The 72,089-nt window shown below is 39.5% G+C and overlaps 2 protein-coding genes across 3 annotated transcripts in view; both read left to right on the top strand.

Annotated features, from left to right (window-relative positions):
• DSG3 (desmoglein 3) overlaps nucleotides 1-5,282 on the top strand; it is a 25,789-nt gene extending 20,507 nt beyond the window's left edge. Inside the window, exons 13-16 of the mRNA XM_045886886.2 lie at nucleotides 1,356-1,495; nucleotides 1,812-1,875; nucleotides 3,251-3,462; nucleotides 4,665-5,282. Of these exons, the coding sequence (XP_045742842.2) occupies nucleotides 1,356-1,495; nucleotides 1,812-1,875; nucleotides 3,251-3,462; nucleotides 4,665-5,282 (1,034 nt within the window). The remainder of the gene's footprint in view (nucleotides 1-1,355; nucleotides 1,496-1,811; nucleotides 1,876-3,250; nucleotides 3,463-4,664) is intronic.
• Nucleotides 5,283-21,659: 16,377 nt separating this feature from the next.
• Nucleotides 21,660-71,519, top strand: DSG2 (desmoglein 2). 2 transcript variants are annotated; one of them, XM_045886885.3, is made up of 15 exons: nucleotides 21,660-21,787; nucleotides 41,988-42,023; nucleotides 43,627-43,761; nucleotides 47,686-47,847; nucleotides 47,982-48,126; nucleotides 49,139-49,305; nucleotides 51,275-51,412; nucleotides 51,749-51,934; nucleotides 56,540-56,805; nucleotides 57,563-57,705; nucleotides 58,010-58,237; nucleotides 63,238-63,465; nucleotides 65,362-65,483; nucleotides 66,627-66,956; nucleotides 68,746-71,519. In XM_045886885.3, exons 1-15 carry the CDS (start codon nucleotides 21,749-21,751, stop codon nucleotides 69,748-69,750), a joined length of 3,330 nt encoding a protein of 1,109 aa, XP_045742841.2. In that variant the 5' UTR covers nucleotides 21,660-21,748; the 3' UTR covers nucleotides 69,751-71,519. The 2 variants fall into 2 exon arrangements, with proteins under 2 accessions (XP_045742841.2, XP_064433854.1); XM_064577784.1 differs by lacking the exons at nucleotides 21,660-21,787; nucleotides 41,988-42,023; nucleotides 47,686-47,847; nucleotides 47,982-48,126 and having other exon boundaries at nucleotides 43,629-43,761.
• The last annotated feature ends 570 nt before the right edge of the window (nucleotides 71,520-72,089 follow it).

The raw sequence follows: 72,089 nt of genomic DNA, 5'->3' as shown, positions 1-72,089 counted from the left end.
TCAACACTTTGAAAAACTTTTTCTGGATACATATATAAAAACCAAATATATATATATATATATATATATTGCAGATAACTATGATAAGCAAGATCTCTAAAAGACAATTTATGCCCACCTAAAAATACTCACCATTCAGGTGTACATTCATCACCTTAAAAACTAATTTGTCAACTAACAATATTCAATTCTTCCCACACACTTAACAAAGTCATAGAATTGAGAATGGCAATGAATAAAAAAAAAAAGCCTGTAGAAGTATCATTTATTTATTATATTAAATTTTAAGAAAATGCATTATGTCCAACCTATTTTATTTATAATATAGGACCAACCTAATTTGCATAACTGATGTAGCCCTTCCAGAAAATACTAGCAAATCCTCAGAGCACTCACTAGGGTCCTTTACTTATACTGCTAACTCAATTAATCCTCACAACTACCTGTGATGTAGATAATATTTATTCTCCCATTCGCTGTATGAGTTACTAGAGGCAAGAAAGATGATAAAACTTACCCAGCTGGTGAGAGGTGGAGCCAAAGTTCAAACCCTACAAGCCCTCACTAAACTACCTCTAGGAGGACAGAATTCAAACATGAGGATTCAATAGACCTTGAGAGGCCAGAGGTGGGGGTGGGGTCACTAACTACTTAGCTTGCCAGAACTTCCTTTCAAGAGAGAGTTTAGTATTTAGCTCTTGGTCCATTAGCATGAGAATGACGTTAATCTAAAGATTGCTGAGATGTGACGGATATGCACAGAAAGAATGAAAATTACCCTGACAGGAAAGGCCCTCCAAGCTAGGGATTCTTAAGTCACAATTAAGAGTGCAATGGTATTAGCTCATCACTCTAGTTGCTGAGGGAGTTTGCTGGTTAATTGCTATTTACTAAGAGATGAGTAGAGTCCAGATTACAGAAACATTATCCTGCCCACCTAAAATCCTGACCATCCAGGTGTGTATTCACCTGACATAACATACATTGCCTCAAAATGGACAAATAAATGCAATAAATATATATATATTTATTTATATATATAATATATATTACAGAAAAGGATTGAGGACCTGAACAACTGCACAACCATCTTTATCATTCATCAAACTGACTATTTCAAGAAAATATACATATCACAAGAATGATCCAATCAGTCTCCTCCAGTTTCATAATTGTATGAAATTTTAGGATGCTTAGTTTACATTTTATTTTGTAGAAACTAATTTTGCTTTCTATTAGATTTTCCTGAGTCCTGAAAATACTGTATTTTCTTCCTAATGTTTCAGACAATTGTCATGTCTCGTTGTTTCCAAATGATTCAAATGTTCCGATATTTTATTTTCCTTTATAACTAGTGGCCCCCCTTTTCCTGCTGACCTGTGACTGCGGGGTGGGTCCTATCGGGGGAGTGACAGGAGGATTTATGCCAGTTCCTGATGGTTCAGAAGGAACAATTCATCAGTGGGGAATCGAAGGAGCCCATCCTGAAGACAAGGTGAGGACCCAGTTTCTAAAACATTTATTTCAATCATATAGAGCAAAATTAGATTTATATTCAGATAGGAAATGGGGTAATGGGGTATAAAAATAAGACACTCCTTGACCTTTAAAGACCTTTGTGAGTCAGTACTGAAATAAATGGAGCCTTTTAGAATCATAGCTCTTCAGATGTCTAATCATAAAAATGGTTACTCCTGCAAGAATTTGGCCTTCTCCTAAAGTCACCTTTTGCAAAGAGCCACATTTCACCCATAGTACCATGAAATCTGGTTCATTTTGAAATATATTTATTTTTTGAACACGGTTTGCAGGAAATCACAAATATTCGCGTGCCACCTACCACTGCCAATGAAGCCGATTTCATGGAAAATTCTGGTAAGTGAACATCAAATGGATTTTTGAAAGCAATACTGGGTTAAATAAGAAATACTGAAAAATAATAAGTGTTCTAAATCATTCTCTTAATAATTGGCATATATGTACACATGCTGGGAGATGTTCCCACTGAAATAGGGTTTCAATGAAATGATTTACTATTAGTATATTAGTCAATTCCGGGGCCAAGCTTGGGTTTCTGTAAGTTCATTGAAATTCATTGCCCACTGATGCCACCATTTTTAATATCCAAAGATTTGTTATACATTTTCCAAACTTTAATAAACTGAAGTATATAGCTCTCAGTCAATTACTAATTTTTTAATTAGAAAAGATATCACACATGTAGAAAAATGTAAAGGAAGATATTCCAAATACTATGTACCTACCACTCAACTTTATTCTTAACTTTGGTAATATTTGCAGTTAAACCTCCTGTGTGCACATCCTCTATCCTACTGCCCTTCTTCCTTCCCCAGAACTAACAATACCCTAATTTGAGTTCAATTACCAATTTTAATTCAGTCATAATGGGACAAGGTTGTTTATGTTCTCATATAGGTGAAATTATTTCTTTGGTTTGCCAAAGGACTGTTTTATTCATATTGTCTCAGTGCCACAATTAAGGCATAAACTAGAGAAACAATAAGACCTAATGCCTAATATTAAAATTTATATTAATTCCATACTTAGCAATAGATTGTTTTTAAATGTCTAGCCTGCAAAATCTGCATGAGATCACCCCAAAATGTCTGCCTTTATCAGCTACCCCATCCTCACCTGCTTTTCCCATTATAATTACATAGCAAAAACTATATTCAGAATTCTCTAGAAAAAAATTAACTTTCCATGAAAGTGTAATGTAAAGGTAATAGGGAGAATAGTCATAACTCTTTAAATTTTCTTCAGGCACCAAGACACTAAATTAGCATCTGCTAATTTGCATGATTACATTATGTATGTTTCCTCTTTGATTTCCATATTGAAAGCAATATGATAGCTTAATTTTAATTTCTTTTTTCCTGAAAACAAATAAGCATTGCACTAGAAGCTTTCCGCGGCTGTGTGCTGAATATTCTGTTTCTACTTTTCTATTTCTGGCTGTTGTCACTGAAAATCTATTTCCTGTGTATATTTTTTAATTTGTATGTTTCCAGAGCTGTTCCATCTGCTAAGACCCTCTGTTACAGCCTCATCTGCTCTGTTACTCTCTCATTAACAGACCAGAGGATGTTCTTATTATCCCCAGTCATATAACTGTAATTTCTCCCACTTATTTGCTTTACTTGGTGTTTACCTATCGATATCAAAAAACAGTAAAAAAAAAAAAAAATTACAGCATAAGATGCTACAGAATTTTCTCCCCTGTTGTTAGAAGTTTGTACAAATACCTATGCTGGAGGGACAGTGGTGGAAGGAGCCTCGGGAATGGAACTGACCACCAAGCTTGCAGCAGCCACTGGACTTGGCATTGGTTCTGCAGGACAGTCTGGCACGATGAGAACAAGGCATTCCACCGGAGGAACCATTAAAGACTATGGTGAAGGAGCAGTAAGCATGAATTTCCTGGACTCCTATTTTTCTCAGGTAATTTGGTGGAAAGCTCTGTGGCTTTGTTATCTTATGTACATCAGAGATCTTTTTACTTGACTTTACTTCAGTTTTGCAATTCATTGTTGTTGCTGTACTTACAGCTTGTTAAAATGTAAGAAAAAAATAGGGTTCTTTGCCGAAATAATGCAGATAACCTAAGATGGCTGCCAAAATTGGGCTACTAGTCAAAAGGAAAAATGGTAGGTAGACACAAAGGGAGATAATACAGCAAGTGGAACCTCTTCCTTCTGACTGAAATAACAATGGAAAGCAAAATCTTTTGCGTGTCAGGATCAGCAGCATCCTCTTTAGAAATACAAAGCAGCTTATTTTGTGTTTCCTACACCATAAAGTATGTCAAATGTGCATGTTTTTCTGAGACAGGCTTATAGTACTCTTCACATTTTCAAAGGAGTCCATGCCCAAAATGCTGAAGAACCATTTAATTAATTACCCAAAAATAAAAGTGGGGAAAAAAGGGATGTGATCAAAGATCAGATGAAGTGTCAGGAAGCAGAGAACTGAAAGGAACAAGGGTTTAAGAACAGAGAAGACTTTAAGAGGCAGGTCTTGCCTCTTGGTTGGTGCATCATTAGAACAGATTTCATACAGAGTTTTGGTGTGAGAGCTGGTAAGTTCCAGGATCGGACCTGTTGCTGAGAAGGTGGAGCCTCACACTGATTGGCAGGGAGAGCCTGTTTGGGATGAGGACTCTTGGGATATTCTGAGGTGTGGTGTGGGCCTTAGTTATGGGTCAGGCTCCCGCATGGGTTGGGGAGTCTAGGCAAAGACCCCAGACTGGCTGAGAGCTGGCTTAGATGGTGCAAGTGGGATGCCTGCCCCCCACCCACAAACACAAAGACAAGCACACACAGGGACCCCCACACTTGGCCCAGTGAGTAACCTTCCAAGCTTTGAACACATTGGTTTTGTAGGTCTAAATCCATGTAAGTGCCCTCAAAACCCATACTTAAAATGTGAGCCTAGGCCGGACTCAGTTTTGAAGGAATGTCAACCACACAACCAAACACCCAATAATTTCTGTAACAAGATTATTGATATACAGAGTATGCCTTTACTTCTATGGATTACCTAAATTATGCATTCATGATCAGTCCTCGAGTTCTATGAACAGTATTGTATTCTTCAACTGAGACTCTTCTAAATTCATTTTTTCCACTTTTCTCCATCTTTAGAAAGCATTTGCCTGTGCAGAGGAAGACAATGCCCAGGAAGCAAATGACTGCTTGCTGATCTATGATAACGAAGGAATGGGTGCTCCCAGTTCTCCCGTGGGCTCCTTGGGTTGTTGCAGTTTTATTGCCGATGAGCTGGATGACAGCTTCTTGGACTCACTCGGCCCCAAATTTAAAAAACTTGCAGAGATAAGCCTCAGGATCGATGATGAAGCCAAACAATCTCAGCTGCCTTCCAAAGACAGCCATTTTGGGATTGAATCCTGTGGCTACTCCCTAGGAGTCCAACAGCCAGAATCTGTTAGGGGCCAGACTTTGTCAGGCAGTCAAGGAACTTCTGCTTTGTCTGCTTCCGGCTCTGTTCTCCAACCAGCCATTTCCATCCCTGACACTTTGCAGCATGGTAGTTATTTGGTAACAGAGACTTACTCGGCCTCTGGTTCTCTCGTGCAACCTCCCGCTACAGTCTCTGAGCCACTTCTCACGCAAAATGTAACAGTGACAGAGAGGGTGATTTGTCCCATTTCCAATGCTCCTGGCAACCTACAAACTCCGATGGAGCTACGGGGGTCACATAATAGGATCTGTACAGAAGATCCTTGTTCCCGTCTAATATGACCAGAATGAACTGGAATAATATATTGGTTGAATATAATTATTTAGACCAAATTGTTAAAAGGAGCATAAAAAAGCTCACAGTGCTTGTCTAATTGGGCACTTATTTAGTACTCTCCTAAACTGAGCTTGATTCTTTTAATTTTCTAGTTGATATCCCCAAACTGGATATGCTGTCACTCTCACTTCTCAAATACCATTCAAGTGGTAGTAAATCTTGATGTTTTTTAAAAAAAAAAAATCTTAAGATCATATCCAGTGGGAAATTTTCAATTAATAATTAACAACTTTAAAACTTCTGTTTTTGCAGTACCAAAGAAAGGTATTTATCACTTTAAATAAAATGCAGCATGTTTTAGTGGATTAAGCACTTGTAGTCAAGAGCCCCAGTTCTTGTCCCTGTCACCTTTTCTTATGTCACTGATAATAATGTAAAAGTCATAGGTCTTTGCTAAAGCATTTTGAGCTGCTTAGAAAAAGGAAGTAGTTGCAGCTGAGTTTTTGCCATCTTCTTGGTGTTGGGAGACCCTAAGTGCATCTTTTGCACAAGTTAAGGGCTATTGGCTTACGCATTAAACTTGCTATATCTATATTCCTCAATTCTCAAAATAAGACAGTTTGGTAAGAAAATATCGTAGAACATTTAGGAAAGTTTAGTATGGTGTAAATAATATTTTGTGTTTTTCTAAATTACTTTGAAAGGATCTATCCAAAGAAAATATCTTACACTGAGCTCCTTCCTACACACTTCTCAGTACAAAACCTGTGTTAAATCGTTCTCAAAAATTACTCTCTATTTTTTAAATGTCAGTGGGTAGATGTAACTTGCATATGACATATAGTGATGTTTATTATGCTAACAATGTCTACAGACTTTGTGAGAATACAAAACCTGGTTTTTCTCATAAGAAAAAGATGCCTCTGACTAGATTAACATATGGTGACATTTTTGAATATGTATTATAAGCCCCATTTCAAGTCAAAAAGGGAGATGGAAAGGGATTATCAGTAACCTCTATTATTTTATTAAGCCTCACTCCTTTGAAATAGCTACAGCAACTTAATTCTCTAGCATAACAATGAAGATTCCAAATTTATTACTTCATGCATGTTGCCCTAATAGCAACGCAGTTCTTCAAATCATCTGTGGTCATTCATTCCAGACCTTCAGCCTTTAGCCCCTAGGGAACACCTTCTTATCAACATTCTTGTCTTAGCTCAGTCTTTACAAGGTCATTGTCCAACTCCATTATCTCTAATTGTATGTAAAATACTCCTCTCTGTTTTGTTTTGTTTTGTTTTGTTTTGTTGCCATATTCAAAACCTATTTGTTTTTCCAGATGGAATGCAAAGTAATAAAGTATGTTTTAACACAGAAGGATAAAAGTCCTAAGGATCCCGGGGTGGGGTGGGGGAAGACACCTCCTAAATGTCCCTACATCTAACATCCTTCCCTCTCCCTGGCGCCATGACTACCAGGAAGGTATGTACTAGGATGGCCAAGAAGTGCAGGCAATCTGTTCTTTCAAGACAAGCCCACTGTTTCAACAACACCTGCAGTGTGCCCAGCTTGAGGTGAGGGGAATTAGACCCCAGGAAACAGCTACCAGGTCCTGAGGAAGTTGTCTTGCTATTACCACTGAGACCTCTCCTTAGTGGAAGCTTGTTCTGGGGTCTGGATCACACATGGTTGATTTGTGTCTCTATGATGCATGAGAATTACATTAATAATCATAATAATCCTTATTTCAAGTTCAAAAGTGTTTTCAGGATCCTCAAAGTATTTTGGTGTTGACTCTTAAAACCCAACTTATCATGAAATGGGAATTTTCTGCCTTGCCAAACTACAGAGGAAACTATGTCATCGCAGTGAAGGCTCTGTAAGGGAAAAATTGAAATTAAATGTGTTTTAAAATGAAAATAGATTCATCTTGTCTAGGAGGACCTCAAATTGATTTGCCATGTAAAAGTAAATTCAAAGCAAAAATGTATCTGTATTTTTTCACCAAAACTAAAAATTGTTTTAAGCAAAAAAAAAAAGTTTAAAACTGTCTTTTTACTGGATGTATTATAAATTTTAAACAGTATACACTAAAACTTTAACAGTGTAACACTGTTGTAATAAAACTGTTTGGCAACAAACTTATGAGTACTTCCTTAACCATTTAGTAAAAGGTGAACTACTCTCTATAATTAATAGTTACTAAGAAATATAAGGTAGGAAACTGACTTACATATGTATTTTTATCAGTATTTTACATTTTTTTCCAGCCGATACCCTTTGTCCATCCTCCCAGAAAGGAAAGAAATACCTGGGGACTCCAGATCTCTTCTTCAGGTGGAATAGTGCTGGATGAGGTGCTAGATGAGGTGAGGGCAGACTTTTATTAACTAGATGCTTTAACTTGTTTATTATTTGTTTGGTAGTTTGGAACGATCTTTCAGGCAAAAGTTCTGACATGCTATGATGACTCAGAGAGCAAAGTTGGAGTAAAGAGAAGGTAAGGTTGCTAGCCTAACACGACGAAAAATGTACCATGGCTCTGGTAACAGTTATGAGCCCTAGCCTGGGTCTGTCTCCCAGTAAATGTCTTTTTTTTTTTTTTTTTTTATGTCTTCCTTTAAAGGGATGCCACAAAAAGTCCCTTTGGAACTTCAGATCTTGCCTTGGTTGACCTTCCTCATTCTTTAATCTGTACAATTCAACTTGGATCTGCTGTATGAGGAGCAGAAACTGGATTAGAGTGGATGTTGAGTGAAGAAAAGTGGGAGGCTTGACTCTGATGTTCCAAATCAATTCCAGGAAATATGAAGCCCCTGTAGGTAAATTCCAAAAATATCACCTGATCCTCCAATTTATAGAAAGTTTGAAGAATAAAAACAGCAAGATCAATGTACCCTAACTTTCAAAAATCAAGGAAGAGTGTGAAAAAAACACACTCAACTGACAAGCTTCAATGCAACTAACAATTAAGAAGCATGTAAACGTTAAGGATTTTCCCTTCTTGTTATTGGCAATTCAGCTTTTTCTGTACTCCTTTACTGGGTCTACAAAAAGTAACTCTGAATCAGAGATTATATGGTTTAATATTTGTTGGACAGCACAGTCTGAGATCATTATTAAGTAAGGGGGATAATTGATAAAGAAAAGAAGATAATGGATTTCCAGGTGCCAGAAGCAACACGTTTTCCACAGTGAATACTGAGATTCCTTCTGCTCTACCTGATCCCTCCGTGACAAAGACATGGGCCCTTCAAGGTTGGTGCCTTTACTTTCTTTTTCTTTTATACATAGACTTTCTTTTTAACAAATGCAAAACAGAAAAATCTAAATACAATGGACATACAATTAAAACTCAAGAAAATGATGGTCTAAAAGAACAAGTGCAAATGGATACAGTTACCAGAGCAGGAAGAAACTAGACACTGGTAAAGCCCTACCAGGGGCCAAGACAGTTCATTACATATTCTAATTTAATTCTTACAGTAACCCTGATTATAGTCAGGAAAACAGAGACCCAAGACGCAAATTACTTCCTCAAGGTCATTCAGTAAAGTGACACAAATGTAAAGGTTTATCTATAGGTATTCAGTAATAATAATACATATTATTACTCTGTCAAAATAATCTGCCTGCTTTCAGCTCCAAGACTTGAGTAGAGCATGAAAAATTGGAAGGAATACAAAGAAAACAATGAGAATAATTTTTAAAAGACTAGAAATCTAGATATAATTCTAAAGATTAAGGAAGCAGTACATTGTAGGCAAATATATCTATTTGGGCATAGAGGACAGGGCAATCTAAATATTTCTATATATATCTAAGATTAGGAGGTAGAGACAGATAAAAAGGTAGAGACAGAGGAATAGATAGAAAGAATGCAAATACATGATTTGCTGCTATTTTGAAGTATATGTGAGGTTATTTCTCAGGGCACAATGGCATCTCTTCCACATTTTTTTTTTTAAAGATTTTATTTATTTATTTGAGAGAGAGAGAATGAGAGAGAGCACATGAGAGGGGGGAGGGTCAGAGGGAGAAGCAGACTCCCTGCTGAGCAAGGAGCCCAATGTGGGACTCGATTCTGGGACTCCAGGATCATGACCTGAGCCGAAGGCAGTCGCTTAACCAACTGAGCCACCCAGGCGCCCTCTTCCACATTTAATAAGAAAAACAAACTACCCGAAAGTCATGGAATCTCTTTTCTGGTAAACTCCTTAAGGATTACTTTATAGCACACTATTTAAAAGAAGTTATGTGTGACATGTAGCTAGATATAAAAATAACTTTATATAGAGAGATTTTGATTCAATATTAATATATATTGTGAAATGATCACCACAGTAAGTCTAGGTAACATCCGTCACCATAGATAGTTACAAAAAAAATTTTTTTCTTGTGATAAGGACTTGTAATATCTACCCTTTCCGCAACTTTCAAATATGCAATTCAGTATTATTAACTATAGTGACCGTGTTGTACGTTATATCCCCATGACTTATTTATAACTGTAAGTTTGTACCTTTTGACCCCTTTCACCCATTTTCCCCAGCTCCCATGCCCCACCTTTGGCAATCACTAGTCTGTTCTCTGTATCTAAGATCCTGATTTTTGTTTTATTCCGTTTCATATTTTTTAAATGATAACTTTAAATGGGTCCTTCCACCTCAGTGTTTCCATGATTTGTGGAAAACAACACATTTGAACAACTACAACTATTTTACTCCTCAACACTATCTCCCTCTCCACTTTTATTCCATAAAGTGCCATCATATTTTTAAATTTATGCCTTGGAACATCTCTGATGTTTTCTGTGTGCTGAATTTGTCCTTATTAAATTAGCAAACAGTAAAAGTTGTGTGAAAACACAGAGCGGCAAATTCTAATATAAGCAAACACTGAGATTGAAAGAATATGTATGTCCTCATTTCTTCAGAAGGCAGAGGAAGTATTTATATTCTTTCATAACCAAGAGAGGATTGCAAAGAACTCTCTTAATTATAAAGCAGCACAGAATCAGGTAATCTTGTATCTATTTAAATGGGATAACGATATGGTTTCTACTCCTGCAAAAAGGCATTGTCACTAAGTCAAAAATGAGTATTTAAACACAAAAAGTGAGATTAACTTCAGTCATGTCTCCCCATGTCCAACTGACTATGTTGATAGTAAGATTTATGTGGTCCTGACCTGGAGGTAAAACGCACACACACACACATGCACGTACACGTGTATGCGCACCTCAGGTAAGCAAGTAGCTTGGTGTAGCTGAAGGAGTGTCTTTCCATCATCAGACCCATGGACCAGACACTGATGCTTGGTCTATGTTGCAGATACAAAGTTTCTGCATGCAGAGTCTGCTCTCTAGATTTATTAACAAAAAGAACAGACTCACCTAGATTTTCCACCCAATTTTCTTCAGTAAGGCATAATGAAAGACCTTGTTTGACCAAACTCTTAATTATTCTCATCCAGGGCTGACATCCACAACTTTAGATCAGTGGAAAACTGTGTCATAGGAAGTGGAAGGATTAGTCAAAGAGCACAACGTTTCATTTAGACAAGATGAGTAAGTCCTAGAGATCTACTGTATAGCACAGAACTGATAGTTAGCAATACTGTATTGTATACCTAAACTTTGCTAAGAGGGTAAATCTTATGTTAAGTGTTCTTGTCACTAATAATCATAATAATAAGAGAGAGGGAGAAAACTTTTGGAGGGGATGAATAGGTTCATGGCATAGACTGTGGTGATGGTTTCATAGGTGTATACTTACCTCTAAACTCATCAAGTTATACACATTCATTATGTACAACTTCTTACATGACAAAAAAATTAGTATGTAATAAACACTCAGCCTAATAAGTTCCGACAATATTTCTTCCCTCTTCCTCTCAGCTGTTATAAATTGCTATGAATTTTTCCTCACAAGTTATGGCTGCTACAGTTGAAACAGAAGTTGATTTTCTAACTTGCCACTCTTCCACCTTACATTTTCTTGGACCCTGCAACAGAAGGGTCTGTTGTACTGGTCTTTGGAAATTCTTTCAAAGAGACAAACCAACAACAAAGACATTTGCTGCCAAGATGATAGAAGCTCTTCTACTCTATACAACCCTATTTCACACCCGAGCCTCCAGAACAAGCCAATGCATGCTATTGCTACTTCTGCCAATTCTGGCTAGGAAAGGATGTCTCCACTGAAAGAACAAGTCAGGAGATGTTGTTGAATATTTTGATAGGAAGCATTGAGTTGCCGGACAAAGAAAACCTGCTAAACTTTGCACAAAATCAAAGCTACTACTTGAGGGCCTATGAGAAAATTATAAAATGTCATTCCAACTATTAGTCAATCAAAATAATTGTATTATGTTTTAATGATTAACAAAAGATAAATTTGAATTTTTTAATGTGGTTTGTTTTTTAATTGTGTGTTTTAAGTTAACAGTTAAGAGTTCAAGGTTTGAAGACAAACTAGTTGAGTTCAAACCCCAGCTTCACCACTTACTAGTTGTGTGTCCTTGGGCAAATTACTTAACCTCTTTGCACCTCTCCGGACTATTATTATGGAAATAACAGTCCCTACCTATATCATGAGGTTTCTTAAAAGAGGTTACAAGCATGCACTTAGGATATAGTAAGTGCTCATGAAGATTGTTATTTTTTACTGTTTTTATCATTATAATTTAAATCTTCAAAATGAACTCAAAGTTAAGAGTACTGACATATAAAGTATTGAAACCATACAAACTCAAAACATCCATATTATCTGATTTTAAGCCTTGCTTTGCAGACGTTCAAACAGGCTGAAAAGCAACTTGTTGATCAAAGGTAGAGTGAGGAATTGACTAGGTTAATTCTCTTCCTGCAACTCCAAACTGCCACTATAATATTTCTTTTTCACTAATCTTCTGCCTCATTCACAAGGCTTGTCCTGTCTAGGCCACTCCACACTGAAACTCCTCTGAACACACAAGCAAAGAGAGATGAATCCATTCATATCAAATTGTTATCTTATGTAGCCAAAATGATGAGGATCACCAGATGATTATAATTTTTCAGTTGAGCTTCCTTGGAAAAAGGCAGAGTGGAGGGCTTTTTTCCCTAAGAGTTCTATTTTTTTTAAGTAGTTGCCACACCCAGCATGGAGCCCAACGGGCTTAACCCTGAGATCAAGATCTGAGCTGAGATCAAGAGTTGGATCTTAAATGACTGAGCCCCCCAGGCACCCCCTAAGAGTTCTAATTACATCATTTCCACCAAGTAGAATAGGGCAGCCAGGTGGCTTTGGGGAAAATAAGTTACTTGAAAATTAGCATGAAAGGAATGATGCTCCTAACCCAACCTCGGGTAGTATCCATTTGCTAGGTAATGTCAATAGAAACATTCAGTTTCTATGATATATGGTGCCAAGTTGCTAGCCACGTGAAAAAGAGATTTATTTGCAAAAACTAGCTGACCCAACATAAAATGGAAGGAAATGAAATTTTTCTTTTCCTTTGCATTTTTTTTACCTTATTTCTAGAACACGATATGCTTCCTGCTTCCTTTAAAATGCTGAACGTAACGAGTTCACAGGTTTTTAAATTGTTTTGATAAGTTAATTCAAGATAAAGTATAAATCACAGAAGCACTTTATTATTCCTCCTTGGAGTATATATCTTCAATACTTACGTTATCTGTTCACTTAGAAAACAAAGTGATAGTCCATTATCATAGGTCACAGGTCAGGAGGTGAGGTGTTTTAAGCATAGACACTTTCCAATGTCCCTCAAATCACATATTTGGTATCTGTCCATGTAGAGCCACAGAACATACCTGGGACTCGGGTTTCACATTCTGATGAACTGACCTAATGCATCCAGTCTCTAAGAAATAAAAGTAAATGACATGCTCCATAGAAGTCCCACCATCTTATTATTCCTCAAAACCTAGAAGCCACAGTCTTCCTCTGATTTTTTTGTTTGTTTCAGACAGCTTATCCATACTCCTGAGGTGAAAAATCTAAGGTATAAAGAACATAAACCATACTCTGTAGACTTAAGATTCCAACTATTGAAAATTCTAACATGTAGACTGATTCTCCCACAGTGCCAAACAATGGCAACTCACAATGGCACTTTCATGAACCATAAAGCAATTCTTTACACGAGCTTTCACATGGGTTTTACTTTGTTCACCTCTAAGTCTTCCCTGTAATACTGCTCTGCTTAATTTGTTGACTTGTCATCAAATGTCCTGATGACTTCAGATGAATGCTCTAATTCTAAAATTAAGAAAGAACTATGATGATACACTCTCTTCCTCTTTCATACCCATAGAAGTATTAGTCACAAGAAGTCTTTGTTCACTGACTTACCTCTATTGTAGCTGATTTTACATGAAATGGGTGTGACTTCCCCCAAAGGTATGACATCATTCAGATATTGTTTCAGTAAAAGTTGAGAGGTCCACCTGAAAAAAAAAAATGTCATAGTAAATTAGCAGACAATTGCCTAGTCAAACAAGAGGTCTGCTATCAAGGTATGTATTAATGTTCATAATGATCATTATGAATTAAAAAAATATCTTTAACCACAAATGTCCTTAGAGAAGCTAGTAAGGGTTACTGTGATATTTAAAGCTAAATTATAATATTTTTATAATGTGAAATAATGAATAATGAATTTACTCAAAATAAAACATAGGTTAATGAGAAAAAAAATAAAGCTAAATTATCAAGAGCAATTTTTTTTCCCATTGCCTTCTTTGTATCAACGTTTTGCTTAACTGGTTTGCTTAGCATTTGAACATATTTCTGTCTAATAAAATTTCTAAGTGGGAACTAGAGAGGGAGATGAAATTCGAATTCGGTCCACTGCCAAAACAAAAACAAAAACAAACAAACAAAAAATGTACAGCTCAAACAAAACAGGTTTAAAAACAAACATCTTCCTAAAATGCTCAGGCACTAGAGACATTTTGAATTTCTTTTCTTATATCTGAAAGACTGCTTCAACTCTCCAATTCCCTGGGTGTGTAATAGATGTAACTGAGTTAACTAAATTATTATTTATCATATTAAGAGATTTTCAATTATTTTTGTTACAAAAGTAAAGTTACTACACGTATATAATCTGCCATTCACAATATCTAATTTGGGACTCAAGAATAACAACATTATAACTTTTAGTCAGCACAGCTCACATAAACGTGTTCCAAAATAGTGGTTTCCCCATATTTTTTTTCTCCATGACACGTGTGACAGACGACATTCACAAGCTCACATCCTGGACAAGATCACCTTGAGGCTGCACTGGCCTTCCCAGCTGGAATCAACTCTCTCCACCGGAGACGGATGTCCAAATGAAAGTAAGTAACATCATTACTGAATAACTTTAAATGTGCTCTAATCATTTTAACAAGTAAACCACTCACAAATTACAGAGCTTGATTATTAACAGATTACTACATCGACAGGTATGGTACTGAAATAAGAAACCACCACCACCAAGATGAATTCTGAAAGGTAACGAAAATGAGTGATTTCATTTCCTCGAATCCTTGCTTTTTCTTTAAAATGAAAATTGTTCACTGTTTTTGAGATTCTGCTTCTCTCTACTAAAGTATTTATAATTATCACTCCAAATTATTTTGAAAGATCTTTAACAACCATTGTTACACTTCCAAGTTTGCTCTCCAAATCTATTGAATCGCTTCTCTTTCAGTTTTTCCTTACATTTAAGAACATCCCTTGTCCACGTGCACATGAATGAAACAAACTGCCAAGAAACCAATACTCCTTTTTTGTCTTCTGAGGGTTCTTTCTGTCTATCTCCGTAGGCTCATTAGTCACATTGAGTCAGCATGATGGTTTCTGCCTGACACCCTCAGTAAACACTCCCATGCCTGCCTGTAAGCCTGGCAGGTCCTGTCATGCTGGGGATGGATTCCAGTCCAGAGCTCTTGTTAACAACCAAATACTCTCCTCCGACCGTCCCCAGCCACTGCTATTTTCCTTATCTTTCCAAGAATTCCCATAAATAAATCCTGGGGTAAAAACCAAGCCCAGAAACTTATTCTGAAAAAAAAAATTTTTTTTTTTCCAGAAACTGCAGTTGGGGGGCACCTGGCTGGCTCAGTCGGTAAAGCATGCAACTCTTGATCTCAGGGTTCTGAGGTCAAGCCCCACACTGGGTGTGGAGCCAACTTAAAAAAACCAGAAAATGTAGTTGGGCAGATAAAATCAACATTCCCAAGTGTCACACTCCTGGTAATGAATGCTTGCTTTGTTCACCTCCAGAAGGAAAGAGACTTTCCATTTGGTTTATGGTTTTACACTTTGTCCCCCCTGCAAGAAAGGGAGTCTTAACACAGCAATGTTCTCCACTGGCCTCTGAACTCCACTTTACGCTGTTCAGCCGGCCTTAGCAAGGCCCATCCTTAATAAAAGGGTGAGGGAAAGTGATTTTTGTCCACCTTAGTTTGGAGACATTTACTGACATCCTTCCAGGAGTATAATTGTCTCTTGTTCGTTCCCCTTTACTCTCACTTTAAAGGCGCACCCTCACACGCGTGCGCACACCCACACCCTAGCCTCCAAAATATCCTCAAAGATGTATTCACTTATTCATTCACGTATTCAACTAATATTTACTGAAGACCTACAAAGGCTCAGGCAAAGTTCTAGGTGCTGGATACCCCAGCCCTCATGAAGTTTACATTCTAGTAAATGACAACAGATAATACATAGAGGCATAATCTTTTAGATTGTGATGTGCCAGAAGAAAAATGAAACAAGGAAGGGACATGGGAAGCTCTGGGGGTGGGAATAATTTGAGTTGTAAATGAGTGTTCAGAGAAGGCCTCACTGATAAGGTAATATTTGAGGGGCACAAAAATGAAGAGTGAGGGAGTAAACATTGTACATGTCTAGAACAGAACCTTCTAGGGAAAAGGAACAGAGAGCGCAAAGGCTCTGAGGTGGAGCATGCCTGGCCAATCTGTGGTATCTGCTATGGCGTAAGTGACTGATAAGAGATTAACACGCCACCCTCCCAGTACGATGCATGTAACAGCTAAGGGGACCTTCAGCTAAAGGATTCCTGACATTAGTCATTGGGAGGGAGGGGCATCTGATGGGACCCCAGAGGTTTGCTGAGGCCAGACCCTGCTGCTTTGGGCACCCTGCGATCCAGCATTATTACAGTCCTATCACGTTTTAAAACTAGTGTGATTCATTTCAGAAAAAAAAAAAAAAAAAAACCTCTTAAGATGTCATCAGTACTCTACTTAGACCCAAGAGTAAACAATTTTGGTTTCTGGGCTGAGCCAAATAGTATTTTGCGACTGTAGCATCCCCCCACTGATTCTCCTCTGCCCTGTGAACAATGGTAAGGCTCTCCTTCAGCCATTTGGTTTGGGGACCTTGCATCCAAACGGCCAGTCCCCGTATATTGACTCACAAGGAGGAGCCTGTGGGGAACAACTGAGCTAGACACTGTGACTCACTGCATGGGGCTCCCTCGCTCTTGGGGTGTGGGTGTCTGCCGCTGTGCTCCCAGGGCTGACTGCTACTGCCCCAGTGTGGTGAGTGTTCATTAAGGACGTGCTGGCTCCTCTGGGCTAGACCACAGGGCTTGCAGTCTGCGAGGCTTGGATTATTACTCTGTAAGTTCTAGTTCAGGAAGGCAGGGAAGCCATCCTCCACCCCAAGTCAGCCAGTTCTCCTCTCTCACTGCCCAAGGTGGAGGTGGCTCTTGATCCATCTAACTGGAAAGTCCATGAGAATCTCAACATCCCGACTCTAGTGCCAAGATGCCTCGGCTTCCGTGGAAAAGGACCAGGGCTCCTTCCCCAGCTCCTATTTCTCCATACCCAATGTAATACACTGTCTTCTCAACTGGCCCCTAAACTCCTCCAGCTTCATCCTGTCCATCCCCTCGTGCCACACTCAGTTCTACGTGTATACTGACACACCTCTTAACTATCAGCCAGGCCATTCTGCAACCCTAACTCACATCACCGTAAGCCATCCTTCTCCTGTTCTTGAGCTGCAGTGTGGTTAGGGGAAACACACATACACAGACCAACACATGTGCATGTATATGTGTGCATGCATGTACACATGTGCATCACACACACACATACACACACACATACACACACACACAAAATCCCAGACCAACATTTTCTGACCAGATCCATCATTAATTCATCCACAGAGCATATTTCAAACACCTTCCCTTATAATACTGCTTTTTACTTATAATCAGTTCCTTCTAGTGTGTGGGCTCAGTTCAACAAATCTTTATTGATCATCAAATATTTGCTGGATACGAGGGGCTGGGCCCACTATAAATATGATATGGTCTCTGCTTTCTAAGTACTAAGAGTCTTGAGAAAGAGAAATGGGTGGAGTAGCAGACAAGGATGAAATCACCATTAGCCACAATGTGATTGCTGCTACAAAGGCTGTATGAATCATTTCAAACAGAACCACAGAGAATGAAGGGAAAGGTAACTAATTGGAGATGGAGAGTATGGAAAAAGTTGAACTGAGAATGACTCTCATGTTCTTGGCTTGGGTGGCCAAGTTGACAAGGCATGTGAGAGGCATATGAGGAAGCTGTAAGCTTGAATTGGGCAGGTGTAGAGGGATTGCAGAACTCTTTTTTGTCAGTATGTTAGTTTGACATCCCTACAAAATTATTATGGTACTTTGAGGTCCCCATGAAATATCCAAATGGTAATATTCCCATGTTTGAAGCTCAGGAGAGAAAGCTTGCACTAAGAGAGTGCCCACAGAATCATCTCAGTACCAAGTAAGAAGAAAAGAAGGAAAGGAAAGAACTCAAAAGCCATAAGCATTTAACAGGAGGGCAGACAATAAGAAATGGATGGAGAAAGAAAGAAAATTAGGTGACTGTTTCTGCCTCCTAAATCTACCTGCAATTGCGTTTTCCTTCTCATTTCAAACTACTTGCTAGACTTTTCTAATTGGATATTGCTCTAATACCTCAATACAATTTTCACTGGGGAAAAAAAAAAAAAAAAAGCTTTTACTTCTGACTCCCCTGTTTGTGTTAATGTGATTAAAATAATGCTTTCTTCACAGAAATCTGAAGCCCCTGACTCTCCACCAACAGTGTCTATGTTTTGAGTTACTCTGTCCTGGTGGGTTCAGTGTCTCCTTCACAATTACTCATCTTTTAAGAATCAGGTCACACCACCCCCATAGTCTCTACTGAAAGCCTTCTCTAATATCATGGTCCTCAGTGTGAATTAGGGACGCTGCAAATCCTAGGTTTTCATTATACCCTGCATATAGTTCTACCACTGCGTTTATAATACTTTATAAGTTCTGTAGTTATATTATCTCATGAGTACCTATTTTTGTTTTTTGGGATGAAGAAATACTTATTTATCTTTGTATTCCCAATAAAATGCAAATGAAATGTTTGGTGAACAGGGACAAATTAAATGTTGAATAAATGAAGGAATAAGTGAGTGGAGCTACACCAGAAGAGATTCCTTCTTTTACTGCCCTTTTCACATTATGTAGAAGTATCTCATATTTTTTTCCTTACCTACATACCCTTTATCTAAGATGTTCTATAAGTAAGCCTCTTGACCATAATGACCATTTTTTATGTTGGGTAATGGCCATACCTTATGATTTAGAAATCAGAAATCACCTGATTTAGCTCTCATCTCTTTGACATTCTCATACAGTCATTGGGATTTTCAATGGATTTAAAGGGTCAGTCATCTATCAAACTATTTTCCAAGAACTGTTGATGCATAAAGTGTTATTTGATGCTGGAATGTGTCGGGAATAAAGAGCCAGTGATAGTAAATAAAGGACACATTAATTTTTGTTTCTACAAAATTTTTATGTTGTAGATAATATTAAGAGATGACTCTAATAAGCCAATCACTTGAAGCTTATTCTTGTCTGTGTGTATGTGTAAAGTAAAGTATTGTGGGAAACATAACTCAGGTAGGTATTTTGAATATATCTAGACATTAAAGCTAATTATTTGCACAAAGTATAATTCAAACTGATACATTGTAAGTACATGTTTTTGTTTTTGTTTTTTATAAGTACATGTTTTAAGAAAAGTACATTTACTAATTTAGGGGGAAAACCCTGTATGTGAAATCTTTCACATCTTGTTAACATTCAGTTCATTTTAAGGCAATCAAGTGCTTCGTTGGTAACGGTGTTTGTTCCTGTGTACAGAGATTTATGAAACAGATTTACTTTCATGCCAGGAGAAAGAAGTCAGGAGCTAGAGAACTAGCTGTGTTTCATCTGACTCTCAACAAGTGCCTTCAACTCACTGAGTCATAAGTTTCAGAATTTTTAAAGGGGAATGATTTCAAGAATGACATACTATAGTACTGGATAATGCAGGTATTGACACCTTCTCTCAAAGCCTTGGAATAAATGTCTTACGAAAGAATACAATACTGAAACTGACTTTGTCAGCCTCTGGGGGAGATGAACAATCCAACAGAAATAAAATTTGCCTTAGCTATTTCTCATTCTGGAAGCTACAATTATGTTCATTACTAAACGGAAACCAAACTCTTGATAATGAGGCATAAATACTTGCCTGTAGGTCTCAGGTGCGAGAGCACTAATTTTAGGTAGGATTTATATACAGTCTCCAGGGTTGATTTGTAAAAGTGTTTTGGTAAAGCCTGCCTTCTTCATTTAGGAATTTTCCCAGAGTGATGGGGAATGAGAATTATCACCAAGGTGCTACCATCCACATTTAGCTCAAGAAAAAGGAATGGAAACTAGAAGACAAACTTCTCTCCTGATTTAATTATGCATCCAACGCTTAAGAGCTTCCCTGGTACTCAGCACTGTTCTAGGCACTGGAAACACAGCAGACAACTAAACACTCTTCCTAGATACTTAGTCCTCTGCTAACTTAATCTCTAACACTTAAATAATACTATGAAGACAAGTCACTCAGCAGTTAAGCCCTAACCAAATAGAGGAGAATGTGGTTCTCTCCACTCAGAGGGAGCGGTCCTTGGCAGCTAGGGAAGAAAGGGACTAAAGAGGAGATGCCAACTGTACGGAATCTGAAAAATTGGCAAGATCAGAGCTGGGGCGAGAAGGGTAGGATAAACTGGGAGAGGAACAAGAGGGCCCTTTTGACCACAGAAGGAACTCTGCTATTGTGTTCAAATTGAATGCTAAACTTCTCTTTCTAGCAGCCTACCAACCCTTTATACTTTATAGGCTCTTCCACTACTCCAACATCAACAGTTAACCTTTCTTAGACGTTTCCTAACCTGGTGCTGATTCCAGTGTCTCCGTTTTTCAAGAAGAGTTCAACTTAACACTTACACTTACAATAATAATTATACTACTAACATCTACATTTATTGAACCTGATGTACTAAACACCACAGAAGGCTTCACATGGATTTTCTGGTTTAATTTTCACAACAGCCTTATGTGTTGGGTGCTATTAATCCCATTAAACAGATCTGAAACTAAGGCACAGAAAGGTTGTCCAGGTCACACCGCTAGTAACTACTGGAGCAAGGATTCTGACCTCTAGTTATTCTTTGTGTAAGAGATTTTGTATATCATATCAGAGAGTCTATCTTCCCCTTAACACCCCTAGAATATTCTCCTAGCTGTGTCTAGTTAACAAGGAGTCAAAGGACTGTCCCTTTAGATCATCTGTGATTTTTCTGTTTCTCCCTTAACCAGATAAAATGCAAACTTGAAAGCAATGAAGAGGCACTGGGGAGAAGCAAGAAGCCTTCGCAGAGCCAGCCACCTAAATCCTGCTCCAGAACCTGAGCTCCCTGAAAGCAGGCCCCAGGCAGCCCTGGCTGCACTGAGGACTCAGGTGCGCGCGCCACAGCCTCCTCGGCGCCACCTGAGCTCCGGGCCCGCGCACATCCACAAAGCGCTGGACCCCGGAGCGGCCTCGGGCGGCCGGGGGCGGCGCTCGCCGGACACCGCGGGTCTCGCTGCGGAGGTTGAGGTTTGCCCTTGGGCCGGGGCTCGGCGGCCCGCGCTACTCAGGCCGAGTCCCCGCCGGGTGACCCAGAAGCTCCCTAGTCCTGGCCACGCTCCTGAGAGGAGGGGACGGGGAAGGAGAGGACGGTGGGGCGGGGCCTGCCACCCAAACTCCCCAGCCCAGGGACGTCCCGGTCCCAGCTGCGTGAGCGACGAGGGGCGGGAGTCCACCGCGCGCCTCCCTGCTGCGAGGAATTCCCACCTCAGCGCCAGCTTCTGGGGCGGGCTCCCGGTTCCATTTTTCTCGCGGCGGCCGCCCCTGGCACCGCGCCCCTGGGCAGGGCGGCGCGGCGGCCGCGGAGAGCGGCCCTCGGGGCGGGCGCTCCGGGGCGGGGCCGGGGCGCGCGCTGGCGGGGACGCGGGGGAGCTGGGGCGCCGAGCAGGGTAGCAGCCCGAGGCGAGGGCGCGGCGGCGGCGGCGGCGGGGGCGCGATGGCGCGGAGCGCGGAGCGTGCCGCGCTGCTTCTCCTGGTAAGTGCGGGCAGCGAGGACGCGAAGCCCCGGGCGGGCGCGGGCGCGGGCGCGGGCGGGAGCCGGGCTCGCGCGGCGACCTGCCCGCACCCGCCTGAACAGAGCCCCGCGCGGGGCGCTCCTTCTTTGAGCCGCGAGGTGGGGGAGGGCTGGGCAGGCTGTGGCGAGCTCGAACCCCGAGGCTCCGCAAAAGCCCGCTGGCGGGCGGGCGGGAACCTGCCTGCAGTGCTGCTCTTCGGCCGCCACACTCCGGCTCTAGCGCCTTTTCTGGCTGGGATCCGTGGGTGTCGCGGGCCCTGCGCGGAGCACCTTTCCTGGAGATCGGGGCTTTGTTTGCTGCCTTCTCCCTCCGACCGGCAACATGGAGGCGGGAGAGGCAGAGGCCGTGCCTTCCTGCAGGTTCGGGGCAGTTCTCCACGATCCCGTCCGCGGCAGTGAACCGGGGAAAGCGGAGAAACGCCTTTATTCCTAGACGGCAACAAAGGGCTAAAAATAGGGTTTAAAAAAAAAAAAAAGTAAAAATTTTACAGAGTCTACTTTTTTGTGTGTTAAAGCCACATTATTGTCAAAATCACCCACATAAAGATAGTTTTAACTTAAAGTTCTCAAAATTGGTGTTCTAAAGCTGTTTCCGGGTGTTAAAGATAATGAAATGTGTAATAGTTTGAAGATTTTTTTCATTTTAAAAGGTGACAGAAAAAGTGCGGAGCCACAGTCAAATTGGCTTTCCAGACGTTATTAACGAAAAGGGCTTGAACCGCTAGAAAATAATGTTGGGTCTCTAAAGCTACATTTCTTATTCTTGGTTTCAGTGCTCGGATTGGATTTTAAGTATCTTTGCTTTCTGTTTGGTAAAGGAATTGCACACGACTAAGAAATGTATCTGGCTTATGGGGTTTTGCTAAATGGGTTTTGATAAAATGACAGTTATTACCCTGATGTAAGTGCGGGTTCACCTTCCTGAGACTTAAACATATGTTCAGAGAGATTAGATACAAAATCATACTCAGTTTTCTTATATAATGGTAAAAAAATTTTTTAAGCCACACCAGTTCGTTCCCTATATTAAAAGTTGTAACTTCCCGGACGCCTGCGTGACTCGCTGGGTTAAGCGTCTGCCTTGGGCCCCGGTGTGGATCCCAAGACCCTGGGATCGACGCCCTAGTCGGGCTTCCTGCTGAGCGGGGAGTCTGCTTCTCCCTCTTCCTGCCGCTCCCCCTGCTCATACTCTCGCACTCTCTCTCTCTCTCAAATAAATAAATAAAATCTTTTAAAAATAAATAAGTAAATAATAAAAGTTCTAACTTCCGGAAGAGTACCTTCCCTCTCCCAGAGTTGCAATGGAGGAGGGGAAAAAATACACATCTATTTTTATATTAATATATTTACATAGTATTAATAGTAGTTAATTATGTTAATATATATTTTTTCCTGTTTTGTGTATGTGTGTATATCACAGGAAAAAAAAAATGACTAATCCAATCTAGGGATTTTAGTGAACTCTCACTTGGAATAGCATAATTAAGACCTCCAGACCTTTGGCACACCAGTTCATTTTCATGCTCTGTTTATCGATTTCATTTTGCTGAAGTCATTGAGGTATTTTCAGTCAAGTTCATTTTGTTAATAAAACTTTTCTCTGACAATTTAGGATTTTCTTTTTGGCCTCCAAAATAATAGAGCAACTGTTCCCTCATTGTGATACCTCCTGGCTAAGTTGACTACCAAGCTAATAGCACCTGGCTTACTTTGAGGGTTAAATATTAAATTCTTTTCACATAGGAAAAGAATCTTCTTAATTCTCAAATGGTATAACAAGCAGGCCAAGTCACTTATATTTATGGAGAAATAGCTAATAATTTATGCATATTTTCTATTTTAACAATCCAGTATTTTTACTCTATCAGGCAATAACTGACTTATGAGGTGATTATAACTAAGCAAACTGGAACAGATTCTAGGCTATTCTTTGTATTTTCTATTATGCTTTTTGTGATATAAATTTGAGTATGTTTATTTTTGGTCAAAGAACAGTGGACAGTTTACCATTTTGCCCCCCCACCCCCCGGGTGTTTGAAGTTGAAAGTATACTCTTTGGTAAAGAATGGAAAGCAACTCATCTGTCAGAAGGAGTTCTTGAGGAAATGGGTCTTTTATAGAAGGGAATATAAACTGTATTCTGCACGGGTCAGAGTTCAGTTGCAGATAACAGAATTCATTCTAGCTAGTTAAAGCAAGAAGGGATATATTTCAGGGCATTAAGTTGATTGCATAACTATAGGAAGGATTGAGGAAACAGACTTTAGGGGAGTTGTCAGTAATGACTTCCAAGCCACACAGCCAAACCCAAGCACTTAAGGCGATCAGAAACCCACACTGCCAATCCCACAATGTAGAAATTGCCATGATCTGGATGCTACTTTTGCTGCCAGGTCCAGAACCATGCCACATTTACTAGGATGCCTGCCACCTAAATGTACCAGGACCCTGCCTCTTGGCACCCAGTAATCTAGTGGTGGACACTAAAACAGTAATAAGATTGCTGCAAAAACCCAACTGTGTCCTACATACTAGGCTCGCCAGCATACATATAGCTTCTACTTCACTTCCTTCTTTCAGAACTTATGTAAATGCTGATTGATTGAACTTAAATCACAGTTAAAACTTTAGCTGCAAGGGAGTCTATGACCTGTGGTCTTTAGCTTTCCTCCGCAGTTCGGGGAGACACACAAGAAAGGAGATACTGAGTGGCACCAACACAAAATGGAAAATAGAAACAATTTCATGACAGTCTTTCCTCTTCAAAAGTTTTTTGCCTGGGATCCACCAACTACCAAATGCTCCACAGATAGAATTCAGAGGGTCCTTAGACATGGCTGGGAATAAATTACATATCTATGTTTACTAATCTCTATCTGAAATTTAGCATTTCTTTAAATTCTGAGTGTAAGAAAGACACTGCCTTAGCATTAGCAGTAACTGTGACTTTGTCACAAATGTTGTCACATCATACTACAGTTATCTGAAAATACCATTTGTTCTCATCACTAACAGACTTCTAAATCTTATTATTAATGTGTTGATAATGAAGTACATGATATCACTACATCACAAATTGGTGTTTCTTAAATTCTGACTATTTCATTGTATTGGAATTCATTCATAATCCAATGGTTTTTTTTCCTTTTATAAATTTCAAAATATTATTTTGAGAAAGGGTCCATAGGCTTCACCAGACTGCTAAAGAGGGCACTTGGGGGGGGGGGTAGATTTTCTGATGGTTGCCTCCGTTTTGCCTTTGACTAAGTAAGCTTGTTTTTAAAAACCAAACTACATTTTAAGGATTCAGTGATAACAAATTGTATTACGAACAGTTACATCTACTGGTGTATTAGTTTGCTAGGGCTGCTGTAACAAAGTACCAAAAATTGGGTGGCTTGAAACAGTAGAAATTTATTGTCTCACAGTTCTAGATGTTAGAAGTCTGAAATCAAGGTGTCGTCAGGGCTATATATTCCCTCTGAAATCTGTAGGTTTCCTTCCTTGCCTCTTCCTAGTGTTTGGTGGTTTGTCAACTATTTCTGGCATTCCTTGCTTTTTAGATGCCTCACTACTATCCTCCAACTTCACATCACATTCTTCCTAAATCTCTTCTTATCATTTTACCTCTGCACATGTCTGAGTCTATGTCCAAATTTCCCCTTTTTGTAAAGACACTGGTCATAATGGATTAGGGCTCACACTAATGGCCTCAACTTGGTTAAATCCACAAAGACCCTATTTCCAAATAAGGTTACATTCTGAGATATTGCGGGTTAGGACTTCATCATATCTTCTTTTGGGAGACACAGTTCAACCCCTAACAAATAGGTTCAGCTATCTACAAATTATCAATAACATTGGAGTTATGCTTGATGTTTTAATATACAACTGGATAATAGAATTTAGAGTAAATTCAAGCATAAATTAGATGATAAATATTGAAGCTTATTAATTAACTAACTGAAGTAATCAGTTATATGCAGGGATTTTAGAAACATGTGCTTTCACATTTGCTTTTGTTTCTAAAAATTAATAGGTTATGGGAAAATGTCAACTCTTAACAAGTTTCTTTAATAAGAAACTTAGAGGGAAGTACTGTACAAAAAGGTATGCACATTCATTTGGGCTAAATTCTCCCCAATCCTAGACATACTTAATGAGCTAAATTAAAATCCCCATGGTTGGGGCGCCTGGGTGGCTCAGTCGTTAAGCGTCTGCTTCGGCTCAGGTCATGATCCCAGGGTCCTAGGATCGAGCCCCGCATCGGGCTCCCCGCTCTGCAGGAAGCCTGCTTCTCCCTCTCCCACTCCCCCTGCTTGTGTTCCCTCTCTCTCTGTGTCTCTCTCTGTCAAATAAATAAATAAAATCTTTAAAAGATAAATAAATAAATAAATAATAAAATAAAATAAAATAAAATCCCCATGGTTGAGGTCCAGAAATATGGACTGATAGAAACTTTGCAGTTAATCTAATTATCAGACAGCTATAAGAGTGAGAATTACTGGTTTAAATTTTACAAAACTGTATTCATGAATGAAGCATACAAATATTTATATGGAAAAAAATTACACATTGAATAGGGTTTGGTATTTTTTAAACCGCCAAATTATAGAAAAATCAGAAACCTTAATTGAAATCATAAATGAGCTTTAGATCAAATTGAGCATTTCTTAATCACAACTTTTTCAAAGTGCCACAGGTTTTAAAAGCTGAATAACACTTTTCAAACATATAGTCCATATATGAGAGATTGTTTTCTTACAATAAGTTTATCTTAAACTATCAAATGTATACCACATATGACATTGTACTATTTTTATTTCAAATTATTAAAAATTATTGAGATTTTTATTATATGCAAAGCTTAGTGACTAAAGTAAAAGAAGCTAGAACAGCAGGATTTATACCATAATCTAATGGTAATATGGTGATGCTCACAAGAAAAACTATGTAGAAACTAACCATATAGGACCACTGTTTATTAATGCCTTGCTCAATTTTAAACAACATACTAGACATTGGGAGACCATGAAAAAGCCTGACATGTTCTGCCCTCATGGTGTTTATGGTCTAGTAAACAAGTAAATGTCTAAATTCCAATTGGGTTATAGTAAAAAGAGTAATGATAAAAGAACAAATAATACTATGGAGCCTACAGAAGGAGCTCCAACACCGAACATCCCAGCCAAGATCTGAGAATAATTATAAATTAGTGAGAAGATGATATGAAGAGAAGGAGGGAGAAGAATGTTCTACGTAGAGAAAAGAGTATATGCAAAGGCCTGAAGACAAGGGTGTGGGTTCTTTGGAAGAAGTGAAGGACTTCATTGTAGCTGGAACATAGAATGTGAGACAAAATCCATGGAGAAAGATGAGTGCAGCCTTCTTGATACCAATGGAAGCCACAAAAGGCTAATTAATAAGTAAGCATTTTTAGGGAGGTGTTCAAATCATTAAGAAAATAAAAAGATGAATTTTGGTTGAGTTGGTCAGGAAAGGGTCAAGAAAGAAGTGATAGTAGTTGACCGATTAGGAGCAGTTTTTTCCTTTTTTTTTTTTTTTTTTTTTTTAAAGGAGATGTTCCAGAATTTGGGATGTTGTGATCAAGGACGGGCAGAAAAGTACAGAGAGTACAGGGGAGGGAGGGTGCAGCCCGGCAGGAGGGTTGGTTTGGGAGCAATGGTTCTCAAGAAAATGTTGGGGGGCCGGGGTTTGAAAGGTGTGCTTTGGTTGTCACAAGGCCTGGGATTATACTGGTATTTAATACCTCAAATCCAGGGATGGTAAGCCTCCAGCATTCTTCAGAACCGTCAAGAAGAATTGGCCACGCATTAATATTTTTTTCTTATTGGAAATGCCAGTAGCACCCCTATTGAGAAATGGTGATAGACGAATAGTGAGAGGTTCTGATTAGGGATTCATCTTACTTATCTCTATTCTTTTGAAATTGCAAATATCTCTCTGGTTGATTAAGCCTTTATGCGTTCATTCATTCAACTAATATTATTGAGCTCCTGCTCTGTGCTGAACACTTCTAGGTCTCACATCAAAATTATACCTTCATGGGAATTATTTTCATCATTCAAGTTGGTGCTACCTGGCTGATTGGAGAATGAGAGGGTAGATTTGGGTAGAGATGAGATGAGAAGAGAGTAAGAGAGTTCAAATTCCCCCTATTCTACACTACCCATTATTCTTTCAAGTTCCCTACTATGCAAACTAAAAAATAAAATAAAACTAGGAGGAGGGTTCAGATGGCAGTGTAGGAAGATCCTGATCTCACCTCTTTCCACAGACACAACAAATCTACAACTGTATATAGAATAATTCCCTGTGAAGGGGACCTAGAAATTAGGTCAACAGAGCCTCCACAAAAAGGAACAGCAACAAGATAGGTAGAAGAGGATAACACTAGTAAAATCAACCATATCTATAATAATTCGTTAAGGAAGTCACAAAATAAGATATATAAATATCACATCAAAAACATAAAACGTGAGGGGCAGGGGCAAAAATGTTGTGCTTTTAGAAAGCATTCAAACTTAAGTGACCACCAACTTAAAACAGATGGCTATATATATAGGTTGTTATATATGAACCTCCTAGTAACCACAAACCAAAACCCATAATAGATACACAAAAAATAAAGGATTCCAAACAACACTAAAGAAAGTCACAAATCACAAGAGACGAGAACAAGAAAAGAAGAAAGGAACAAAGAACTACAAAAACAATGAGAAAACAATTGACAAAATGGCAATAAATACATACCTAGCAATAATTACCTTCAATGTAAATGGACTAAATGCTCCAATCCAAAGACACGGAGTGGCTAAATGGATAAAAAACACCAAGACCTGCCTGTATGGTGCCTACAAGAGACTCATTTCAGATATAAAGACACACACAGACTGAAAGTGAAGAGATAGAAAAACATATTCCTTATAAATGGAAGCAGAAAGAAAGCTGAGGTAGCTAATATCAGACAAAATAGACTTTAAAACAAAAGGTGTAACGAGAGAAAGAAGGGCATCACATAATGATAAAGGGGTCAATTCAACAAGAAGATATACCACTTGTAAATATTTATGCACCCAGCACAGGAGCACCTACATATATAAAGCAAATATTAACAGACACAGAGGGAGAAATTGACAGTAATAGAATAATAGTAGGGGACTTTAACACCCCACTTACATCAATGGATAGATCATCTAGACCCAAAATTAATAAGGAAACATTGACCTTGAATGACACATTAGACCAGATGGACTTAATAGATTATTACAGAACATTCCATCCAAAAACAGCCGAACACATGTTCTTCTCAAGTGCACATGGTACATTTCCAGGGTGGATCACATGTTACGCCACAAAACAAGTCTCAATAAATTTAATGTTGAAATCCTATCAAGCATGTTTTTCTGACCACAGTGGTGTGAAACTAGAAATCAACCACAAGAAGGAAACTGGAAAAAACACAAACACAACAACCATTGGGCCAATGAAGAAATCAAAGAGGAAATCAAAAAGTACCTTGAGACAAATGAAAATGAAAACACAATGTTCCAAAATCTATAGGATGCAGCAAAAGCAGTTCTAAGAGGGAATTTTATAACAATCGAGGCCCACCTGAGGAAACCAGAGAAATTTCAAATAGGTAATTTAACCTTACACCTAAAGGAACTAGAAAAAGAGGGGCGCCTGAGTGGCTCAGTCCGTTAAATGTCTGACTTTTGATTTCAGCTCAGGTCATGATCTTAGGTCCTGATCAGGCCCCACATCAGGCTCTGAGCTGGCCATGGAGTCAGCTTGAGATTTTCTGTCTCCCTCTACCCCCCTCCTCAAATAAATAAATAAATCTAAAAAAAAAAAGGGGGGGGAAGTAGAAAAAGAAGAGCCCAAAGCTAGTAGAAGGAAGGAAATAAAGATCAGAGCAGAAACAAATAAAATAGAGATTAAAAAAAAAAATAGAAAAGAAACCAAGAGCTGGTTCTTTGAAAAGATAAACAAAATTCATAAACTTTCAGCCAGACTCATCAAGAGAAAAAGAAAAAGGGCCCACATAGAATCAGAAATGAAAGAGAAGTTAAAACTAATACCACAGAAATACAAATGATCATAAGAGACTACTATGAACAATTCATATGCCAACAAATTGACAACCTAGAAGAAATGGATAAATTCCTAGAAACATACAGTCTTCCAAGACTGAGAATGTAAATTGGTACAGCCACTATGGAAAACAGTATGGAGGTTCCTCAAATATTAAAAATAGAAATACCATAAGATCCAGCGATTCCTCTTCTAGGTATTTATCCAAAAATAACATATGCACTCCTATGTTCATTGCAAGCCAAGAATGGAGGCAACCTAAATGTCCATCGATAAATGGATGTGGTGTGTGTGTGTGTGATGAAATATTAGTCAGCTATAAAAAAATGAAATATTGCCATTTGCAACAACATGGATGGACCTTAGAGGATATTATGCTAATGGAAGTAAGACAGGTTAAGACAAAATACCATACGGTCTCATTTACATGTGGAATCTAAAAAACAAAACAGAAGCACTCATAGATACGGTTGCCAGAGGGAGCTAGGAGGTTAGGCGAAATAGGTGAGAGGAGGATTAAGAGGTATAATCCTCCAGTTAGAAAATATACAAGACTATATTCTCTATGTTATACATAGAGAATATAATCAAATATATTGTAACAACTCGTATGATGAGAGCTCCTAACTGCCTAGACTTGTGATGATCATTTCATAATGTATATAAATATCAAATGACTATGTTGTACATTTGAAACCAAATACAATAGTATATATCCATTATTCTTCAGTGAAAAAGTTAAAAACTTAAAAATAAAAATATTACATTAAATTAAATTGCCCTTACCCCCTCTCTCATCTTAGAGATCTACTCTCCTTAGACCCCAAAAGTTCTAGCTGAGAAATTGGGCAAGACACCTAGGTCAATCACCATGTTTTAATACTGTTAATCATCTCTTCTTCAAATATCTCCTTCCTTTGCTTCCATAATATTCTACTGAGAGTCCTTTCACCTCTAGCAAGCTGCAGTGGTTCTCATCTCCTTTTCCAGCCCAGCACAGTAGAAGAGTATGCTGTACACACACGACTGGGAGACATATCAGATATGAGTGGACGTCAGGGGAGGTGCAGAGTGCGTGGTGACATCCGGGGCTGGGAGAGTACTGCCTTTAGGACAGTGAGTGCAATCCCTGCCTCCCTTTGAGCCACAGTGCCATACTCTTTATTGTGTAATATCTTTCCCCAGGACCTAAGCCTAGCATGTCTACAAGCTGTGCTCTGAGAATTGCATCCTTCTAGCCACTCAGACTTACAATTTCAGTATCTCTGACCCCTTCCCCTATCCTCCGCACACAGGGCATTGCCAAGGATTAGTTGGGTCCTCTGAAAGGTTCGGCTTCACCCATCCATCCTCGTGCCATTACCCTATGCTGGTCCTCATTCCATCTCCTCTGGCTTATTACTTATGCTCAAACCGTCACCTGCCTTTCACCTTACACAGTACTGCTAGAAAACTTTCTGGAGCTCTAGTGTTACAGCATCCCTAATCAGAAGCTGTCAGTGAATTATCTTAGCATAATTTTTGTCCCGTTTTTTCTACTTGCCACCGTAACATAGTCTAGGTGCCAAACTGCCAAACTTCTTGTTCATTGCCCTCGATCTCCATGTTCTGGTACATGCTGCCTTTGATATGGATCATTTCCTTCCACCTCCAATCTGCACAGACATGGATTCTGCTCCCTCTCAAGGCCAAGCCCCGTGCCACTTCTTACCCTACACCTCTCCTGATTTCCCTAGCAGAAAGGGATTTCTCCCTTTCTGAGCTCCCCAGTTCCCCAGAGCTGTTTTTGCAGCTGTCATTCCTACAGTTAAGTTTTTCTACCTTATGTTATAGTAATTTATATACTTTTTATCTCTCCTACTGAACTGTAAGTTTCAGAGCAGAATCTACATGTCACTTGTCTATGTCACTAGCTAACTGTCTGGGACACAGAAGTATTCTTTAAAAACCCAAGAGTCGGGCGCCTGGGTGGCTCAGTTGGTTAAGCGACTGCCTTCGGCTCAGGTCATGATCCTGGAGTCCCTGGATCGAGTCCCCCATCGGGCTCCCTGCTCGGCAGGGAGTCTGCTTCTCCCTCTGACCCTCCCCCCTCTCATGTGCTCTCTCTCATTCTCTCTGTCTCAAATAAATAAATAAAATCTTTAAAAAAAAATTTTTTTTTTTAAAAACCCAAGAGTCAAAGTATCTTCCTATGTTTGGGAAAGCTGGAAGAATAACCTGAAATTCATTTGTTTAAAAGAAATATTTACTGCCCAGTTAGTCATCAGTCTGGCCTGAACTTCTAGATCATTGGTTTAGTTTCATTACAAGTTAGAATTATTCAAAAAAGGAAGGAAAAGAGAGAGGAAATATAAGTTAAGATTTGCCTAATTTTACAGATAGTAGTCCCCCCAAGAAGATTCATACAACTTTCTAAAGCCCTTGATTTTCACTTTTTTACATTTTGCCTCCATTTATTTGAGACCAGTTGAAAATGCCTATTTTCCACTTTGAACCTTGGAGTCTACTGTTGCCCCACTGACAGACCAGTGCCATCAAATGGTGAAAAGTGGCAATCTGAAGCTCTTGGTTTTCTTAAACTTCTGGGGAGTGTGGGTGGGAATCTGGTTTTCTTCATTTTTTTTTAAGTGTAATTTTCAGGACTGTATTGCAGGAAAAAGGTGGAAACAACCCATCATTTTTGTCTATCAAAATGTGAGATGTATTATATATATTTACTAATATTTTGCCTGATTCCAAAAGCATTCATAGCAGTTACAGAAAACAAATACCAATAAAATGGTAAAATATTTCACAAATAATAAATGCTCAAGATCAGTAAAACTTAAACTAGAAAAGGTTTAAAGCGGTGGAAAACCCTATTTCAAGTAATCCTATTATATTATTACTTCTGAAGTGAAAAATCTTCTTGGGATAGAAATCACTCAGTTACTGAATTTCCTAATTTAGAATCTGTTGTTTCACACATCTTTGTAGTTGAGGATTTATTATCCAGTGTATGAATTATCCAGGCTCTCTTCCTTTTCCTTTGCTACTCTGCTTTTATACAGTCGTTTTCAAGTGTGATCCCAGACCAGCAGCATCAGCATCACCAGGAAACTTGTTAGAACACAAATTCTTACGCCCCCTGACTCCCAGACCGATAATCGATAATTGGAAACTGGTGGAGCTCAGTAGTCCGTATTTTAACAAGGTGATTCTGATGCCACTCAAGCTTGAGAAGCACTGCTAACATCCCTATTAGAAAATAGTCGGGAAGAGAAAAGATTAAATATTTTAAAAGCTTACATTTAATCACTTGTTAGCAACTCTTGATTTTTTTAAAGCGCCTGGGTGGCTCAGTCAGTTAAGCATCCAACTCTGATCTCAGCTCAGGTCTTGATCTTAAAAAATAAAATAAAAAAAGTTTTAAAGGCCAAAAAATGTACACTAAATAAAATAACATTGACTTTCCTGGACCTTCAGTTTCTTTGTCTATTATCAAGGAAGAAATAGGAGCTGTCTATGATTACACAAAACTCAACTTGAAATAAGAATTCACCATGTGATCTAACAACTCAAGGATAGCACACATTGCCAAATCCATATTTTAAAATTTTTTGAGGCAATAAATGTTGCCAAGGAAAATATCTTCCTCTTTAAAGGTAGCTTCAACATGACTTACTCTGCATCCTATCTGTTACGTTAAGATTAGCCCAAACATTGGAAAAGCAGGTAAACGATTATGACAAATCATGTAATTTATTGCATTCAGACTTAAAGTATGTAGTTTAACTACCTAAAATTCAAATTCAGAATCAGGAGAAGCTGTCATTGGATGACTCATAAGGCCTCCTGGATTCTGCTTATTAAATCATTAAGGTGACTTCAGAACAGGAAGTCTTTTTTCTAAAAGTGCCAACCTTGAGAACAAACAGTACATTGATAGTATTTTTGCAGTGATGACTTTCCCTAGTGCCTCTGCCAAAAGAAAAATTATTTTCTTGCCAGTTACTGGGAAGGCCAGTTTTGACAAGATGCATAGGATCCAATGGTAAAAACAAAAACTTGTTTTTAACTTCAGTAAATTGGATTGAAGGATTTGTCTGTTTCATCTAAAAACATTACTTCTTTGGTTAGAGAGACTAGAAGTTTATTTTTCCTCTTCAGTCTTAAAGGCATGTTGCACATGACTTCTGTCACCAAGTCCTGTGAGAAAAAAAGCTATAGATTTCATACTCGGGAGAAACCATAATGGTCATCATGTCCAGGCATTCTTCCAATGTTTGAACCCTTTTACAACATCCCTACAGGCCATCACTCAAACTTACAGAGCTGGAAATGTTCAAAGGGAAGTGGGAAGGAGTGGGGATGGAGGACAGAAGTCAGAAAATGTCAGTTATTCCGCTTACATTGTCTGCAATATGCTACCCATTTGGAAGTTTACATAAATCCACGGTCCTCTGCAATTTGTATGACTTTCTTGACTCTAGTTATTATGGTGACTTCCAATCAGAGATGCAAGTTCGAAATCAGGGTTTCTGAACCTCAGCACTTTGTCATTTGGAGCCAGACAATGCTTTGTTGGGAGAACTGTCCTGTGCATTATAGGATGTTGAGCTACATCTTTGCTCTCTACCCACTAAGTGCCAGTAGCAGCTCACCCTGGTTTGACAACCTCTCTGATCCTCCACAGGAACTTGATGACAGAAAATTGTCATGTGCTTGGCTTTAAGATGCACATCAATTTCTGTAACTTTTTAGTGTAACACGTGGAAAAGTGTAGATATCACAAGTGTACTGTATTACTGAATTTTCACAAACTGAACACAGCGTGTGACCAGCAACCAGATCAAGAAACAAGATTACCAGCACCCCAAAAGCCCTGACATCATCTCCACTGACTCACTCACCCCGCCCCTTACAGCACCAGCCTGGATCACCGGTACCATTCCCACCTCATGCCTGGCTCTTCCCTTTGCAGGAAAGTCTGCCTGACTTGTTCCCCCATTCTGTCCAGTCTCTATGAAGATAAAACCTCTTCTGAGAGCCTCCTCACAGTCCTCAATCACTCTCCATCACCCTGTCCCTGCTTTAGTTTTCTTTACAGCTATCCCAACCTATTTTTGTCTATCTCTCCATCAAGTAAGAATCCAAGAGGATAAGAACATTCTAGTAGCATATTGTAGGAGCTCAGGAAATTGAAAGCATGAATGAATTCAAATTGCAGAAATTTTAAGATGAGGGCGTCTGGGTGGCTCAGTTTGTTAACCAACTGCCTTCGGCTCAGGTCATGATCTTGGAGTCCCAGGATCAGTCCCGCATCAGACTCCTAGTTTGGTGGGAAGCCTGCTTCTCCCTCTGACCCTCCCCCCTCTCATGCTCTCTCTCTCTCCTTCTCTCAAATAAATAAATTTTAAAAAAATAAAAAATCTATTTTTAAAGAAAGTGGGTGCTAGATGATTGAAACTAGGTGTTGTTTAGTGGATGTTCATTCACTCTACTTTTGTATATATTTGCAATTAAAATTTGTTAATGTTAAATGCATGAAATATAAGATTCTCTGCATTCAAGATATTAGTAATTAAGAATGACAAAGTTTCATGTGTTAAGAACTGAGACTGTAATGAATAGGTGAACTTCATTGTCTTTAACCATAGGCGAACAACTGATATTCCATCACATTCTACAACCTTGCTACTTAAGAACTGGCAATGTCAGCATCCCCTAAGAGCTGGTTAGAAAAGCAGAGTGGAAGGCTAAACTGCACACCTACTGAATTGAAATCTTTATTTTTAAACAAGATTCCCAGTGAGCAAAATGCACATTCAAGTTTAGGAAGCACTGTTTGTAACCATATGATTGTCTGTGTTTCTTAACAAATAACGTCTAGAAAGGATATTCCAGGGGGGAAAAAAATCAATGGAGATACTCTGATAAAGAATTTGCATTTGAATAGGGAACTATAAACTGCCCCCTTTTATTTATGTACTAAGGAAACATGATATTTAGTCAGAATGATAACATTTAATAAAATACCATGTAATTATTATACCTTTTTTGCTAGGCCAAGTAAGATTTTAGGGAAGAATAAATGTGGTAAATATTGGATCTAGCCAATTCCTCAGTATGGCCAGTACAAACTAAAGAAATGGGTAGGCAAGAAATATATTACATTTTAAGAGTGTTTCCTGATGATGTAACAGTGAGGAATGTTGGATCCAGTCACTACTCTTTCCTTTCAAAAATTCCCATCAGAGAGAAGTAATCTATTCATCATTGCTTTCACTTGTTTTTCATACCATGCCATCTTTGAAAATACATGAATTTGGGGAGCACAACTTTGGCTAAAGATACCTCTGGCATTTTTAGCCAATAATAAAGAGGATGAGGTGCAGAAGAAATAATGTATCTGGCCATACAATAGAAAATGAGCCATGGTCATTTGTCTGCCCCATAGAGGCTCAAACTAGAGACTGAACATCCACTATCCTTGAGTTTCTCTTTACAGGGGTAGAGATAAGAATATGAACAAGGCAGAGGAAAGAGAAAGGGGAAGGATCCACATGTAGAACACACCCCGCAAGAAGCCTTCAAAGAGAAGTGGATAGGTGAAAGAGACTTAGACATTTTAGAGAAAGCCTTATTTTCCATGATTTATCAGCAAGGGCTTCATAGAACCTGGATTGTAGGTGAGAAAAGGCAAACAAGACAGAAAATCCAAATTTAAGGCAGATAATCATAAATTAATACACAAATAAAAGGTGGGAAAGTGAAGGCAATAAATATAGACAATTTCAGTTTGAAGTCATAGTAAAAAAAAAAGAATACATGCGGATTAAATGTTCACAGAAACAGGGAAGGTTTGTTTGTTTTTAAGGTAGGGAAGATCTTAATATATTTGGTTAGCCAATGGAAAGGACATAAACATGTTTAATTAGCCAGTGGTGAGTAAAGATAAAAAGTTAGTGGAAGCAGCAATCAGACAACAAAAAGAAATAAAAGGCATCCAAATCGGCAAAGAAGAAGTCAAACTCTCACTCTTTGCAGATGATATGATACTTTATGTGGAAAACCCCAAAGACTCCACCCCAAAACTGCTAGAACTCATACAGGAATTCAGTAAAGTGGCAGGATATAAAATCAATGCACAGAAGTCAGTGGCATTCCTTTACACCAACAACAAGACAGAAGAAAGAAATTAAGGAGTCGATCCCATTTACAACTGCACCCAAAACCATAAGATACGTAGGAATAAATCTAACCAAAGAGGCAAAGGATCTGTACTCAGAAAACTATAAAATACTCATGAAAGAAATTGAGGAAGACACAAAGAAATGGAAAAACGTTCCATGCTCATGGATTGGAAGAACAAATATTGTGAAGATGTCAATGCTACCTACAGCAATCTACACATTCAATGCAATCCCCATCAAAATACCATCCACTTTTTTCAAAGAAATGGAACAAATCATCCTAAAATTTGTATGGAACCAGAAAAGACCCCGAATAGCCAGAGGAATGTTCAAAAAGAAAAGCAAAGCTGGTGGCATCACAATTCCGGACTTCCAGCTCTATTACAAAGCTGTCATCGTCAAGACAGTATGGTACTGTCACAAAAACAGACACATAGATCAATGGAACAGAATAGAGAGCCCAGAAATGGACCCTCAACTCTATGGTCAACTCATCTTTGACAAAGCAGGAAAGAATATCCAATGGAAAAAAGACAGTCTCTTCAACAAATGGTGTTGGGAAAAATGGATAGCCACATGCAGAAGAATGACACTGGACCATTTCCTTGCACCACACACAAAAATAGACTCGAAATGGTTGAAAGACCTCAATGTGAGACAGGAGTCCATCAAAATCCTAAAGGAGAACACAGGCAGCAACCTCTTCGACCTCAGCCGCAGCAACTTCTTCCTAGAAACATCGCCAAAGGCAAGGGAAGCAAAATCAACTATTGGGACCTCATCAAGATAAAAAGCTTTTGCACAGCAAAAGAAACAGTCAACAAAACCAAAAGACAACCAACAGAATGGGAGAAGATATTTGCAAATGACATATCAGATAAAAGGCTAGTATCCAAAATCTATAAAGAACTCATCAAACTCAACACCCAAAGAACAAAGAATCCAATCAAGAAATGGGCAGAAGACATGAACAGACATTTTTCCAAAGAAAACATCCAAATGGCCAACAGACACATGAAAAAGTGCTCAACATCGCTCGGCATCAGGGAAATCCAAATCAAAACCTCAATGAGATACCACCTCACACCAGTCAGAATGGCTAAAATTAACAAATCAGGAAATGACAGATGTTGGCGGGGATGTGGAGAAAGGGGAACCCTCCTACACTGTTGGTGGGAATGCAAGCTGGTGCAGCCACTCTGGAAAACAGTATGGAGGTTCCTCAAAAAGTTGAAAATAGAGCTACCATATGATCCAGCAATTGCACTACTGGGTATTTATCCCAAAAATACAAAAGTAGGGATCAGAAAGGGTACGTGCACCCCGATGTTTATAGCAGCAATGTGCACAATAGCCAAACTGTGGAAAGAGCCAAGATGTCCATCGACAGATGAATGGATAAAGAAGATGTGGTATATATATATACAATGGAATATTATGCAGCCATCAAAATGAATGAGATCTTGCCATTTGCAATGACGTGGATGGAACTGGAGGGTATTATGCTGAGTGAAATAAATCAATCAGAGAAAGACATGTATCATATGACCTCACTGATACGAGGAATTCTTAATTTCAAGAAACAAACTGAGGGTTGCTGGAGTGGGGAGTGGGATGGGAGGGATGGACTGACTGGGTGATAGACACTGGGGAGGGTATGTGCTCTGGTGAGCGCTGTGAATTGTGCAAGGCTGTTGAATCTCAGATCTGTACCTATGAAACAAATAATGCAATATATGTTAAGGAAAAAAAAAAAGAAGATAGCAGGAGGGGAAGAATGAAGGGGGGGAAATCGAAGGGGTAGACGAACCGTGAGAGACGATGGACTCTGGGAAACAAACTGAGGGTTCTAGAGGAGTGGGGGGAGGATGGGTTGGCCTGGTGATGGGTATTAGGGAGGGCACGTTCTGCATGGAGCATTGGGTGTTGTGCACAAACAATGAATCATGGAACACTACATCTAAAACTAATGATGTAATGTATGGGGATTAACATAACAATAAAAAATTTTTTTAAAAAGTTAGTGGAAGGAACAAGGTTCTTGAGAAGGTAAATGTGGGGGAATAAGTAGAAAGTTGAAGATAAAGCATACAGATGATGGTTAACCTTGGAAGGGAATCAAGACACCTCTGTCTTGGAGAAGGCAGGGAAGGAGAGGAGGATTGAAGATACAATCTCAATCAGATAAAAAGTGGGGTCATCTAAGAGTGAGTGGGTTCAGAGGTGTGATCCGTGTGATTGGGGTTGTCTCCTCAAGTGTGGAATGGTATGTTAGGGCTACTATACAAAGATAAGGTAACTATATAATTTATGGTCTGAATGAGCACACTTTTGAGAATGAATGGGTTATACAGATGGGAAGCCTGCACAGCAGGTGTCATCGAGATTCTCCTGGGCAAAAGTAAACACATGGTCACCCTAGAAAGGAGTCACCACCTCTGTGGAGGGAGCAGCTGTTAGAAAGTGAATGGATGTGATGGGTCCATGCAGCCTCTATGGCCCTGTCTAGCATTGTTGCCAGTACAGTGCCAGAGTCAAAGAGAGCAACGGGCTCACAGGGTTGGGGGAAAAGTGAGGCAGGAATATTAGAAAGTCAAGAGACTGAGGGGTCCCAGAGTCACCGACAACATCTTTGGAATGGCTGACAATAATCTACTAGCATTGTCTAATAGAGTTGTCTGCAGTGTTGGAAATGTTTTCAAGCCACTTGCTTCATGTGAACAGTGAGCAAATGAATTATTAATTTAAAATAATTTAAGTGTAAATAGCCACATGTGGCTACCATGTTAGAAAGAACTGGCTTAGGGGTATCTGGGTAGCTCAGTCAGTTAAGCATCTGACTTCCGCTGGAGTCATGATCTCCAGCTCCTGGGATCAGGCCCCGCGATGGGCTCCCCACTGAGCGGGGAGTTTGCTTCTCCCTCTCTCTCTCTCCCCCTGCTTCTCCCCCTGCTCGTGCAAATAAATAAATAAATTCTAAAAAATTTAGAATTTCTCTCAAATAAATAAATAAAATCTTAAAAAAAGGGGGGGGTGCCCGGGTGGCTCAGTCGTTAAGCGTCTGCCTTCGGCTCAGGTCATGATCCCAGGATTCTGGGATCGAGCCCCACATTGGGCTCCCTACTCCGCAGGAAGCCTGCTTCTCCCTCTCCCACTCCCCCAGCTTGTGTTCCCCCTCTCTCTGTGTCTCTCTCTGTCAAATACATAAATGAAATCTTTAAAAATTTTTAAAAGAAAATTTAAAAAAGAACTGGTTTAAATTAAGTCAAGGGAAAAGTGAAACCAAGAGATTATTGGACTATAAAGAAAGGGCAGCAAGAGTGAAATAAGTCAATCAGAGAAAGACAGTTACATGGTTTCACTCTATGGAATATAAGAAATAGCACAGAGAATCATAGGGGAAGGGAGGGAAAACTGAATGGGAATAAATCAGAGAGGGAGACAAATCATGAGAGACTTCTTTTTTTTTTAAGATTTTATTTATTTATTTGACAGAGACACAGTGAGAGAGAGGGAACACAAGGAGGGGGAATGGGAGAGGGAGAAGCAGGCTTCCCGCTGAGCAGGGAGCCCAATGCAATGCGGGGCTCGATCCCAGGACCCTGGGATCATGACCTGAGCCGAAGGCAGACACTTAACGACTGAGCCACCCAGGCACCCCAAACCATGAGAGACTCTTAACTCTAGGCAACAAACTGAGGTTTGCTAAAGGGGAGGTACATGGGGGAATGGGGTAACTGGGTGACAGGCAAAAAGGAGGGCACGTGATATGATGAGCACTGAGTGTTATATGCAACTGTTGAATTACTGAAATCTACATCTGAAACTAATGATGTTTTATATGTTGGCTAATTGAATTTAAATTTAAAAAAAAGAAAGGGAAGCAAAAGAGGGTAGGATAGGATTTTATTGTGCAGATTTTTTTAATTTATTTTTTTAGGAAGAGGGCATAGGGTGGGGCGCCTGGGTGACTCAGTCATTAAGCGTCTGCCTTCGGCTCAGGTCATGGTCCCAGGGTCCTGGGATCGAGCCCCGCATCTGGCTCCCTGCTCGGCGGGGAGCCTGCTTCTCCCTCTCCCACTCTCCCTGCTTGTGTTCCTTCTCTCACTGTGTCTCTCTCTGTCAAATAAATAAATAAAAATCTTAAAAAAAAAAAAAAAAGAAAAAGAAAGAGGGCATAGTGGGAAGGGGCAGAGGGAGAGAGAATCTTAAGCAGGCTCCACACAGAGCATGGAGCCCGAGGTGGGGCTGGATTTCACGACCCTGAGATCATGGCCTGAGCCAAAATCAAGGGTCAGCCACTTAACCAACTGAGCCATCCAGGTGCTCCCCTATTGTGCAGATTTTAGAGTAAGCATAACTGTAATGTAGTTCTGTGTGATGATGAAGCCCAAAGTGTGACAGTTCTCGATAAGAACCAAAGAAAAGAGTTGGTGGGATTTAAGTATGAAATCTGAATATGGGCAGTCATGTGGGTGACCCTGGAAATGATGGGAGTTAGGAGAGCCAGGAGTGGAGGGTATATTTCACACTAAAGGCCTTGAGGAAAGTTGTGTGGGTCCCTGAGAACATGAGATGGAGGGTTCTTATTTTTGTTTTTCAGCTATTAGTTGTGTTCTGAGTTTCCTGGAGGAGGCAGTGTGGATCAAGAAGAATGTAGATTCCTGTCTCTGGCCCTGGTCATGGGGGGGTGGAGGGTGGACAAAGGGGAAAATTAAATATTTTTTTACAAACAAGGATAGTAATGGTGGTGGTTAAACCTTTTTTAAATATCTATACTACTTTACGTGGTAAGTTATCAATAAGTATTTAAACTGAACTGAGTGATAAATTATATCAAACAACAAATAAATAATTTTATTTTCCAGATCTGCTTTAACTTTGGAAATGGACTCCATTTAGAGGTAAGGAACCAAGAGGATCATTTCTGTGTTTTGGACTCAGAGGCTTAATTTCATGGAGGGCAATTTGGCTATGCCTTACCAGATTAAAAATGCACAGTCCCTTAGAGCTAGCCATTCCCACTCAGTCAAGTGCACAGAACATATATCCAGGGATGTTCAATGCAGCATTTTGTGGCAATCTAAATGTTCATTGATAGATGGTAAAACAACTTATGGTACATGAAGAATGTCCACGATGAGGTACTGAATGAAAAATCAAGGGGCAGAATAAGATGTATGATGTAATTCCATTTTTATAGGACAAAGAGCTTTATACATGTGCAACTGTAAGGTCATAAGACAAGATCATCAAGCAGTAAACAGTGAATACTCTGAAGTGTAAGAGAAAAAGTAGAATAAAGTTTTGTATTTTACATTCTGAACTGTAATGTTATTTTGCTCTTTTGTTACATAATTTAATTTTTTAAGTCCTAGAAAAATTTTTTCAACTAAAAATTTAAAAAATCAATGACCTAGTGATAACCAGTATATTCTGAAAAAAATACATGTTATATAGAGCAACACAATAAGTAAGATGATAAACCTAGTATAATAATCATTTCTGATCTTAATATACTAGGTCAGCTGTATTGAAATTTTCCTTGCATAAAATGTTTGTCCATTAAAGCCCAACTGAAAATATATAGAATAAATCTTTTCTACTTAAGGTTCTGAAAACAAAAGTGGACAGTTTAATCCTTTACCTCATCCTTTAAACAATAAATTCATTAACTGACAGTTTCACTAGATTTCAGTTAAATTGATGCCACAGGTTAGTTACTAAGATTTAGTTTTAAAACATTTAATAATTCATTTTTAAACTATCAGCCACCACAGAAAAATGAAACTTCATTTTCGGTAAGGAAAGAATTTTTGACACACTATATTATTTCTTAATTTGCCAATTTTTATGGTCACTCAATTACTCTAGGCTGTTAAAAGAACAATCCAGTGATCATAAATCTTGAAAAGATCTGGTTGGCTTTATTCAGTGATCATGAATAGGGAAGCATCCAGTCTAGGAAAGAGTTATACAAAGTAAGAGGGTTTTATAGACCAAAGCCAGCAAGAATAGGAAGTCATACACTGGGTATTTGCTGATTGATTAGAGCAGAGTCACTTTGGAGCTGGGGCAGATAAGATAAGGTCCTGAGCAGGGCAGGGCTGACTGCTTGGCCTAGGCCTTCCTTTTCTGGGAGATCCAAACACAGAAATTTAGTTAGGTTCCAATGTATTGATGTGGGGCTTAGCATAGGCCCTAAGGCATCTTAGGCCTTAGTCTGGACACTTTAATAAGCCTTTGTAACTCTTCACTCTGGGAAATCTATTCTTACTGATAAAAACAAAACTATACTGTTCTACTGGTTTAGAGACAATTTCTTGAATGCCCGTGGAGTTTGTTAGAGTGTATATACTTCCCCTTTGAAAATGAACCCTGTTAAAAAATATGAAATTTATACCTTAAGATTTGCATAACTATTTTTAAAGTTTTAGTAAATTACAGAATACCATACTAATGTTTTAGGATACTTAATAATTTTTTGACAATATTTTATTGTTGTAGATTTTAAACACAAGAAATGAAAATACTCTGCTTCCTAAACACACTCACTTAGTTCGGCAAAAGCGTGCCTGGATCACTGCCCCTGTGGCACTTCGGGAAGGAGAGGATCTGTCCAAAAGGAATCCGATTGCCAAGGTACCTTCTACAGAGAAATAGGAAATATATGTATATTGTTGAAATATAGTGGGAGAAGACTTTTATGTTCATTTTTAAATTTAAAGAGAATAATATAATGTACTTAATGAGTCTTTTAATATTCTATATGTATTATAGAATCTGGGGCTTTGATTCACCTAAGAGTCAGGGATCTGACACTGGTTGAATCTTCGTTTAATTGAGAGGGCTACAATACTCAAAAGAGGATATTATATGTAGAGGAGGAAAAATTCTTTTTCCTGCTATCCCCCCTCCGTTCTCTGGCTGGTGCCCTATAAATTGGACTGACAAAAGACAGATTAGCAGGAGAATAACAAACAAGTTTATTAATGTGTGTATTGCTCCTATAACACATGGGAGTACCCAGAGATGAATAATTCAAAGGTTTGGTTGGAATTGGGGCTTATAAAGCATCTTAGCAAAGCAACAGTAAACTTTAGAGACGTGACAAGACAAAGGAAAAGGTCCTTGAATCTCTAGGGATGGAAAATTGTGGGAAGGTCAATATATGGGGAGCCAGTGATAGAGATAGGCTAGTTAATACAGTTCATTATGTGGATGCTTGGTGTCTTCTCTGAGCTGATAAGGGTCTGAAGTTGTCTCTGATGATTAAATTTTGTCCTTCCTGGTAGAGAAGGGAGGGAGGACACCTTTACAAATTTATGGACTGCTTTTAGGCACATAGGGGAAGGGCAGAGAACTTTTCTTGAATCTGCTTTTCAATTGCTTTCAGCTCAAATTAATACTACACCAAAGTGACATATTTGGGGATGGCATATTCTGCCACTCTACATATAAAAAGTAATTTTCAAAATGAAAAGAACTGGTATCTAATAGGGAGGGTGACCATACATCCTTGGTGTATACCCATTGTCCTGACCTAATAATTGATAACCCCCTTTCACTCTCAAAGTGTCCTATTTTTGATAAATTAGATGGTAATCCTGCTAGTATGTATCTCGGACTTAGCATGTGCACACCTGAGCCCTTAATTTGTCCCCTGAAGCTGTCCTCCATCAGTTCTACCCATTTCAGTCAATGACACTATAATTCTACCCAGTTTTTCAAAAATGTAGCAGACACTATTAGTTCTACCTCCAGAATATATTCCAGATCTGCTCACTTCTCTCCATGGCCACCCCCATCGTCCAAGTCAGTGTCATCTCTGACCTGAGCCAGCAAAAGAGCCCCTGACCTTGTCTGCCTGCTTCGCTCTTGCCATCCCCCACCCTGCCACAGTCCATTCCCCAGAAAGCAGCCAGAGTGATCTTTTAAAAAGACAAATCAAAGCATGTTCACCCCCTTATGAAGGGCTTTCAATGTTCACCCCCAATGTTCAACCTTCCTGCTGCAGTGGAAGGAATATTCTTTACTCTTACCTGTAGAGTTCTAATACAAGACCTCCTTTCTAACTTCAGCTCCTAACAACCCAACCCGCCGCCGTCTCTCACTCTCCTACATCCCTAAACCAACAGATTCTTCCCAGCTCCTCACCCTTGGCCCTTGCTATTCCCTGTGCCTGGATTCCCCTCCCCATAGATACTTGCAGTATCTCACAGCATCAAGCCTTTGCCCAAGTGTCATCCCTTAAAAGAGTTCCCTTTTCTGCCTCACCCCATCTCTCTCTATCCCTTTCCCCCCATTTCAGCCTGGGTATAGTGCATTCCACTACATGACATGCTATACATTGCTTGCTTGTTGTCTGGCTTCCTTAGTAGAGTGTAAGCTCCCTGGCGGCAGGGGCTTAGTTCTTAGGCTCACAGCTCATGCCCTGTACCCCCAAGCAATGCCAACATCCAGTGGGGGCTCATGAGACATGTGTGAATGAATACATGTTCATATCCAAGTATTATCTTTATCGTTCCAAATTGTAAACGAGCTCCTTCAAAGGAAGAGCAGCTACAGAACAGAAGACAATGATTTCCTCTGTCTAGGAACATATTTTTTTCATAAAAGCCTTCTAAAATTCGAATTTTTAATTATGGCTTTACATAATAGTATGTATACAAGCAATTATATTTGCTGGTTTGGTTTGGTTGTCTGAGGTGTTTGAGTCATTCATACATTTTTTTTTTTTAAGATTTTATTTATTTATTTGAAAGAGAAAGACACAGCGAGAGAGGGAACACAAACGGGGAGTGGGAGAGGGAGAAGCAGGCTTCCTGCCGAACAGGGAGCCCGATGCGGGACTCGATCCAGGGACTCCAGGATCATGACCTGAGCCGAAGGCAGTCGCTTAACCAACTGAGCCACCCAGGCGCCCTCATACATTTTTTTCAATAGGTTTCTCCAAAATGCATTGATTCTTTGGGATTCAGTAAGCATTAGTTGTTCTTAGTAATTTTATATTTATAGTACATTTTTGTTACATGAGTTGTTACATATGTAAAATTTACATAAAAAGTTGTTACATATTAAAATTTACATAAGAAGTAAAAGTTCTTGTTGAATTTCCCCAACTTTCCAAATTCTCTTTGTAAAGGTAATACTGTCAACAGTGTAGTATCCTCTAAATCTTAAGAAATTCATAAGTATGTGTATACTTACATACTCTTATGTATATACATAAATATAAAAAAACCAACAGTTATGTCCACACTCAGTTTCATTTAGGTTATTTTTAACCTAAATAGCATGATGTAATATATAACTATATATATATATATATATATATATATAACTAGTACATGAAGACCTAGAATTCTTTAGAAATACTACACACACACACACACACACACATACATGTTTGTATATATATGCATATACTTGGCAAAAAACAGAGACAGACAGAAGCACAAGAGAAAGAGAAAGGCAGATTGATGGAGACAGAAGCTCAGGTAATCATGGACTGCCCCAGGTTCACCGTTCCACTCCAGGAGCAGAGCTGGTGTGGTGTAGCAGGAGGTTGGAGGCCCCCATCTGCAGTCTCCTTGGTCATTCTCGACAGCAGTTCCCCACCCCCAGTGCACGTTGGGAAACCTATAGGAAGGAAGTGTAACTAATCCCCAGGTTTCAGGACAAAGAAGTGATCAGGTAGGTGAGTGGCCATGGCTTCTAAGATGTCTGAAGAAGAATATTAAGGAACCAATAGGGGACCACAGAGACACATTTACTAATGAAGAATTACGGACACGAATGAAATTATTTATAGAAAAAAAAAGACGACTACCAAAGACATTAGAAATGGGTTAGATGCATGAATTTCCTGAGGCATTCCAAGCAGGGAAGGTGCTTGACTTTTTTAATCCTTCTATAGAAGGATGCCTTATTCAGACTTTCCAGATGATTGAATGGATTTATAGAGGTGATTTTGACACTGCAATTTTTTCTTCATGTGCTAATTATAAACTTTATTTTATTTATTTTTTATTTTTTAGAGAGAGAGAGAGAGCGCGGGGGGGAAGGGCAGAGAGAGAGGGAGAGAGAATCTCAAGCAGATTCCACACCCATCGTGAAGCCGGACACTGGGCTCAATCTCATGACCCTGAGATCACGTCCAGAGCCAGAATCAAGAGTCTGATGCTTAACTGACTGAGCCACCCAGGCGCCCCTCCTCATGTGCTAAATTTGAAATCTGTCCTCCCAAGATATACCCCTAATGATATCTTAGTTTCATAGCAACCATAAGAGGTATGCAGTAGTGTCTCCCCACTCTACTGATAGGAACACTGAGGCACAGAGAGGTTAAGTAACTCTTAGTATCACATAACCAGTGAGTGGCTGAGACAGGATTTGAACCCAGGTTCTCTGACATCAGCACATCTTCTCTTGAGTGCTTGTGTCCTCCCCCCTCCCTCCTATCAACATTATGACAACTTCAGAGGGAAATTTTCCATTAAAAATATGTGCATGTAAGTTACAGAGAGTTTAACTTGGGGCGTTCTTCTGTTATTTTCATGTTAGATACATTCTGATATTGCCATAGAAAGAGGACTAAAAATTACATACAAATACACTGGAAAAGGGATCACAGAGTCACCGTTTGGTGTGTTTGTCTTTAATAAAAACACGGGAGAATTGAACATCACCAGGATTCTTGATCGAGAAGAAACGCCGAGTTTTCTGGTAAGGAGAACAGTTTTACATTAATTAGTTTGCAGTTTTTCTTTGGTAATAGTTATGATTTGTTTTTATATTGTGGTAATTTAATTACTTTAGCTTACATTTAATCTCTTCTATTATTTATGTCATGATTTCAGCTATTTGGTTATGCTTTGGATGAAAGAGGAAACAATCTGGAGAAACCATTAGAACTCCGCATTAAAGTTTTAGATATCAATGACAATGAGCCAGTGTTCACACAGGACGTCTTTGCTGGGTCTATTGAAGAGCTGAGTGCCGCAGGTCAGAGCTTGTTAATTTTATGAATGAGTACCACCAGTCATATTAACCCCATTATGTAACTGAACGCTAAATCCTATATCTTGATGGAGGCTAAGTACTACCACAGGACAAATGGTAATAAACCTATCCCTCTAGGTTTGGAACTGCTTTTTCTGTGATAAATTCTGAAGGCTTTACGTGACATCTTTTTTTTACCCTCAGAACAGACATGGCAGGGACACTTGGGTGGCTCAGTCATTAAACCTTTGGCTCAGGTCATGATCCCAGGGTCCTGGGATCAAGCCCCGCATCGGGCTCCCTGCTGGGCGGGAAGCCTGCTTCTCCCTCTCCCACTCTACCTGTGTGTGTTCCTGCTCTCGCTGTGTCTCTCTCTGTCAAATAAATAAATAAAATCTTTAAAAAAAAAAGAACAGACATGGCAGATCAATGGGATGGGTTAGGTCTCTGTAGCAACTGTGATGCCTTGTAGCTGGAAAGTAGCCATTGACACCTCTGAACAAATGGGAGTGGCTGTGTTCCCATAAAATGTTATTTACAGAAACAGATGGCTGGCTTTGGCTTAGGCCCACTGGCCGTAGTTCGCTGACCTTTGACTTACATTATTCCTATTGTCGGGTTTATTGACAACATGGTCCAATGCAGTGGTCCATGTGAAGACTTGCAGGAGAGATTTCTCTTTGATCATAATATAAAGAACTGCTATGCTTCTCCTGAATTGTTTGTATTTTACTAACCATGTATTTGTACCTGTTCATCCTTCTTTCTTTGTATTGATTATTAGAACTATTATAAATAAATTTGCAGGCTTGCCCTCTTCTTATCTTTCCTATTTCTGCACCCCATTCACACTTACTTTCTCATCCAATTAAAGGTTTTCATCTTGGTAAACTGTGATTTTGATAAGCACTTGAAATCCTTTTGTGAACAGGCTGAAATTATAAGAAAATAATAATGTACATAACTTGTGCTTAAAGTTGAGCTTCACCTTGGACACCTTTGTTTCTAATGCCAGATACCCTTGTGATGAAAATCAGCGCCACAGATGCAGATGAGCCCAATACCTTGAATTCTAAAATTTCCTATAGAATCGTATCTCAGGAGCCTGCTTATCCTCCAGTGTTCCATCTAAATAAAGACACAGGGGAGATTTATACAACCAGTTTCACCTTGGACAGAGAGGTAAATTAGTATTTTATGTTGCTCATCTTTTAAACTCTTCTTTATCTTTTCAGGTTTTCCTTTCTCTTTATTTCTTTTTAAATTTTCTTACTTTCTTAGCTATTCTTCATTTATAGGATAACTCCTAGAAATACCCTCTTCTAGTGATGTGCAGTCCAGTATGGTAGCCATTAGCCATATGTGGCCATTGAGCACTTGAAGTGTGATTTGTCCAAATTGAGATGTGCTATAAATGTAAAAAAGTCACCAGCTTGGAAAAACTTAGCATGAATTAAAAATTGTAACATATCACCTTAGTAATATTCTATTGATTGCATGTTGACACAATAGTATTTAAGATACCATGGGTTAAATAAAATGTATTTGTTTAAAATTAGTAGTATCACCTTTTTTTAACTTTTTAAAATTTGACTGTTAGGAAACTTAACATGAGGACAGCTCTGTTCTAGGGCCTTTCCAGTCAGGATTCTGTTTGCTAGAGCATCCTAAAGCAATGTTCCATAATTTGCCCTTCTGTAATGAAACATCAGGAGTCTCCTCTACCACTAATACAGACATAGAGGGAGGAACAGAGACTGACGTAAGAGTCCTACTCAGGATAATAGAAATATTCGTAAAGGAAAGAATCGTTGTAAATCCCAAATTGGAGGAAAATTTCAGTGGGATTCCTGAGCAGGCTATTCTCAAACATTTCACTTTTTTATTTCTAACTCAAAGGGAAAGTTTTAGATGAAAACAGGAAATAGAAGATTTTTTAAATGCTACATACATGAAGGTTTTAACAGTGTGCACGAGGAAAATGTGGATGATCCTAAGAACACTGTATTGTCATCAAACATAAGTCATCATCCAGGTGCAGTCACTATATTTTGTATTACTTGGGAAAATGATTTCATTTTGCCCAGAGAGGGAGAAGATTGTGCCCAACATCGCTAACAGGATCTCTGTAAAACTAAAGAATGTTATTACTCCCTAAAATTCTACTCTGTACCTTTCCACATAAAATTACAATGGAAAAGTATTATTTTTAACTATCCTGATTTGTGACAAGCTGCTGTCTGTGAAGTAGGGCAAGTGTAGCCAATAACGATGTCTGTCACTTATTGGGCATCAACCATGTGCCAAGTGCTATTTGAAGCCTTTTACATAGATTAACCCATTTAATCCAGCTAAAAACTCTGTGATGCAAATCCAGTTATTATCCCCATTTTACACAGAAGGAAGCCAAGGGTCAGAAGGATTAAGGGTATATCCAGCACAGCTAGCAAGTGACAAAGACAGAATGGAATCCAAGCAACTGGCTCCAGGGCCTTAGTTGTCCTGACTTGCACTGAGCTGTTCTGTCCCACACAGGACCCCCATGCATTGGCACTGGCTGCCCCCGCTTTTTCTTACACTCCAGCATTACCAAATGGAGCCCCCATAAGGGGACCGTGTGGAAGAGAAGGGCTCACTTTGGAATAGCATGTGAGACATCATTCTCCAGGACAGGTTCTCTAAGAATCATCTCTCTCAGAATGTTTGGACAAAGTCAACCACATTTTTTCCTCACCAGCCAAGTTTTCTTGGGGACTAGGTTTTCCTTGCTTAATTCTTAGCTAAAAATAAAGAGAGAACCAATTCCTATAGTCACCCCCCCCACTCCGCATCACTTCCCTGTAGAGCAAACTACATTTTGAATGGCACTTCTTTGTGCACAGACTATTTTAAGGAGGGACTCATTTCCTGATAATGTCACCAATGCCATATTTAAGAATTTGACTACCAACAAATTCTCTAGGCTTTTTCTGGCTTCTAGAAATGCTCTGACGGCAAATAAACAGCATCTTCACATGAATAACAGATCATAAAACATATTTATGAATAAAATATGCTGTGGTTCATTCTCTTGATGATGAAATGAACTAGAAAGACAGATTTGGGAGTGATCAATTTTCACCCCAGATGGATATTTTTCATTGCCTTGCAGGAACACAGCAGCTATACTTTGACGGTAGAAGCAAGAGACGGCAATGGACAAATTACAGATAAACCAGTAAAACAAGCTCAAGTTCAGATTCATATTTTGGATGTCAATGACAATATACCTGTAGTCAAAAATGGAATGGTAACTATTATTTTTATAACAGATGTATCTTCTTCTTTTTTTTTTTTTTAAGATTTTATTTATTTATTTGAGACAGAGAGAATGAAAGAGAGAGAGCACATGAGAGGGGGGAGGGTCAGAGGGAGAAGCAGGCTCCCCGCCGAGCAGGGAGCCCGATGCGGGACTCGATCCAGGGACTCCAGGATCATGACCTGAGCTGAAAGCAGTCGCTTAACCAACTGAGCCACCCAGGCGCCCACAGATGTATCTTCTTACTCATATTTTAGTCCTACCTAAAAATACATCACTTACGTTTGTGCTACATTAAAATAAAAACCCTATGTTCATGTTTTGCAGACTGAATGGGTAGTTGAAGAAAATCAAGCCAATGTAGAAGTTATGCGCATAAAAGTGTTCGATGCAGATGAAATAGGCTCTGATAATTGGTTAGCAAATTTTACATTTGTATCAGGAAATGAAATGGGTTATTTCCACATAGAAACTGATACTCAAACAAACGAAGGAATCGTGACCCTTATTAAGGTAAGCACTTAGTGTTCAAAATTGGAATGGGAAAAGTTGGTGCAGAGAAAGAAATGATTGTATTTTAAGCCTCAAACACTTAGGAGTGCTTTATATACTCAATCGACACCACATTTGAGATTGGAGACCTCGCTGTTTGCCCCAGTTCTGTAGTTAGCAGATGGTCACACTACAGTCCAAATTCAGATCAGGGAACTCGAATCCTAATCTGACAACATGATACCAGCATCATTATTGCTCAGCACATTTCCTGTCTTTCTTGCAACCTGTGTCTGACTGGGGCATCCTTACATCATGACCTCTTGCCTCTACTAATTATCCCCAATTTATTACCTCTTATTTGATCAACTTAACATAAAGCCAGACCTCACTAATAGCATCTAAAAACAAAAGCTGTAATAACTTGACAAAGCTTGAATCCATTTGTCTTCATACTTAACTATGCCTAAGAGTCACCTTGTAAAGTTATATGCCCCAAATGCATGTTCCTGGGCCCCCTGATCAAGTCTGTGGGGTGGAGCTCAGGAACATGCCTTTATAACAGAAATCCACGTGTGATTCTAATGTAAGTGGTATGAGGGTCACATTTTGAAACACAGGGGCCTAACTTCTTGTGCTTAATTGAATCAGTGAAAAAAAATAATCTTATTAAGCATATGGGTCTTATACATTTGAAATTTATTACCCCCACAGAATTTTTTTTAAAGATTTTATTTATTTATCTGACAGAGAGAGAAACAGCAAGAGCCAGGATCACAAGCAGAGGGAGTGGGAGAGGGAGAAGCAGGCTCCCCGCCGAGCAGGGAGCCCGATGTGGGGCTCGATCCCAGGACCCTGGGATCATGACCTGAGCCAAAGGCAGATGCTTAATCACTGAGCCACCCAGATGCCCCTACCCCCACAGAATTTTTTAAACAAAAATTATAGGATGGATTTTTTTATCTAACATTATAAGTAAGGAAGAATGTCAATGTATTTTTAAATGGCTTACAGCTTTCAAAATACTATTGCATTAATCACACACAAAGTTGATTCCAAAAGTTTCTAAATTTTTACAAAAACTTAATACATGACAGAGTAGGTAAAGTCCAACCATAGAGAGAGGAATAATGATAACAGAATAGAGAAATATTAACTTGAATTTTCATGGTAATAATTATGTGCACCATTTACTAATAGGCTATTGTATGCACTTAGACTACCACTTATAAAGCAAAGGAAAATAGAATAAGATTACCTCATGTTTAAAGGGAAGACCCATTTTATGATTATGCAAGAAGTGGATAATGGCATCAGAGACAAATAGATTTGCCTCCTTATATAGAAGTAAGCAGTCCTCTTAGTCATAGAATATGAGTACAACCTTGCTAGATGCTTAAGACAAAAAGCCAATAATACATAAGGAGAAAGTCAGTGATGAATGATAGAAGTTCTAGAAATATTCTCACTCTACCATGGTAGCACAAAAAGGGATATAGTTCTTTCTACCAAAGGGGGCATAGCAAAAAATAGTAAAATTAGCATTAGAGTGACAACAGCAGGTTGAGAAAATTGTAAATTTACTCTCTCAATTATATAAAGAATTGCTTCCAAATTTTAAGAGCAATAGTCAGATTCCATTCAAAGGAAGTTAGACGAAGAAGATATACAGATAGCAAATATGCACATAAAGGATACTCAACATCATTAGTCATTAGGGAAGATGAAAATTAAAGCTATAAGAGATAGCACAGTGCATCTACTTGAGTGGCTATAGTCAAAAAGACTGACAACACCAGCAATCGGCAACATTATGCAAAAACTGAACTCCTATCTCTTGCTGGTGGAAACATAAAATGATACAGCTAGTTTGGCAGTTTTTTAAAACGTTAAACACCAGGTAGTTACTCAGTGACCCAAAGATTTAGCCCTAGGTATCCACCCATGAAAAATAAAAGCATATATTGTAATAACTTGTATGATGTCAGTGGTAACCACTTATCATGGTGAACATTGCATAATGTGTAGAATTGTCAAATCACTGTGTTGTACACTTAAGACTAATAAAACATTGCATGTCCAGAAAGAAAGAAATATATCTATACAAAATGTTTATAAGCAGCTTTTATTCATAATAGTCGAAAGCTGGTAACAATTAAAATGCCCATCAGCTGATGAACAGATAAAATGCAGTATATCCACATAATGGAACACTACTGGTTAATAAAAGGGAATGGAGTACTCATACTTACTACAGCATGGATGAATCTCAAAATCATGCTTTGTATAAGAAGCCAGACACAAAATACTACATATTGTATGCTTTTATCTTTGTGAAATTTCTAGAAAAGCAAAACAATGGATATAGACATTGATTGCTCAGGGCTGGGGCTGTGAGTAATGATTGACTAAAAACAGGCAAAAAGGAACTTCTTGGGGTGATGAACATGTTCTCAAACTGGATGGTAGTGACATTGGCAAAACTATGGGTTTGCTAAAAATCACCATATTGTACACTTCAAATGGGTGAATTTTATTCTATGTAAATTATACCTCAATAAAGCTGTCAAAAGGAGAACAGATACTTTATTTTTTTTAAGATTTTGTTTATTTATTTGACAGAGAGAGAGCACAAGCAGGGGGAGCGGCAGGCAGAGGGAGAGGGAGAAGCAGACTCCCCGCTGAGCAGGTTGCCTGATGTGGGGCTCGATCCCAGCACCCTGGGATCATGACCTGAGCCGAAGGCAGACGCATAACAGACTGAGCCACCCAGGCGCACCCCGAGAACAGATACTTTAAGCTGTGGAAATACAGATACTGGTATTTCATCGTATGAGAAAAAGCCACAGCTTTGTTAACAATTTCACAAATACATTTAAAATCTTTAATGCTATTAAAAGTAGCAAAACTGGAAGTGATAAAATATGTTGACAGTTTTAAAAACAGAGGTATTTGCCCTCATTCATTGTTCATGATGCTGAAAATTTTTTTCTTTCTCTTTGGAGAAGTATGGCTATTTATCATAAACACCATGAAACAGTTTCTATGGCCCTAGTACCTGGCTCATTTTTTACCATTGTTGTGGCCTTCCATGGTCTGTGAATACTAATGACATCTGGCTGGAATATTTTATTTTGCATCCAGCGTACATCATGCTACTAAAAAAGCATGTCAAGTGCAACAGCAGCTTAAAAAGAAAATAACTTTCAAAAGGATTCTGCAGTCACAAAGCATATATTTTCTCTAGTCATTTTCCGTTGAGTCCTTGTCTCAACACCCTAGTGGCCCATTTTAAAAAGAGGGCAGAAGCTGTTACCCATCCAGAACCCTACAGAGAGGAACATGATTTTGTAATAAATCATCGAAAAACAAAGTGAACAGCTTTGCAGTAATTCATGTAAACACATGTAATACATTTAATGTTATACTGAAGAAACAAGCAAAAATGGCCCGTGACTCTAAATGGTCAGGACCACTAGAAATAAAAATCAACAGGATCTAAGTAACCTTTGACTAGGTATTTCTTTTCATAGTGGGATATAGCTCAACAGAGGAAAAATAATTTGTGTAAAGATGTTCACAGCAGTATTAATTATATTTAAACATGACATATAGTCCAAATGCCTAATAATCAAATGGCTAAGTAAAATAAATATATCTAAATAGTAGAATACTGTAGAAATGTTGAGGGGGATAGGTTCTTTGTTTAAATAAATTTGAAAACCCTTGGATTTAGGCAGGTTAAACCAGGAGGTCTCCGCTTTTTGGTATGCTCATGTGCAGTGAAAGTCTATACTAGGGGGACAGCTGGCTGCTACCACTAGGCATGTATCCCTTTTCACCAGAACAAACATATAGAATACATTTTAAGGAATATTATATTGCATGTCCATTAACTTTTTTCAGTAAAGTAAAAGAATCACTTTGGATTCTTAAATATACATGTGTGTGTGTCTGTATAATATATTTTATTTTATTTTATTTTATTTTTTTAAGATTTTATTTATTTATTTGAGACAGAGAGAATGAGACAGAGAGCATGAGAGGGAGGAGGGTCAGAGGGAGAAGCAGACTCCCCGCCGAGCAGGGAGCCCGATGCGGGACTCGATCCTGGGACTCCAGGACCATGACCTGAGCCGAAGGCAGTCGCTTAACCAACTGAGCCACCCAGGCGCCCTATTTATTTATTTGAGAGAGAGTGAATGAGAGCGAGCGTGCACATGAGAGGGAGGAAGGGTCAGAGGGAGAAGCAGACTCCCTGCTGAGCAGGGAGCCCGATGCGGGACTCGATCCCGGGACTCCAGGATCATGACCTGAGCCGAAGGCAGTCGCTTAACCAACTGAGCCACTCAGGCGCCCTGTATAATATATTTTAAATAATTTGAACTTTAAAAAGATAAATTGGGGCTGCACCCTAAATCATCCTTAACATTGATGAATATCCAAACTAACAGATTTTTTAATTGCTTGGTATCAGTATGAGTTAGAGTACTGAGTGCTAATGTATTCCCCATGTGTTAAATTGTTATATCTAACATTAAAACTGTATGTGTGTGTATGTATGCTCTATGTGTGTTCTAGTTGTTTTCTCTTTTGAAAGAATTCCCTTTGATTTTGTCTTCCTAGGAAGTAGATTATGAAGAAATAAAGAATCTTGATTTCAGCATTACTGTCACCAACAAAGCAGCTTTTCACAAATCAGTTAAGAATAAATACAAGCCTATATCCATTCCCTTCAAAGTAAAGGTGAAAAATGTGAAAGAAGGCATTCGTTTTAAAAGCAGCACAGTCTCAGTTCATGTTAGCGAGAGCATGGATAAATCAAGCCAAAGTCAAATAATTGGAAAATTTCAAGCTTTTGACGAAGACACTGGACAAGTAGCCCGTGTGAAGTAAGAGATAGTTATGAATATATTTCCTTATTTTAAATTACTTTAAATGTCGGTCTTCAAAAAATCTTAATGAAATATGAACACTTTATTCCTTTCCTCCCAGCATTACAATCCCCCAAAGGTCTGGAAATTAAATTATCCAGAGTTGTACCTGCACCTGAGAATCAGGGAGAAATCCGCCCCCCACCCCAGACCACCTAACCTCCACCAATTGAGTGTGCGGCAGAGACTGGGTGCTTCACCTCCAAGTAATTCCGGCTAGAGAAAGCTGAAAAGCAACAAAGAGAAAGTTCAGAAAGAAACTTCCTGTCTTACATTCTGTCTAAACCTGTCTTATTTCCTGAAAGAAAGTATTAGAGGCAAGAAAGTAGCAAATACATTTTCTCCACCAGCTGTTGTTGGGTAACTAAGTTACTCTCCAAAGGTTTACCCCAAATTTAAGGGAGACTAGACCAAAAGCTGTAGGACAGACTGCAGAACAACTTGCAAATTTCCTGGGTTTGTAGGCAAGAAAGGATCGCCTTTGCATATGTCTTGGGTATATTACAGAAATAGGGAAGGTTCCAAATAAGGGTGATACGCAGTAAAGAGAGGGGCCTTTTAGGAGAGTTTCAAGAAATTAAAAACATTTCAAACTAATGCCTATAACAAGAACATAGATAATGAACCAAAAATTAAGCTTGAGAGAGTTGTAGATTACTAGAGATTATCAATTTATCCAGAAGTGAAAATTATCTTTATGTTTGTTTTGTAACAGATATGCCAAATTGGAAGATATAGACAACTGGATCTCTGTGGATTCTGTTACATCTGAAATTAAGCTTGTAAAAATTCCTGATTTTGAATCCAGATATGTCCAAAATGGTACATACACTGCAAAGATTTTGGCAATATCCGAAAGTAAGTTATTACAAATGTATTTTTCTTGGTTATGTGTATCTAAATATTATTTTGGAACACCTGGGACGTTCATTTTGTTCTTGCAGGAAAACCAGATCTCTCCAATGGACAAACCTTCACATTTCTACTCATTTAGTGAATTAAAAAACATGACTTGATCTGAATATTAAAACGTATCTAGGATGGAAAGTGCCGTAATTTGTTAGTACCTTCTCCTTACCAAACCGGAAGGAGAATTCAAACTGTGTCTGTTGTCAGCAATATGAGCAGCATATACATATTTCTTCTTTCTCATTTTTTTAAGGTTATCCAAGAAAAACCATCACGGGCACTATTGTTATTACAGTGGGGGACATCAATGACAATTGTCCCACGCTGGTCGACCCAGTGCAGACTCTCTGTGATGACGTGCAGTATGTGAATGTGACCGCAGAGGACCTGGATGGACCCCCATACAGCGAGCCTTTCAGTTTCTCCATCATCGACAAACCGGCCGGAATGGCAGAAAAATGGCAAATAGTACACCAAGAAAGTAAGCAAAATCACTGGACTATATATTTAAATATTAAACCTGAGAGAAATCTAAAATCGTTATAACATAGGCTGTTTTTTTTCCATAAATTATATTTCCGATACAGTTTTGTACAGAAGTTGATAAAATGAGGTTGTGGAATTCAGAGATAGTGTCTTTCAATCGTAGGCCTATAGTAGATGCCCCATTTGGAGTCACAGAAGATGGAGAGAAGAAAAATAACCTGGTGTCTTAAAGATACCTGGGTATTCCCTAAGTCACTCCTGAAATAGTTGTTTTGTCTTACGAGGAGTGGTTGGCCTGTCTAAGCACAGCAATCAGAGTAGATGCCTTCTAAATTCTTAAGCTATGGTAACAGTTCCATTAAAATAATATTTATGGGGCGCCTGGGTGGCTCAGTTGGTTAAGCGACTGCCTTGGGCTCAGGTCATGATCCTGGAGTCCCGGGATCAAGTCCCGCATCAGGCTCAGGGAGTCTGCTTCTCCCTCTGACCCTCCTCCCTCTCATGCTGTCTCTCATTCTCTCTGTCTCAAATAAATAAATAAAATCTTAAAAAATAAATAAATAAATAAATAAAATAAAATAATATTTATGAATGACTTACTGTGTACGAGGCCCTCTGCTGGCCCTTCATAGGCATTACCTCATTTAATCCTTTATAACATGATTCCCTGATTACAGCTGAGAAATCTTGGCTTACCTAGAATTAAGTAGCTGTTCAAAGTCACAAAGCTGGTCAGTGATGGACACAGCATCAGGAAGGGTCTGTCTGACCCCCGCTCCCATTCAAGGTGGCCTTGTGTGTATATCGTGTCTTAGACATACCCCCTTGTTGATGTGAGCTTCTGCATGTTCTCCAGGGTGGTTTTGAATACCACAAACTATCCAGGAGACTATTTTGTTTTAAATAATTAGTGTTCATTTTAGAAAAGTTTCAAATATAAGACCCAAGCTTTTCTTAATTAACAAATTTATTGTTATTTTAAGTCTAACAGATTTTTATAGCCATTTTTAGAAGCTTTGGGAAAATGTTTGATCCAATTTACAGAGTAAACAAACACCTTCAACATCTCAAACTACGTTTATAAATTTAGTATATTTTGGGTTTTGCCTGTGTATTTCAGTGATCTGAATTAATAAATCAAATGCATTATTCTCGCTTCTTGTGATCCCTATACTCTAAAATTCCAATAAATGTGACACTGAACCTGAAATCCTCTTCAGTGGTCTCATACTGAACAAACCAGTGATATTTCAACCTACAGCTACAAGACCAAATCAGTAACATAATCACATATTTTAAATTGGAGTACAAAGCTGTCACGTTAATAGGGCTAATTTTCCTAAAAATTATGCAAGTGTAAAAACACAGTAACAATTACAAATAATTCCCATGATACAAAAATATTAAAACCATGTCTTTAATTTGCTTAAATATCCTATAACTAATTTTAAATCTTCTTGGGGTTTATGTACTCACTGGCAGAAGGTAGTTATGCTTTTAGTTAACTCAAGTTGCCTCCCGTCTGAGGACGACCGTCACCTCCAGATTACCGATTACTTAAGATCAAGTTTTCAGCTAGCATGAGCCCTGGGTGGCAGACATCCAGATGATTCCTCTTAGGGTAATTAAGTCACAGGCCTCAAAACTTGGAAAGTGGTTGGTCTCCCTGTTCAGTGTCTAATTCTGTACTCACAGAAGCCTGGGATTCCCACCCAGGTCAAATGCTTAATTGGAGCTGGCTTTTGTTTTACTAAGATGTGTAAACATGTTTTTGCATTGAACTTACTGGGTTTCCAACTCTTACTTATTTTATCTAAGAAACATATGATGTTTGGGAGATGCCAGGCACTGTCCTAAGCACTCTACTAATGTTAACCACCTTACAAGTTTGGCCCTACTGTTGTCAACATTTTACAGTTGAAGAAACAAGGGTACAGAGAGTTTTCTTAACATTCTCAAGGTCAGGGGCACCTGGGTGGTGCAGTGGGTTAAGCGTCTGCCTTCAGCTTAGGTCATGATCCCAGGCTCCTGGGATCAAGTCCCGAGTCGGGCTCCCTGCTCAGCAGGGGAGTCTGCTTCTCTTCCCTCTGCCCCTGCTCAGTTGCACTCGCTCTCTCTCTCTCTCAAATAAATAAATAGAATCTTAAAAAAAAAAAAATCCAGTCTCAAGGTCACAGCTAGTTAAAAGCTGGAACTAGGATTTGAACCCAAGCAGTCCAGCTCTGGAATCTTTCTGGATACATAAATACGTTTTCTATCTAAAGATCAAGATGTTTGAATCTGATGGATCCTTGAATTTTTTATAGTCTCAGGAACCACAAAACTCTTAAGGATATGCATGTTGGAGTGTTATAAGAGGAAGTCACTGAGATTTATACTTTGTATACCTAGACAATTTAGAGAGAGAGGATTCTGTAAACCAATTTTTTCTCCTTGGTTACATAATAAGGTGATCGGCTGGCTGTCATGAGAATAAATAGCTCTTATCTATTTTTATTTATCTGGGAAAATTTTAAAGCACAGAAAATTCCAGCGACCAATATGGCAGACATCTTTGTACCTACCACCTAGAATTTAAGAAATATTAGCAATTTCTTATATTTGAATGAGACCTCTTTTTTTTATGATAATGGATAAAATAGAGGTCCTCTTTTTGCTTTTCTCCCCTCTCAACTTGCCCCCTCAGAGCCAATCACAAATTTAATTATGTTCTTCTTCCAGGCCATGTTTTCATGGATTTTTTGTTTCATGAGTTTTTACTCCTTTAAATGACTAGATGCTTTTCTCCCTTCTCCAAAGCTTTGAGGATGATTTAATAACTATATTCTAGCTATGCAGATCAAATTCCATAAAATTTGGACCTTAAAATGAAAAGAGGCTGTTTTTTACTTCTAAAAATAAACAAAACAAAACAAACCCTAAGCACCTCATTTTTATCTTTGTGTTCATCCGGGTTTACATGTCTTGCAAGTTTATTATTTTTAAATAAATGTTATGAACATGTCAAAATAATTTTTAAGCTCTTGTACCTGATCATTATTTTTACTCACATGAAAACTGGTGATTATTTTTATTCATGTGAAAGAAAAATTTGAAAATAATCATCAGTCACATTAAAAAAATAGTAAGATAGAAGTTCATTGATACAACACTTTGTGTCATGTTCTTGCCAGAAATGTGTAACCTGAATCCGATCATGAGGAAATAATCAGACAAATTCAAACTGCAGAGCATCCTTTGAAACAGGCGGCCTTCAAAGATGCAAGGTCTTGATGGCCAAAAAAAAGGGTGGGACTGACCTAGACCATTCATAGAGATTAGGGTGACAACTAAAAGCAATGCATAAGCCATCAAAAGGAATGAGATCTTGCCATTTGCAACGACGTGGATGGAACTGGAGGGTATTATGCTGAGCGAAATAAGTCAATCAGAGAAAGGCATGTATCATATGATCTCACTGATATGAGGAATTCTTAATCTCAGGAAACAAACTGAGGGTTGCTGGAGTGGTGGGGGGTGGGAGGGATGGGGTGGCTGGGTGATAGACATTAGGGAGGGTATGTGTTATGGTGAGCTCTGTGAATTGTGCAAGAATGTTGAATCACAGATCTGTACCTCTGAAGCAAATAATACATTATATGTTTAAAAAAAAAAAAGGAAGAAGATAGCAGGAGGGGAAGAATGAAGGGGGGGAAATCGGAGGGGGAGACGAACCATGAGAGACGATGGACTCTGAAAAACAAACTGAGGGTTCTAGAGGGGAGGGGGGTGGGAGGATGGGTTAGCCTGGTGGTGGGTATTGAGGAGGGCACATTCTGCATGGAGCACTGGGTGTTGTGCACAAACAATGAATCATGGAACACTTCATCTAAAACTAATGATGTAATGTATGGGGATTAACATAAGAATAAAAATAAATAAATAATATAAATAAATAAAAGCAATGCATAATTCTTGACTAAATGCAGGATCAAGGGGAAAAAAAAAACAGAAAGAACGAGAACTATAAAGGGCATTATTGCAACAAGTTTGACTATGGGGGGGCGCCTGGGTGGCTCAGTTGGTTACGCGACTGCCTTCGGCTCAGGTCATGATCCTGGAGTCCCGGGATCGAGTCCCGCATCAGGCTCCCTGCTCGGCGGGGAGCCTGCTTCTCCCTCTGACCCTCCCCCCTCTCATGTGCTCTCTGTCTCTCTCATTCTCTCTGTCTCAAATAAATAAATAAAATCTTTAAAAAAAAAAAAAGAAAAGTTTGACTATGAGTTATATCAATACTAAATTTTTTGAGAGGGCTAATGTCCCTTGGTCTTAGAAGGTACGTGCTGATGTGTGTACCATAATATCTGCAACTTCCTTGCAAATAGTTCAGAAAAAAGTGAGTGGATAGAAAATACTGTTATAAAATGTAAACAAGTCACAAAGGGTAAGGGTATTCACTGTAATATTCTTACAATTTTTCTGTAGATTTGAAATTTTTCAAAATTTTGAATCTATAGTGATACAGTATCAGGAACAAAAAGGAGGAGACTAGATAAAATGAGAGTGGCCCATTGTTGAAAGTTACTAAAGCTGGGGAAGCGTTAACTACACTCTTCTATTATTGTCTGTTTGAAAATTGCCTTAACAAAGTTTTTTCAAGATGGTAAAATAAAGGTCATTTAATGGAAATGTCATTTAACTTGCCACTTGTTTGTTACTGTAGTCCTAGTACGTAGAACAGTTTCTAGCATTTGGTAGATATCACACATATTTGTTAAAATTAATCATCATAAAAGGAAGATGTGTCCAAATCCGATTCTTTGCTTTCAACCTGCCTCTTGGGGGGATCTGGACTAATTTTAACAAGCCCACGATGTGAATTCAGTAGAGAAGCTAAGCAAGAATAAAGCTTCTCACTGGCGCTAAATATTATCAGTAATTGAAGAATGTTTCCGTTCACCCCTTCCTTGGTGATCACTCATTTCTGTTTCCTTTTGCCCTCCTCTCCCCCTGTAGGTACCAATGTGCTACTGCAACAAAAGGAACAAAAGCTTGGGAGATGTGAAATTCAGTTTCTGATTTCGGATAGCCAGGGCTTCAGTTGCCCTGAAAAGCAGGTGCTTAAACTCACAATCTGTAAGTGTCTGGATGGTGGCGGTTGCATGGAAAATCTGAGGGACTCCTACGTTGGCCTGGGACCCGCAGCCATCGCACTAATAATTTTTGCCCTCCTGCTCTTGCTACGTAAGTATTTTAAAAGCCACTCTTTGGCTCATCTAGTCCTTTCAGTGCCCTACCAGTGTTTTGCTGCGGTAGTAGTCATTGATTTCTTCACAGCGAGTCTTTCACCACAAGGGAACACTTCCGAGGGTGATTAGGGAAACAATAAGTGACCATTAATAAATTCACCAAAGATTATTCTAGCCCTCCGCAGAATTTTATCTCATAAAAGTGAATTTTTGTTTTATAAAAACATGTCATTTCCCGATTTAAATAACCAAGGGTTACTAGACAGCCTGGTTGGTGATAAGCTCTGTGATGAGGGACGTTGTCTGTTCTTCCACACCTTTGCTTAGAACAGTGCCTTGCACACGGTAGGCTCTCAAAGAAAAGATTTGTTGGGTAAATTTGGGTGATGGATACAAAGATATTTTACGGACTCCTCCTGTTCCCATCAGTTCTTGCTTTGCACCCTCAACTTGCCGGGGCTCGGCCTCCTCCTACCCTCTGCTTTGCTTGCCCCTTCCCCTGCACCAACAGTAGCCCCACCTCTGAGCACTTCTGTGCTTTCTGGCAATGACAACCAGTCCTGCCTTCCCTGCATGGCCTCCGAAGACCTCTGGTTTCCTTTCATGAAAGAGCAAAGTACTGCAGCTTGGGGTCATGTGGAATCCCACTCCACTTGACCCTGAACGAGGGCCACTTCTCAGGCACCCCCAGAGATCTCAGGGATGAAGGAGGGGCTTGTCAAAGCCAGTGTTAGATGTGCAACTGAATGCACAGCACTCAATAGTTTACAATGTACGTTTATACCGTCGTCTCTGTTTTATGGGTAAAAATACAGACGTAGGTGGAGAAATGACTTGTCTCGGCTCCCAGGTCTGTCACCAGGTACTGGAGCTGGGACTGTATCTTTTACCCAGAGACCCTTTGCATTGCCTTCTCATCTCAGACACCCCAGGGCCCGTGTGTTGCTTGGCTCGTGGTAGACACTTGGTAAGCATTTGCTAAATCTGTTGAAATGGTTGAGTTGCCACTGGCTAATTCCAGTTTTTTACTCACAGTGTAGCTACTCACAGTGGCTGTATTTACTGAGCTGTCGGCTATTTCACACAAAAGGGAATCTAGGAAGTAGTCAATTCATCAACTGGAAGCTGCCAAATGGAAGTGGTAGTAAAAGCTAATTGGAGAAGGACTGTCCTCAGGTGTAATTAATTCTTGACTACATTGATCAAGAAGACAACTTTGGCTTTCACTTCCTCCCTGAGGTAGAATAAAATTTAAGGAGGGAGTTCTGAAATCTTATTGAATTCGTGATGAAACGTTATATGTATTTTAAGGGCTTTTAATGTAGAGTCATTCTCGAAAATAATCCTCAGGTAATTCAAATGTTAATTTGATCCTCAGTTCGCTATGCCTTCTGCTAAATTCTACTCCAGGATGAAGTGGCAAAGTATTTTAGAAGTTCCAATGTTCTAGAATATTTGAACATACTAAAATTTTCCTACCCCTCGGAGCGTTTGATCTTTTTAACATATATATATTTTTTGGATAGTGAATTTTCTTATATTAAAAAAGTGATTTAAAAGAACAACAGAAGATTTAAGTCTCTAAATTGGCTTTGATGATTTGTATGCTATGGAATCCAGCCTTGGTGCTCCATCCAGCAAGCACATACAGCCTTTTTGTGATGAATGAGGACTCCCTCATGCTGCCTTTAGGCTTTGATATGATTCCCCAAAACAAGCTTGGTGAGGCTGGATCAGAGTGAAGAAAAGAAAAATGCAAAAATAGGACTGTAAATAAGTGAAGACTGAACTCTTAATTAGGAAGCAAAATGCAAATTCCAAAATTAGGCAATATAAATTTAGAAATATGTCGGGACTAACCTTCTCTGGACTCAATTTTGTTTCTGTCCAGTTGTACCACTTTTACTGCTGATGTGCCATTGTGGAGAAGGCGCCAAAGGCTTCACCCCCATTCCTGGCACTATAGAGATGCTGCATCCTTGGAATAATGAAGGGGCGCCACCTGAAGACAAGGTCAGACAATCAGATAATCAGTGGAACTTGTCTTCTTTCCCCATTTAAGGGCCTTTGGGAACTGTTTCTAACATTTTAAGTCATGAGAGAGTAACGTAGTCATTATAGATTTCATTCACATATCTTTGTTAAAACAAAGAGTTCAGATGACCACATATTTTGTGTTGGTTGCCAGGGCAGAGTTGAAGTGGTCTTATTCTACTGTGATAGGTCCTATGTTACAGAGAATGTTAAGAAAGGGTCAGGGAATGAAGGATGTGCTTCTCCATTTACGTTCCTCTCAATACATAGGGTTGGGAGAGGTAAACCCACCACCCCCGGAACAGTTATAAGATTTTGCAAAATCTCCTCTCCTCCCTACTTAATAGACAGGAGGAGATTCCATTGTCTGTCTGTTGCGTCTTCACCCCGGGCCTGTCATCACCATCTCCAATAAGCATTGTGTTCAGTAGGACACGATTTAGCATCAAGCATCAGAGAACTCAGAATAACAGAGGCTTAAATACGAATGTGGGCAGTCAAGGACCAGCATGATGACTCCTCTACAGTATGGTCCCGGCTCCTCCTTCCTTGTTGTTCCTCCGTGGATGAGTTCCATTCCCATGCTGTCTTCATGCTCCAGACACTAGCTGCTGTCTCCACATTCCAAAAAGCAGATTGGGAGAAATGTTCTTAAAGAACACTTCCCAGGAGTTGCCTACCCCATTTCTGCTTGGAATCACATTAACCAGAACTTAGTCAGGTAGCCCTTCTGAGTAGCAGTGGAGGCTTGGAAAGATAGTCTTTATTTGGAGCAACGATACGACCAGCTAAGAAAAAAAAAATTTAATAACTATAGAAGGAGGCATTAAACCCTAGAGGAAAGTTGAAATGCCATTGATGCCAATAGAGTAAATGAGCTGAGACCATATTTAAATAATGTTTGTTTTCCCCTTAGGTTATAATCAGCTAACAAAACACGAAGGTGGAGTGGAGGTCTTCAGAAGACTCAAATACAAGTTATTCAACCCAAAATATTTTTCCTAGGTCGCCTCTGTGGAAATAGCTTATTATTCCCTTCGCCTGCCTGCTTAGCTCAGATCCTTTTACCCCTTGTACTGACCCTCTGTCCTTCTCACCCCTCCACTGTATTTGCTGTCACAGGTGGTGCCTTTGCATATGACAGCAGATCACGGAGAGGGTGTAGCCGTCGACATGCGAGTGGGAAGTGTAACAACCAAGGAAACCACAAAAGAAAGTAGAGGTGCCTTCCTCGAGGGGCATCATGAGATGGCTGAGGTGGATGGAAGATGGGAGGAACACAGAAGCCTGATTTCTGGTGGAGTTACCGAAGTGACAGGGACAACAGGAGCCAACGTAGGCGCTGAAATGACAAGGATCACAAAAGTCACAGGGTCTTCCAGAGACCTGGCCGGAGCTCGAGCAGCTACTGTTGCAGGCAACGAAGAATTCTTAAGAAGTTATTTCATTGAGGTAAGGGTTGGTTTTTATAGGTGCTGGTGCAGGGGGACATTTATATGTGACTGTGGTATTAGTCAGGTAATCATCGCCTTGGATCTAAATAGGACTGGGTCGTTTTTTAAGAGAATGCTTATAGGCAGAGAGGAAAGACAGATGTGGCCCGTTAAATCAGCTCCATTCTGCAGTGATAGCAAATGACCCCACAATCTCACCTCTTGCAGAAGCCTATTTCTCACAGGCCTGTTTTCGTCAGTTGACACAACTCTGCTCTTCTCCGTGTTGCCTTCATTCTAAGCTGCACTCGGAGAGAGCAGATTGGACTGGGCAGGTGCGGTCCTCGGGGAACAGGGAACAGAGCCACGCAGAACCAGGCAACGACCGGCTCCTCAAACAGCTGCCTTTGAGGGGGGCTCACATTTCACTGGTCAGAGCGAGTCGCGCGGCGAAGCCAGATGTCAGTGGCTCCAGAGCACAGTTCCTCTGCCAGAGCAGACCTGATAGGGATGAGCCCGCAGGGAGCAGAGAGAATACGTGACCTAACAATCACAGTCTATTATGTGCGTTTACATTTTGTCTACTTGGCCTCACTATTGAGGAAGTTCTTAAAAAATCAGGAGGACAGGTGTAGGAAAGATGATGGGATGTAGTCAGAAAGCTTATGCCTGGAACGAGGAATTAGAAGCAGGGCTGGGTACCTTTCTTGAGAAGAAGACCCATGTGTCCCACACAGGGATGGGCAGAGTCAGAGTGTTGGGCATCTGAAGGACACTTGAGATGAGTGAAGGGATGGCTTCTAAGGAGGCCAGTTTATTTCTGTCCCCTCTCTACGTGATAACCAATTACCGGAGTGCTTTTGCTCTTCCCGTCTCCTACCCCCCGCGTTTTCTTTCAGACCATCTGCCCACCTGTTAGCTTGACGGGAAGGTGGTGATGCGGTCCATGTCAGGAAAACCACTTCTCCTCATCCTCTTTCTGTCTCACTGCCAAGCTCCAGTCTGGGGTGCCCTGTTAGTTTCATTTTGATAGTTTTCCCTCTCCACTCGAATCCTGCTCCAGTCAGACTTGGCTGTGTGTGTATGTGAGCAATTTTTTATTCAGAAATCATTTCACACTTACCAGAAAATTTCCAAGAACAATAGAAATTTTGAACTCCTGTATATTCTTTACCCAGACTACCCAATTATTAACCCTTTGCTATTTGCTATTTCCTTTCTTAATCTCTCCCCCTCTCTCACACACACACGTACATTTTCTTAATATAATACAGTGAACAAATTTAGAGATTTAATAGTGCCATATTCCATATTTCAATTTCGCCAATTATCCCAATAATGTCTTTTCGTAGCCATTGTTTTTCCCGTCCAAGACCTAATTCAGAGTCCTGCCTTTCTTATCTTTCACAATATGAATTTTTTTTTTTAAGGGTACATGCCAGCCGTGTTGTAGGATGTCCTTCCATTTGTGTTTCTCTGATGTTTTCTCATAAGGAGACTCAGGTTATGCATTTGGGGCAAGAACATAGTCTTATTCTTTTTTTTTTTTTTAAAGATTTTATTTATTATTTGACAGAGAGAATGAGAGAGAGAGAGCACATGAGAGGGGGGAGGGTCAGAGGGAGAAGCAGACTCCCCGCCGAGCAGGGAGCCCGATGCGGGACTCGATCCCGGGACTCCAGGATCATGACCTGAGCCGAAGGCAGTCGCTCAACCGACTGAGCCACCCAGGCGCCCAGAACGTAGTCTTATTCTTAAATGAAGTTGTGTCACTAATTCTACGCCTCTGTGTTTTATTTCCATTTTAGAAAGCTGCCTCTTGCACTGAAGAAGATGACATTCACATAGGCAAAGATTGCCTTCTGGTTTATTCTCAGGAAGACACTGCGTCTCTCCATGGTTCCATTGGCTGCTGCAGTTTTATTGAAGGAGAACTCGATGATCGCTTTCTAGATGATTTAGGGTTTAAATTCAGGACACTAGCTGAAATTTGCTTGGGTCACAAAATAGATATGGATGGGGAAACCGAGCAGAGGCAAAAACCTGTGGGAGCGTCAAGTACGAAGGCAGCTTCACATTCATTCAGTGAGCAAACCAGGATTAATTCGGAGAATGCCTACTTCTCTGGTAGTAGCTTTCAGGTTCCAAAACCTTTGCATGAAGCAAATGCAGAGAAAGTAACTCAGGAAATAGTCACTGAAAGCTCCGTATCTTCTAGGCAGAGTCAAAAGGTAGCTACGCTGCTCCCTGATCCATTGGCTTCTGGTAACGTTGTAGTGACGGAAACTTCCTACATCACAGGCTCCACGATGCCACCAAGCACCGTGATCCTGGGGCCTGGCCCGTCCCAGGCCCTTATTGTGACGGAGCGGACGTACGCACCGGCCCCTCCCTTCGCAGAGCAGCATTATGCTAATAACAGTGGTGTGGTTACTGAGAGAATCATTCAGCCTAACGGGGGCCTGCCTGGTCCTCTGGAAGGCTCTCAGCATCTGCCAGATGCGCATTACATTATGGTGAGGGAGAGAGAGTGCTTCCTTGCCCCCGGTTCAGGGCTGCAGCCCCCGCTGGCTGCGGCCGCTGTGGCAGTGGGACCGAACCTGACAGTGACAGAAAGGGAGCGAATCCCCGCCTCCAGTTACCAGTTTCCTGCCAAAACCTCGGTGGTGGCCAGAAAGACAGAGGTTTCTGGAGCCGCAGTCCATGGCCCCCTGCCAGATTTCAGTTTAGAGGAGTCTGGTCATTCTAATTCTACTCGCACCACGTCTACCAGAGTCTCCAAGCACAGCATCGTGCAGCATTCTTACTCCTGAACCGTAGTCCGCCACGGTCTGACCCGGAGTCCCATTTCACAGTTTCAACAGGCCTGTCTTCTGATGAGCCTGTAGACTTGCGAGACCTACACATCGGGCTTAAAACTCTTCTCAGTCACTAATACACAACCAGCCTCGCCGTCCTAGCCTCCGGGGGTGGGCTTCAGAAATGCTCCAGGGTTTGCTGAAGGCATAAGGACGAGGCGATGTCTCAAGTGCCTTTTAGTGAGTGATGGCCAAACAATATTCACAAAGCAAATTAGAGAGTCAGTCCAGCTTCCAAGAGTTCACCAAATGGACACAGAGTAGCCAGGGCTTCCGCCGTGCAGTCCAGCCACCCATGAAGCTGACTGGGCCTCTTGGCCTACTGCATTCGCCTTGAACGTTGCCGTTCTGTATCCCATACTTGACAGCCCCCAGCAGGTTATCAGCACCTCATTTCTCCAAAACCACGTGCACAGTCGGGACGACTGTTTGAAGACTAGAGGCCTGGCCTTTTAATCTATTTTAGGATGACTGAATTTGGGGACATCGACACAGTAAAGAGCACACGTTGTAGGTCTCTGTGCGTGTGTGTTGTATGACCATAAAAATAACATTATTGCTTCCCTGTGTCTCCCCAAAATCATGAAAATAATGAACGCTTCAAACTCAGTTGAATAATCCAGGGCAAAATTCACAAATATAAAATCACTTTACTTTTTAGAGTAATATACTATTTTTACAAACTCAGGATACATTATCTTCTAATTCTGTACAGCTAACTTAACCACCAGATTGGCTTCTTCTCCGCCGTGGTAAGAACCTGCCTGTTTCACAGCTATGTATCCTCAGTACGTGACATAAATGCCAAATAAATACTGTGGCATCAAACCAAATTTTAGAAACCATCCTTTTTTGTTTACAGTTGCAAAAAATACTGAAAAACCCTATACTGTCAGTAATTGTGAGTTTGAAGTGATTTTATTCTACATCTCAAAGTCGCTGACTGCCCAGTCCTGACTTACTATGTGAATAGTAAATATTAAAGATCATTCAGTTGAACATATGGCCTGAAATTGTACAACATCCTTTTGCCTTTCATTTTGAAAAGTTATTTGGGTATTTTGGCTTCTCAGTAGATTACGCTTTCATTGCTCCTTGAAAAAATAGTTCATTTAAAGTTTCAAAGCATGCGTGCTTATCAGTAACAGTTGATGTGAATATTTCCCACAACAAAATTAAAGACTATGTAATTTTTTTATTTTTCAAGGTATTTTGCGAGGGAAATGAATCTTTAAAAATTCTTTTTTTAGACGTGTTTTTTTACCTGAATTATGCTATACAAAAGATTGATATGTTTTTCCCCTACTGACTGGATATGGGCAAAAGGCATATATTTTTAAATATCATTAAGTGTGTGGCCAAGGTGAAGGTCAGTCTTCCATGATCTAAGTTTTTTACTCTACTTAGTAATTGTTGCTTCCCCCCCCATTATATACTTAGTAGTTATATTTTGCTATATATGCAACAGGAATTTCACTACTGTGTGAAATGTGAATATGATCTGCGGACTCCAAAAATCCAAACTTGGTCTTAACCGTCCTCCTTGGACAGACTCAGAAAACCTAACCTGTCTCTCTTGTATGTAGCATAATCACATTTTCTAAATGGTTTTTTTGTACCTGAAATGGTGATTTGTATTAGGTTTTACATTTGTTCCTTGGGAGATTATATTTGTACGTGCATCATCATGAAATATTTAAATAAAAAGATGACCTTTAGAGTGACCCTTTTCCATCATCTTTTTATTGTTCCGTCATATTTTACAAGGACTATAGTTTTGCATCAGAAGAGAGATCTCCCCTGAAAACAGGCGTTTGTTTGACTTTGGTATTTGAATTAGAACTGCTTACATTGGGGTGCCTGGGTGGCTCAGTTGGTTAAGCGTCTGCCTTCAGCTCAGGTCATGATCCCAGGGTCCTGGGATTGAGGCCCGCATCAGGCTCCTTGCTCGGCGGGAAGCCTGCTTCTCCCTCTCCCACTCCCCCTGCTCGTGTTCCCACTCTCACTGTCTCTCTCTCTGTGTCAAATAAATAAATAAATAATCTTAAAAAAAAAAAAAAGAACTGCTTACATGAAAATATCATTTCCAGAAGGCCTGCTGAAATTTTAATTTCAGATATATTTTAGTGTAAATATGTCCTAAAGTAAAAAAATCTCTGTTGTTTATCTGAAATTCAAATTTAGCTGGGCACTCCGTATTTCTCTTTGCCAAGTCTGGCAACCTTGTTCCTAAGGGACTGGAGTTTGCTTTCTGCCCACAAAGTAACATTGGAGGAAGCTGTTGGGTTCAGCTA

Source organism: Mirounga angustirostris, unplaced genomic scaffold, assembly GCF_029215605.1.
Source record: "Mirounga angustirostris isolate CCGP_5_RB_7025 unplaced genomic scaffold, mMirAng1.0.hap1 SCAF_14, whole genome shotgun sequence".
Classification (NCBI taxonomy): domain Eukaryota; kingdom Metazoa; phylum Chordata; class Mammalia; order Carnivora; family Phocidae; genus Mirounga; species Mirounga angustirostris.
This window is presented reverse-complemented; position numbering and strand designations above follow the sequence as displayed.

What these genes read in the sequence shown, in the direction of transcription:
- DSG2 (XM_045886885.3), top strand. Translation starts at nt 21,749, where the DNA reads ATGGCGCGGAGCGCGGAGCGTGCCGCGCTGCTTCTCCTG. An exon ending in AAGAAACGCCGAGTTTTCTG is followed by an intron (nt 47,848 to 47,981) that starts GTAAGGAGAACA and finishes TCATGATTTCAG; the next exon opens with CTATTTGGTTATGCTTTGGA. An exon ending in GCAAATAGTACACCAAGAAA is followed by an intron (nt 58,238 to 63,237) that starts GTAAGCAAAATC and finishes CTCCCCCTGTAG; the next exon opens with GTACCAATGTGCTACTGCAA.